Here is a 53,775-nt window from a genome sequence, read left to right on the forward strand (position 1 = left end):
AAATGAATATAATGATATGATTTAGAAATAATAATATAATTGCTTACATAAATAATATATTGATTTAATATAATATTTGAAAAAAAAATTATCGGTGTTTGGCATAAATGTTATTTTCTAATCAAAAAGGAACTTAAATAAATATATATTTAAAATGTGACAAATATGACTGAATAATACCAGTAAAAAATTATTTAAATCAATTAAATATTTTATAATGATCAATTCTACTATTAATGTTTAATGTTTCATAAATTATAAGTTATAACTATTTTATATACCTAGTATAACCGTTAATAGATGATCTATTTTATTATAGTTTGTCCATACCACTTTTATCGAAATAACTATGTTTAAAAACAGCTAACTACATAAAACCCATTTGAAAAGAAAACGTATATAGATAAAACGTAAATACTCGATGCATAACAAAATTAATAGGTAGGTGAGAACCCAAAGAAAAAAAAGATAATAATTGCAGATAGGTACATTATAGTAACTTAAATTATGTACACGTTACAATAACAATACAGTGGTTTTTTTTTTCATTTTAAAATAAAAGCAGATTATATAACAGGGGAAAATGTCTTCAAGTAATAATAATAATAATAATAATAATAATAATAATAATAATGAATGTAACCTATACGAAAACGAGGTAGTGCATGAAATTAATTATTATTCATTACAATAGATGTGAATATGTTATATATATTTTTTTAAACGTGGTCAAGTATCTATGCCTTAAATACTGAGAGAATCGCGTGTTTGTAGAGAAAATAAGAATACAAAAACGAGGCACTGCGTGAAAGGAATTCGTTTTTAAAAGAAAAACTGCTATGTAGGTATTACACATAATTGCCGTTCGGCATATTGTTTTCGCTCGTATATTATAGGTAGGTGCATGTAGAGACAAAGAGTTAATAATTGACTAGAGCAGTGTTCCTGATGCAGATTTTCGTCGATTTAAAAATGACGTTCATAAACAGAGAAGTCGTCCACGTATTTATTATGTTATCATAGCATTCATGGAAGTATTAATACTTGCGTAGATAATGTCTATATGTGAAATATAATGTATAATGTCATATTCAATCCAATGTTTAAGTATCACGGACGAATGGAAGACTGATTCTCGGTATTATTTCCCCGTGTCGCAAATCACGCAAGTTTACTATTTAAAATGTAATGCACAGAACGATTAAAATAGTGGATTGTTTCACAGAGACGTGGAAGATTTCGAGATAACTAATAGTATTCTATTACCTACATAATAATATAAGAACCCAGATCGTAGTACGAAAATGTACAAGACGCAGACCATTTTCACCGTACGCAGAACAGCGTCTATATAACATAACGATATAACGAGTTGTAAATTATAAAAAATATTCCGTACATTCCTGCAGTGCACGCAGGTACGTTTGATTAGAGAGTAGAATTTTAAAACGAAGAATAAACAAACAAACGAACAAAATACAAGATATAAACGCTTATAATATATATATATATATATATATATATATATATATATATATATATATATATATATATATGTATGTATATATATTATATATAGGTATATGACAATATTAACGGTGACGAAATAATACATAATAATATTTTAGTAACATAATATTATCATAGTTTTGACGACGTGGTCGCCAAGGCCGCGGCGACGACGGTGATGTTCTCTAACTGCACCCGCACCTATCCACCACCATGCCGGGCAACAGTCCATAGATGATGTTGAAGTCCTGGTCGAAGTACAACATGGATATGGCGGACAGCTTGCGGGGAGCGCAGCACGGACCGGTGCCCGGGTACGCACCCGACTTGTTGGTGAGCTGTGCGAGATGGGTGTGTGGGTACTTTTGTAGGAACACCATCGGACACTCACCGGAACAGTAGTTGGCCTCGTATTTCTTGGGCGCAATGATCCAGTCCCAGCCGAAGTCCTCGAAGTCGACCGTCAAAGGGTACCGGCAGCATAGCTGCTCTTTCGAGTTTTCGTCGCAGTCCTTGCCCAGCACGTTGCGCTTAGCTCGAGACCGCCGGCTGTCTTCCGTGTGCACCTCCAGATACGGAATCTACGCAAAAACCCACACGGATCAGTAACGACGTCGACGGCGGGGAGGAATTTGGTGGGCAGTGGGTGGGCCTGGGTTTTGGATTTCGTTGATCGTAGTCACCACGACGGCTGTCGGGCAGTTTTGTTTTTCACATATCCGAACATGACGGATAGTAGGTGGTAAACACGATAACGACCTACCTGGCTACCTAAATAGTATACTGTGTGATTCTATTAACAAAAAAAACTGTAATAAGCCATCTTAAATTACTTATATACTATATAGGTACACCCTCAATATTGCACCAGACTGCAGTATAATATATTAACCCGACCGCGATAATGCGGTGCAGCTATAATGGCACGTTATAAGTGCATCATAATACACAATACATTGGCAATAGACTGCCTACTGCAATTATATTATTACCGTAGGTTTTATAATAATACATTGAATTATAATACATGGTTGCGTTTAGAGCTATACTTGTATATTATTATTCGTACGTATATTTTCACGAGATAATCGAATTACCGGCTACGAGACGACCACCGAGTAGCTCGTATGAATTAAAATAATAATAATAATGACGATGATGACGATGATGATAAATTACGGATGGTTATTACTTATTATATTATTATAGTCTCGCGGCGGCGACCGAGAGGGAGGGCGCCTCCTGGAACGTTCTAGCGGCGGTACACATGTAGTATAAATGTATAATATTATGGGTATACTAGCGATTTCGATTTATTTTTTTCCTCACTCGTAATAATAATAATAAAAAAAAAAAAAAATAAAATGAAAATGAAAAAAATACGCATCGGTTAGTTTTTGCATTGTACTGTCGACGCCGCAACGACGTGTAATATAATATAAAGTGTACAACACAATAAAGTAGGTACGACGTCCGACGTATAGACCGGTCGAGGATACTTTCGGTTTGTTCGGTCGCGTCGGATTATTATCGTTGAGAGTTATCGCACGATTTTTACGGACCGTGCATGATAGCATATACAGTAAATGCCTCTGGTCCGGTCACCGCATAAACGCCGCCGCATCGTATATATATATATACGATTATTATATATAATATTTTTTTTCTATCGGTTTATATATATATATATATAAAAATAATAATAATAATATAAAAAAAATCGTATTATCGTTACGTTACGTTACGTTATTATATACCTATTATATTATATTATGTAGGTATACCTATACAACCGATTGGGTTCACGTCCTGACAGTGCCGAACGGTTTTACGTAAGTTATTAATATCGTTAAGAGGATGTCAGCGCACCGTACAATGTTTTCTCTCTCTCTGACCCACGCGCAACATGGCAAATTTTCGTTCAGCAGAACCAATCTTGTATTAGGTTGGGTTTAATATTAAAGTGAATTCACCTGTTATTGGACTTAAAAATTAAAGCATTGTCTGTGTTTGTAGATTTTTTTTTATGATATTTCGATTTTATGCGATATATCAGCATTTTAAAGAAACGTAATATTTCCCATACCCATGACTTGCATAAAAATTGAAATACTATGCGTATAAAAACTAATGTATAAACATAAAAAAAAATTTTAACTTTAAATTTAAAATATATGTTAATAAATTTACCATGTTTCGTATGGGTGAGAGACAGAAAACAAAAAAAAAAAAACGCTGACATTCTTCTAATATAAAAATAGTTATTATACGTTGTAATTGCTGAGTATATTCGGTACGGATGTTGTAAATTACCGCTGTCTATCAGTATCAATATAAACGGATTTATTGATAAATCAAATACTTAAAAAATTATTTATTTTAATAATAATAAGTAGGTATGCTATATTATAATATGGTAAACATTAGTATTCTATCGTCAGATAAAAGAAATTATCGTTTAATATTTAGTTTATTCAATTCCAGTCATAACATTTATAATTTGCTTTAGAAACTATTTCTAATTTTATAATAAAAATACATTTATACAGTTTTTATGTATATTATATAAAACCTACTAATCGGATGTCTTATCTATCGTTTTTAAATTTTACACTTTAATCTATAAATTCTATAAAATATTATACAGTTTTTGATTTGATATTTTTCGACAATAAAATTCAGGCGTTTTGCATATGCAAGCCATTACACGCGGAAATCGTATACTATGTACTTAGCTGTATTGTCCGATTTTATAAGATGATTAGTTGGATTCTTCATCTACATATTATATTATTATTATATAAATAGTTCACAAATATAATTTATAAATAATAACAATATAATAGTAACTATGATACATTTTATTATATAGTAAATTATGGAATAATTGAGTTGTCTTATTATTAATGATTATAACTAAAAAAAAAAAAATATTAGTTTACACGCGTCATTCGATGACACATGCGCGAAGACAACAGCGGAGAAGACGGTGGCGTGAAAAGAAAAGACTCCGTTCAAAAAAAAAAAAGTAAAATAATAAAACAAACAAAAAAAAAGTGTATTTACAAAGAAACGCGTTGCGAATAAATAGTACAAAATATTTGTTATTTTTATTATGTTGTTACAACATGAATATAGAATTCACGAAAAACGCACAATACATTGTATTATAGGCATATAATAATGTCGAACAATTTTAACGTCAGATCGGTATTTATACGTTATGTTTTTCACTTATATCTCGCTTTTTAGCGAATGAAAAAATTAACATCACGATATCATTTATCTAATACAAACAACCTATCATCGTGTGGAGTAAAAATAATACGACATATCAGTGTGTGGGTGTGTGGGTGTGTGTGTGTGTGTGTGTGTACAAGGCACAAGCACGTATCAAGGCGGGGTCATTAGAGTCACCCCTCGAAATTATTCAAGTATCTTCCAACGGTTATTCGAGAATCCTCGATGACAAAAATTATAAATTAAATATGTAATACATTTAAATATATTATATACACATAGTGGTCAAACGCTATGCGACGTATTAAGTAACACGAAATTACGAAATATTACATTTTATATTTAGGTAGTGAGAATAAAAATTTAAGTTTAAGACCCTCCCCCCAAAACAATCCTGGCTACGTGCTTGTTTGCTTGCGTGTGTGTGTGTGTGTGTGTGTGTGTGTGTGTGTGTGTGTGTGTGTGTGTGTGCGCGCGACGTTGGTGACGGAAGGTGAGCGAATGGACGATGCCGCCGACTAGCTACAGCCACACCTGTCCACCACCATGCCGGGCAGCATGCCGTAGATGATGTTGAAGTCGGGGTCGTAGTACAACATGGATATGGCGGACATCTTGCGGGGCGCGCAGCACGGTCCCGTGCCGAACTTGGTCATCTGCACCAAGTGCGTGTGCGGGTACTTCGGGAACAGCATCGGGTCGCACGCGCCGGAACAGTAGTTGGCCACGTACCGCTTGGGGGCGATGATCCAGTGCCAGCCAAACTCCTCGAAGTCGACCGTCAGCGGAAACCGGCAGCAACGGGTCTCCGTGGACGTCTCATTGCACGTCAGCCCAGACGCCGCGTTCCGCCTGGCCCGGGACCGTCGGTCCTCCCGAGTGTGCACCTCCAAGTACGGGATCTAACAATATTACGGACCAATCGGATTAGAGTTGACGACGACGAGTGCCCTTTTTTTTTTTTGGGGGGATGTATGGTGTGGGTGTGTGGGTGTGTGGGTGTGTGTGTCGGATTGTGCATGACAAGCGGTGAAAGTATCTATGTATAAGGTTATAGGGTGTTGCAGGTGATGGTGGTGGAGGTGGTGGTGATGGTGTGTTATAACAGCGGCGACCGACGGCGCATCAAAAGAAACCGTGAGCGACACGGTGGCGCACAATCGACGGACCGAGGGGTGTATGGAGGTGGAGCGGCGGGAATGTGACGGTTGAACGAACGATAATGATTTTGTAATTTTCGAGAGAAAAAAAACCGTAAACGATGGGTCGAGAGAGAGAGAGAGAGAGAAAGATTCTGACGTGTGTTACACTTCGACTAATATATAATCCTCCACGTTCGATTAACACACTCGTTTTATATATATATATATATATATATATATTTATATTTATTTATAACTATAATTATTACACATAATATTATATATAGTATACTATTAAATATTAATATTAAAATACGTGTTTACTATTATTATGTTATTAGGATACCCTTCTAGACGAGCATTTTCGATTTTCAATTTTTTTCTCTTTCTTTAATCCACCGACAGACGGTCTCACGTATATATATATATATATATATATATATATATAAATGTATTATGCGTATGCGTGGTTATTATTTTGCACTGCCATCATGCCCAAGGCGAGTACGATGACGTGCGTATAATGTTACGTTATTTTTTCGCGATTCGTATTTCGTATAATAAATATTATGTCTATGTAAAAGCCAGTCGACATTATTAAACCATCGGGTGGGTTATGCGCGCCGTAAGGTGTATTATAATATATTATGTATAGTTGAGTGCAAAGTGTATCGAATTATTGCTCGGTTAACAATTTTCTAATGCGCGTTGCTCAATAAATCGTCGGCAATGTTACAATAACGTCCAAGTTCACCGGTTTTATGATTGGTTGAATGTTAAACGAGAAAAAAAATTCCGCCGTTTTCTTTCCATAAAAACGCATCCCCTCTTGCCTATCTACGATAGTACAACGTTATGTATAACGAACCGCTGCACGTAGATCTCATTATATATTATTATAATACCATACTGCCTGAGTTATAATTTCGTTATATTATGCGGTTATTATTAATTAATTCATTACTATTCTTTTTATATCGTCGTGTGTTGGTATATATTATACAATAATAATTATACATTATAAACATATCATATCATACATTTAAAACGTTACATAATAGGACGTATTCCATCAGATACACAATTATGGCTGGTGAGTATAATTTATTAATTATAACGTACCTCGGTCATGTCTTCTCTTTTCCTGGCGTCCGTTACGTAAGGCGGCTTGAGGTGCGAGGTGTTCTGTCTCAAGTAATACGAGTGCACCACTAGCGTCAAGTTCTTGGGCCCGTCTGTGCTCTTGAACCAGTCGGACATGCGCCTCTGTATGTCAATGGGCACCCAGCCCGGTTCGGTGGTGTTGATAATGTGCTACAAACACGCGAAAAATAACGAGTTAAAACAAAATAAAAACCACTTAGCAATTATATGAGTATACTCATATTTGCGACAATAAGTCATAATTATCATGTTGATATTACTGTAGTTGTGCCGATCATGATGCTGTTTATTACCCAGTTCATCGATTATAATATTATAATATTATAGTATGTGGCGATAGTCAGCGAGAATCGATTGCCACCAACTCTTAAATCAACTGGGTTAGATCTATCGCATTGGGCGACTTATTATTACCTTTATGCTGGACACGTACGACTGGTGGAAAGTGATTGGATTGATTCTGTACACATCTAACATGACCACCGGATCGTCGATGACCACGTCCAGACGTTTCTTGTACAGCCACAGGATCGCTTCGGTGATCCGTTGCTGGCCCGTCTGCTCGGAGAACGTAAAGTAGATCGGATAGTGGCCCCGTAGTTTTTGGTGCAGCGTGGGATCTGTGTACCATACAAAAACCGACCCCCGACAAAAGGGTGACGGTTGGTATTTATTATTATTATTATTATTATTATATTATCATTACCATTATATCATTAATCGTGTTTATTATATTACTATGAGTGTTCTGTTGTTGTTGTTGTTTTTATTATTATTATTATTATTATTATTATTATTGTTACGATCGAAACGCCATCATTATAACCGCGTTAGGCAGCCTTCAAGGGACGAGCATATCATCAACCCCGAACCCAGCGGCAATTTCCCACGCACGCCACCGCACCATCACGTGCACCGGCAGTTTATATACAACTGCTAGCGCCCCTAAAATATTTCTTCGAACTTTTACTCAAATATTTTCTGATCCCGTCAAGGTGCGATTAAGAAAAGAAAAAAAAAACCCCAATATATTGTATAATAAAAAAAAAACACGTAATTCGCCTAATCATCGTCTATAATAATACATATATAATAAAATAAAATATATTATATAAAAAAATCGTATATATATATTTACATTATGTATCTCTCTCTCTCTCTCTCTCTCTCTCTTATAATATATGTAATCTGTTTAACCTTAATTTTGTAATGGTATAATGTGGACGGTGGGTGAGACGACAATCGATAACCATCTAATGTATACATTGTAATATAAATAACATACACAAACAAAAATTAAGGCGTTTTTTTCTTAATAAAACACTATAGAATAATGAAATCTATAAAAACCAAATTGGCCTAATTTAAAAAAAAAGTTATCTACATGATTCATTTTTAGAAGTACTAAAATCGTTGTATAAAACGGAAGTTTTGAGGAGACCTTACTTAAACTATAGTCAAAAACAATATAATCACGGAATTTTTGTCATTGGATAAACGACGATAATCTTCACGTATACGAATCATTGTTACATAAGTGTAATTTCAATTTTCAACTAAGAAGAGTAATCTAATTTACAAAAAATTATAAACCAAAAAAACCCTGTGGGTGAATTTTATCACTTATATACTTCCGAACTATCAATACTTGTCCAACTTGATTAATACAATCTTGAATTACATTAAGTTTAATGATTATTTAATTATTATTAATTACTACATGAAAATGAGTTTTTCTATGACCAAAAGATGAATGTTTATAAAAAAGGTTATACTATATTGAATTCGTAAAAATGTATTTTATAATAAAACAAAAATTATTTTCATAGGAATTCATAAACATTATTTAAGATTTTTAACTGAAGATTATTCAGAAGGGCTAATTGTAATATTGGAATCTATATTCCTTCCTCCAATTGCATCTATACCTACATTAACAATGTTTTTAAATTGTGTTGTTATATATAACATAATAAATACTTATTGTATGTAATGATTATGTATAGACTACAAAGTGTACATTATTTTTCTTTTAAATAAAAAAAAAAGTAACAAAATAAAATAAAACTTTTATGTTACAATTTTATTGATTTGTGCATTTTTGGAATGAACACACATATCTAGAAAAGAGAGATTTATTTATGGAATCAATCAGTCTGGTTTAAATATGGGTACTTATATGAAAGGGTGACCTTAATGGAGGTTGACCCAATGGAAGTTTTAAATCTAGATAACAATATTTATTTTATTATATACAATCACATCTATTTATTCTTTATATATATATACATACATAGAATCATTTATATATGATTCTATAAATAGTTGTGTACGACCAACGTCCAACATACTAAAACAGTGAATGGGTTAAGTCCTCAACAGTTTTGGTTAATTAAAAAAGCCATCTCGTGTTGTCCTCCCATTGATCCTTACTCACATTAAATATTACACCAAATAGATAATTTCCAGTAAAACATGGGGAGGGGGTATTATTGTTTGAAAATTAGAGTTTATATTACTACGAGACACTTCTTGAGTAGTACAAACAAATTCTAGAATTTGAAAATATTATTGTGTTTGGGGTGTATTGTAGTAAAAATTGTATTTATGATGGTAAAAATACCGAAAATTAAGATTCGAATATACGAGCTTTATAACTTCTCAAGAATCTGCCGTCACCGTTACATCCTTTCATCTTTCCTGAATAGTTTCCTTTCAATATTCTACTATTAACGTTCTTAAGTCGCGACTTACCCCATCAGACTATCGCTCTCTAGGTATACTTTCATTAAAAAAAAATAAAGAAATGGGGGTGGGCATGCTTGGTGAATCACCCTGTAGAATATTATTGTGTTTGTATAACGACGCACCGCGGACCGTCTTAAAAGTTTATCAGCCCAAAAACCGACGCGATCATCGTTCGGCCGTCGCTGCAGTAAGGTTTCCGTCCGACCACTTGATATTATATTATACGCACTCTTCCCCTTGTAGTGTATAATATACGCGACGCTCTCGGTCGACCGCCTGCCCACCAGTCACGCTACCGGTTGTACATACGGCCAATTGACCACCACCCGCGTGACACGACACGATTATAATTATATTATTTTGTTGACAAAAAAAAAAAAAAAAACAGTTGAAAGAAGTCACTGATCAAATTCGAAAACTACGGTTGTGGATGACGTACAAGTATAATATTTTTAATATTTCCCCCGTGGCACGTGGCGCATCTATTTGACATTTTATTAATATAATAATATAATGATGCATATATTATAACGACGATAAAAAATATATCTAATAATTAATTGTGTCTAAAAAATAACAGGGGTAAGAAAAATTGAGAAATAAAACAAAATAAAAAAAACGGAAGAAACAGGTTAAACTCGTCGAGAAATAGTAATTACGCTATAGATAATAATTCACAATTCTCGGAACAGCTACTATATGGTCGACGTATTGTATTCGGCGTAAAGTACACAAGAATCTGCTGTATATTATATTATATGTAATAATATTTGATGCACATTATTATTCTTTCTTCCGACGTAATAATATTTCTCTCACTCATCGACGCTCTGTCTCTCTAAATCCGTTTCTATCTCCGACATTATAACCGCACGCAATACTCGCTTTTCTACGTAGGTACATTTCATATTATCATTATTATTATTATTATATTTATGTACGCGTGTGTGCTGTGTGCCTATTCACGTCCCGTTAGAAAAAAATTTAACGTCGCATTTTTATTACGATACTCTATAATATGTGCACAACACACAAACACACGCGCGCGCAGCCCACATGCCTTCGAACAAAGCGACCCGCAGTGGGAAACGTCACATTATTTGCGAGTTATATACTGCAACTAATCATCCGACGGACTGAGGTTCGCGCAAGATAAAAATGATAATATATGCGTCGCGTGTCGTACACGCACACACATCTATATAATATTATGTATAAAGAAATACAAAAGTATAATAGTTATGCGTACAATATATCGTTTTAATCGATCAGCACAACACGCGGTGGCATCGAAATATTGCGCGATTTCAAGTAGTTTTTTTTTTTTTTAATTTGCGCATCAATATAAAGGTTCAAAAAATTTAACCACAGGTCAGTATAGTAATAATAAACGCGGCATCGATAGCGATATAACACGAAAAGTTGACCCGTCATGTACGATGTACCTACGTGCATCTCATAGGCATCGTGACCGTAATGCATTTTTAATTTTTACCCCAACATTATTATTAGGTAGTTGCACAGTTCAGCCCCCGATTTGGAATTATATATATGACGTACAATAATACGCCTCAGGCCTTACACTTCTAATTGAGTCCAATTTTAGGTTCACAGGACTCGACTGTTCTATATCATCAGTTAGTATAACATATAACCCTCGATTTTATTATTATTGTTTTTAATTAAAACGAATATATTTTTCACAGTTTTATGTATTCAAAAGCAGAATTTCAATGTTTATTCAATTATTGTATATTGTAGCTTACATAAATGATATAATTCTTAAAAACGATTACCTATACTATTTGTAAAAAAAAAACCCCCCTTCTACTATCTTCGACCTTTATTTTGCGGTATTTAATATAAAATATTTTGTATTTTGTTAATAATTTGATTTAAAAATTATAAATTGTGATAGTTTATAAGCTTAGTACAAAAATTGTGAACACGTTCATTTATTAACTGACAAATATTATGATTCAGCATAAAGTAGTTTTTACACATAAAACAACGTTGAATGATGACACACTATTATAATAATTTAACAAACACTAAAATTGTTTAAAATATCATTTATATTTTTAAATGAATATACTCATTTATTTCGAAATATTTACTTTAAATATTCTTCTATGATATTTTCAATAATGAGATTTGCAAATTAAACAAAAAATATATAATTATCGAAAAAACTGAATATTTTTTGTGTATAAAATAATCTGAATGAATCTGTAACTATTCACAATATTTACAGGAAGTCAGGAATACCTTTTAATTCATTGAAAACGACATAAAGTAATTCAATAAAACTATTCTCAAGACAATAATTGATTAAATTTAATCATATTTTTTTAATTATGATAAAAAAAAAACATTCAAAATCGATTTATCGGTTATTTTTAGTATAGGTATACTCTCAGCGAATAGATGTAAAAATAATTATTAGTCGACAGTGCAACGAAGAAAGAATCAATTGCAATTGAATTCAATTAACGATAGCGTATAACACACAACTCAAATAATTGTTATCATGTTCTACCAATTTCAGCTTTGAATCTCGGTTTAAATTACTTGAAGTGTGAATCGCCACACTTTGTCGCACGCCGTGTAGACTGCCGTCCAAACTACTTATTTACATCGCACATAATTTATTTAGCGAAAATCGCCCATAAGGAATATTCGCAAACCTGCAGATATTAATGGTTAATCTGATGCATTAATAAAAATAATAAAATGTAATATAAATTAATATTAAATTAAAATGTTAATATTAAACATAATATTATGTGTGGGTACCTATGTACATTATTGTTGTATAGTTGTACGGGAAATTTACAAAAGTCCTCCTCTGTTGAGCCGTGGCCGGGTGCATTAAACTCCACAAAAGATCGATCAATATTCTCTTTCCCTATATATATATATATATATATATATAAATATAAACATAAACATATCGGTACACCCGCAGCTGACATTGTGAGCATACCTATATCTGTACATATATATTTTAGTCACCGACGTCATTATGTAACCACGCTGTATGTCTGTTAAGTAGGTACTATATATGTATTATTATTATTATATTACAGGTGTATGTTACTTAAGCAACCCTGAAAATTCGTACTAGACGATGACGGCGAATTATAGAGCTTCACCCTTAAGACGAAATACGAGCATCCCGGAATAGACCTAGACAGTTTTTTTTTTTTTTGTCTTTTATCGTATTAATAGCTTGACAGAACACAGACATGTTAGAGGTACTTATAAATTTGTTGCACGTGCTATAAAACTACCAAGGTAGGTACCTAAATAGAGTTAAGCGTGCAGTCAATTACACGTACGACCTCCTCCGCCCGTATAGATAATAAACGAATACAGAGTATAATATATAACGACCAACGATTCTACTTTTTGTTTCGCCAACAATGAGCTATAAATTATAATGTATAATGCATATTAATTGTAATCATAATACATTAAGTACATTTTTATTTTTTTTATATATAATTTGATTTTGTTGTTTGATCAAAATATTATATTTAATTGTGTTGTATCATGATATAATTTTATAGGCGTGTCTATTTAATACATGGGCAATTAATTCATTTTAAAATTCATTAGTATTGACTTATATTACATTAGGTTTTTATTATGTTCAAATCGTTATAAAAAAACAATAATTTAAGTATAGTTTGTCATATAACAAATAATATCAGATTAAATATTGGACTGGTATTTAAAATATGCATGAACTATATAATATAATTAAATATAGTGTAAACCGTAATATTATAATATTTTATTACTATCACTTTAGAAATTCAAAAAAAGGAATGTTATAGTCTGTTAAATTATTTATATAAATAAAATCGTTAAATTAGTAAAGCACGTAAATGAACATTTATAAATATTAATCGAAACTAATAAAATAATTAGTCTTTATTAATGTAACAAAATTCTTTGTCAAAATTATTTAAAAATACTTATGTTGTAAAATTATACTAGACACCGATTATTGCTAATTATAATTTGTGTTCATAATATAATATCGAGATTAAAGTTGTACATTATTAAATGATTTGATCTTATTATGGTACAATATAACTCCAGTCGCAGTCTTAAGGAAGACTATATTATGTTCGCTCTATCGCTAGTCAATACTTGGGTATTCCTTTGATACGTAAATATTAAAAAATAATAATTTATTACAATTATTAACTATGAATGTTATAAAAGTTTTAAAATAATATAACACGAATACTATTTAAGTCGATGTACCGGTATACTCCCTTTTTTTAAAAAAACGGTGTACCGAGAATACCGAATTTACCGATAATACCAAAACTACCGAAATTATCAAAATTAGCTATTTAATACTTAAATCTATTTTTAAATTGTACGAATTTTCCAGTGGGATATATATGACATATTATATTTTATAATACAGATACGGATCAAAATTAATTTCCAACTTTGGCCAGTCTTAGTAAAAAATATTTATGCATACAAGGTATTAGTGCTCCTAGCGAACGTGTGTTCAGTTGTGCGGGCAATATAATAACTGATCATAGGTGTTGTAATATATAATATTCTGTTTAATAATAAATTAAATAATAACTATAATTTATTTCATTAATATTATTCATATCAATATAGATACAGTACCTAACCATTATAACGAAAAAAAAATTGAAGATACCGGGATATCGAAATTATCGAAATTATCGAAATGACCGAAATATCGAAAATACCGAAAATATCCAAATATCTAATATACCGAAATTACCATACCAAAATACCGGTATAAAATATACCGAAATATCGATGTAAAAAAAAAATACCGCCACCCCTAGTAAAACCATTAAAATAATTAAATTATATATATATATTGTTTTTACCTAATAGTCTATATAACTTTTTTCGTGACTGCCAAACTTGTATTAATTTTTTTACAAATCATAATTGACATAACTAATTTACAGTTACATATTAGGATATAATTTACACGTATCATAGTATTAAATATTAATCAATAAAATATGTAATCATCAATATTACGAGTAAAGTAAAATTACCACTAAGCTTTTCCACATTCATACTTTAATTATCATCAAATAACCCATATTATGATCATTTACCCAAAATTGGTATATATTTAAAGACTTTAGTATTAATATGATATATGACAGTTATACGTTTTACACATAACTAATTTTTTATTTTATTATTAGAAAAATTTAATAATTAGGTATTAAATAATAATAAGAAAGTATACAAAGGGGTATTATGAGATACTGGGTAAACTAGCTATACATTTCTGTTCTTAATAGTGGTTACCCTTATAACTTTACTGTTCTGTTTAATATCCATTATCCAAATATATTATATTGTAATGTTCTATGAATTTGCAACAATACTATTATTGTTAATAATTATTATTTATTATCTATTTACTACTATACAGTATATTAGTGTATATCATAATATAATACCTATTAATTATTTATTAGTTACCTATACATTATTTTTATCATTATTATAGAAATATACAAAACAAATTACATTCAAAAATCATAGAAGTTTACATTAGAAAAAAAAATAACTAAACGTGACAATAAAATTAATTAATTCAAAAGATACTGCATAACACGAAAAAAATGTAACTCGGCAAGTAGGAAATTATTTCTAAAAAAAAGTAACCCATTATCTAATTTAGTTAAAAGTAACGTTATCTTTAATGTCTTCATTTCTTAAAAACAAATATAATATGTGATGAGTATAAAATCAATAAATGGGCAATATTAATATGAACTAAAAAAGATCGAGGCCTTGTCGAGAAAATGTGAAAAAAATTCAATAATTGTCGATTTGTATTAGTGCCGGAGAAATAATTATAATACTATTTTAAATTATTTAGTTAGATTGAAGATCAAAAATGGTTAAAAATATAAAACGCTCCTATATCAGTGATAATAAGTGGAGATGTACCGAGATATTTTGCGGTAAAACAACCGTGGATTTATTCCGTATTCTGCGTATGATCCCATCCCATACCACATGATACCACGTCATAATATTAAAGACGCACACTGTATAATTTGAGAATTGAAGAACTTCGTGTTATGGTTAAAAAATATAACTACTCACGAAAATCGTAAAGGCCTTTAACGGGAACAGTACTTTATTATTATTCACGGTCGGTCGATGACGGATTTGGATCGTTTTCGGTTTCAGTTGACGATGGGTGTAAAGAGGGGCGGGATGATGATTTTCAACCTCGTAATATTATTGTGTAGACAAGCGATTCTCAACCTAGGGGGTCGCAGCTACCGAGCTACCTCCTGGGAGATGGCCAACTAATTATTCAAGGACACCAGCTGACCAGCACATATGGCACAACCCGTGCAATGTACGTAATATACGTAAGAAAAATAAATTTAACTGTCGCGAAATAATCGAATGAGTAATTCGACGCGGGGGTAGCCTCTTGCAAAGGTTGAGAATCACTGCGGGTAAAGACGCGGACCAATTTGAGTAGTACTTAGTACTTAGTACTTACGCGGCTGAGCGAACGCTATGAGCTTGTGCGTCTTGACGTGATAGTCGTCGTCGTCGTCGTCCGCGTTGCCAACGTTGTAGCTGTTGGAGTTGTCCGCGGACGCGGTGGTCGAGTAACCGGTCGCTTCGTCGCTCTGCATGTCGGTGACGCTGTCGTCAAAGTGGTGCGACTTGTGCCGGATGTGCGGGAGCACCACCACCGAGCCGCTGTGGTCGTTGTTGTACTTGCGCATGAGGTCCTGCAGTGGCGGTAGATCGGTGGGAACCCGAGGCGGCAGCCGACCTCCGAACTCCGGCGGCCGTTGCATGCCCAGCTTGTTCAGTATCGACGCTTTGATCAGCTCGATGCTCAGCGACTTGATTCCCTCGTGGCCCAAGCAATTGGAGCACTGGACGGCGGCCGGCGTCTGCGGGGACTCGTCATCGCCGTTGTCAAAGTCCTCCTGACGGTCGGCGGCGGCGGTGGCCGCGCCGCGTTGTCGTCCACCGCCGCCACCGCCGCCGCCGCCGCCACCGCTACCACCACCACCACCGCCGCCGGCCGCCAACACCGTTTCCGCGGTGACCAGCAACAGAGCGGCGACGGCAACGGCGACGACCGCCACATTCGGCATCTTCCAACGCATCAAAGGTCCTGGGATTATCGTTTCGTCCACAGTTGTCGTCCGAAATTCAATCGCGCGTCCTGTAACATATAAAACATATCGTTCATATTATTATAACGTGTGCACACCGTCTCGGAATATATAATATTTCTAATATTTTGATTCGTAATAACGCGTGTACTCGCAACAAATACAAATTCAATAGTTATAAGTATCACATTTCGTAAACCATGACAATTGTGTTAATGAAATAGCAATAGACCGTGTAGGCACGCAATATATATAAATATATATATATATATATATCTATATAGAATTATTATAACGATATCATACTGTTGTAAAGGTAATTTAATGTATGCAAATTGTATATTGCCGCCGTGTCACACTGCCATATAAACTGATTTATATATATATATATATAAGTATAACACGTATATGTATACGCACATGTACTATATTATTTACACGCGTATATTTTGTGTGTGCGTGTCGCTGCAAGAAAAAGATATTATTTTCTGGTGATCGGTCTCGAAAGTTCCACGCCCGTTAACCAAGTGCGTGCCGCATCGGCGGCGGCCGCGGCAGTGTCGGCGGTATCGCGGCCGGCGGTGGTGGCGACGGCGGCGGCGGCGGCGGCAGTGGTGGTGGCGGCGGCGGCGGCGGCGGCAACGACAGCCGTCGCGTATTCATGACGGTGCGGTGGCGGTGGTACGCACACACGTCGTATAAGGCCGGGGACGTTCACGCGGCAGCCGACAGACCGTTACTGGTGTTTTCCCGTCCGGCCGCCGCCGCCGCCGCCGCCGCCACCGCTGTCGTGTCCGGCCCGGCGGACCGCCGCCACGGCCGTCTTCCAGCGCGCGCTCGTAATACGAATTATACGCGTCTACGATTATGATATTATATAATATTAAATTATCGTAATGTGTAATGTTTTGTAGTAGTAATAACATCCATGGCCAAGCACAACAACCGCGCCACGATCTCCAGTTGGACGAAAATATATCATTAATATCGTGTCGGCGCAGGCATCGTGTTTTTTTTTTTTTTTTTTCGGTCGTTTATTATACCGACCGCTGTTCAATCATGACGTAATCCTGTCTGAGTTTCGCGGCGGACAACGCTAACGAGCAGACAGCGTGACGTAGCGCACATGCGCAGAACCGAATGAGTCGAGAACAAACCAGTGTATTTAGCCACGACCGACTACATAATGTTATATAGTGTGTAATGTATATATATATATATATATACATACATATTGCACAGACGAACGCGATGCGCGCAGTGGCGTGGTGAACTTGACATTTTTCAGAGGCTACATAATAATTTAGTGTAATGTTCCGCTATAGGTCACCCAACCGCCCGAACCCCAGTAAAGTTACCCGTCGTATATCATACATTTATATAAATGCCGAGGTAATTGTTCGAACTAAATCATTATCCGTTGGCCGTAACCAAAATTCGGAGACGGCCGTCTTTTGAATATCCCTTCGCCACGCCACTGTCTGTGTCTGCTTGAGCGCGTGAGCGTCCGTCCGTCCGTGTGTGTGAGTGTGTGTGTGTGTGTGTAGGTGCTAACGTTTCGTGTAAATATTAATAATATAAAGGTACTGACGTGCGTGCGCAGACTTCATCATCGGCAGGTTATGCAATGTAATAAATCGGACCCCCTATAGCAATTGTGTTCAACCCTCCCTCGCCCATTTACTGTAAACCTGCTGAGTATGTAGATAATAAAACCCGACGAGATTAAGTCTAAAGATGTATGCCAAGTATATTTCATTTTTTATAACTTTATAAGCTTTTATTTTATATTATTCCCTTCAAAGTTTTTTTTTTTTTTAGTGATGGAGAGGTGTATATTATTCATATTATACGATACATAGATATTCGATACGTTCCCGTCACTCGTAAGACATAATGTCAATTGCAAAAGCACTTTAAATACCCAAATATATGTAAGGTTAAAGTGACCGTGTTCATTACACTGTTCAAGACGATTAACGTCAAACACATTGATATCGTTTATTTAACTTTGATAAACTGTGTAAGATAATTATAGAACTAAAAGAATTCAAATTTTCATTTCTAGAAAAAGGTGGGTTTAACTCCATCGCATTACCTGTACAGTGCTAATTAAAAACAAAAAGTTTTTTTACGTTGTAAATTTTTTTTATTTTTTATCAAGTATTACTAGTAATATTACTATTATCATCAACCAGATTAGTTTATTTAGACAAAATAGCATATAAATATATCATAATCGTCTATCAAAACAACGTAAAGAGAGAAATGAATCGAGATCTAGATAATGTATAAAACAATAAGATAAGCTAATTTTATTCTATCAGATTGTTTTATTATTATTAACCAGATATAGTATAGTTATCACACCAAATTTTTGTAAACTGCGATAATTCAATAGTAAATACAGAAAGAATGTTTGAAAAAAAAAACAATTATTGTTGTTGATTATATTATAGTGAAAACGAACGGAATTTGAAATCAATTAAAATAGTTTGATTATTACCATTCCTTTGTAAAAGATAGGTCAGGGCCACTTAAATTAGCAGTTTTCAACTTTCCCGCGAATATTGCTATTACTATTATTATATTGTTACAATATATAGGCATTCATTATACCTACTTTGTGCATTACATTTTTTTTTTTTTCAGTACAAGAATTTTGTATAGACTGAAAAATGCGGATTTGACGCCCCAGTGATGTGTGCGAAATAACTGAATCGTGAAAATTTGCATAAACAAATGTGTGTATATATATACATTATACATGTACAATGGTCATTGTGTGTTTCCTCTTTTAACATATGGCGAAGAGGGAGTCTTCCGAACCCTCCAGAGAACATACTATTCACAATTTGTTACCAAACACCGGTGTGACCGTTTCGACTTTAATACTACCTATGACAATAATTCTACTATAACCACAATATACTATATAGTAATGGTACTATATTAAATGTAACGTATATACGAAGGCGAGTGGCGGAGATGAGATGAACTTTTTATATCAGTACCAAATTTCTTTAACCAACATCCCGCGCTCAACGATCATATTACCATACTTAGACACATCTACTACAACTCACCCCTACTTCATTTAATGTTTAAACGTTGCCATAAACTCCGGTTATTGAGTACAACAGACAAAACAAAAAACTCGGAGGCGGTCGTCTCTCGAATACTCCCTTCGACACGCCTGCACCATATAATACATTGTGTGTAGGTATACGTCGTATTTTATGTAATCGACGCGTATAATAAAAGAGAATGTGGCCTGAAGTTGGACACCACGGCGGAAGACGATGATCGCTCATCGCACATTGTAATGTGTATTTATATGATGTAAATTTTGGATGAAAATCAATAAGCTAGGACTCATAATATACATTAAATAAAATACATATTAATATTATAATTTATAATGAAACTAGCAAATTCATAAACTTAGTTAAATATTTGTACATGGAATCATTGGGTTATTTTCGAAAAAAAGGTGGACAAGTAAGTATTAGGAGATTAGGTGTCAAGTGAGTCACTAAAATGGGTGTGCTAATTTTGAATTCAATTATATCAATTAATATTAAAAACAAACCTAAGGTATAGTAAAATTCATAGCAATTTAATATACGTTCTATGAATAATGTTTTTAAATTATAACAAAATAATTAACAACATATCACTTAAATAAGTAATTTAGTCTAAATTCTAACATAAAATGTCAATAAAAAATAATAACCTGTGTATATTTTTTAGAATTAATGGTTTCATTATAAACTAATTATGTGAAATCTTGTATTGCATTTTCAAGAATTTTGACCTAGTGAATAATTTTACAATTATAATTTTATTTTAAATTTATAAAAAAATTATAATAATGTATATTCGTTTTAGAATTACAAAAATATTCAATATCATAGAAATTTGAACTTCAAATGTTTATAATAAATTAATTTGGCACTCCGAAATTTTTTTATATGATATTACAAACTTATAAATAACTTTGTATTTAATTTTCAAAATTTTGGGTATAAAGTTTAATACTATAGCCATAGTTATACTATAAACAAATTTTTTTTTGTATATTTCTGACTAATATAGCTTGTGTTTTTGGAGATTTTTACTAATTTTGTCAACATTTTAAATTAAAATGTTTATAAAATTGTGAATATGTATATCAATATTTTTATTTTTTTGTAAGAACAATTTTTGTTTATTAATTTTCAAGTTGTTTTCTTAAAAATAGTAATCTTTTCATGTATAAATCGATAGTTTAAAATGTCTACAAAGAGTACAAAAATAAGAAAAACTTTTTGAAAATTATTTCGGATCTGGAAAATGCTAGTACAAAATATTTTTTAGAAAATCAAAGTCTACTATTATGAATTTTTGAATTTTAACAAAAAAAATTACCAAAATTGATGTCCCCGAAAAATTGTATTTTTAATTTAGCTAGATCAATCAAATGTTTTAACAGGAACCAATCTCAAAATTTAAGATTGAAGAATTCTTCTGTATCAAAGATATGACTAGATAAAGAAAAATATACACTAATGAAAAACCAATACATTTTTTATTCCACTCAGGATTTTAAAGAAACAATATACACTGAACTATTAACTAACCTAACCTGTTGTCAAATTTATTTTTGAACTTTCAGATCATAAGAAGTAATTCAAATGATAAAAGCAATCCTTCTGTAATGTAGTTGGTAATAAATAATAACTATAATTTGTTAAAAAGTGCTTACTACTAGAGCAATGGTTGATTTTCTCAATATAAGTTTTCTGAGATGAAAAAACTAGCGATACGACGAATACAATTAACTAAGGCAGTCTTCATTAAATTCCATTTTTATTTTCCTTGTTCATATTTGTGTTTTGTGTGCTACATAACTGCATTGCATATAACTAATAGCAATAAATTATATTATAAGTGATTAACTATTACCAATTTGTTATCAGCTGTAAAGTACATACAATACAGTGTTATAAATAAAATGCGTGTAATGCGTGTAACGTCATATAATTTACTTGTTACATTTCTTACATAGGTGTACAGTCCCAAGTTATGGCCACCAATAAATAATAACGAGAATACAATATTATTATAATGGAAATAATTTATAAAAAACATTTTATTTTAATAACAACTTGATGTTTCGAAATACAGTATCAGGTCTTATGTAGTGAAATGTTTATGGTATAATTGGAAAATAAGCCATCAAACTTTATTGAATGATAACGCTAGAAAAATCAGCATCAGTATGATACTTAATAATTATTTATTTCATTTATCATTAAATTAAACTGTCTTTATTGTCTGAATAGTTTGATGTGTTGTTTCAAAAATAATTATCCCGTACGACTAGCCTAAGATTTTGTTATACATTTAGTATATTAAAATTACCATACTACATAAATACAGCATTTACAGAATTTACTGTTACTATTAATAAATTATTATTGAACTTGTTAAATGTGATTAGATTCTAAAATTATATAAACTATTTATGCATTTTTTTATTTCTGAGTGAATAATTTTGTGCTTTTATAAAAATCTTCTAAATATATGTATAGAACTTTTTAGATAAGAATTTAAAATATTAGAATATAAAATTCTCATTAGGAAAAATTATTAAAATGCAATATAAGAACATAATATAACTAACATTCAATTATTCAATATTAATTTATGTCATCCATACACTTTATAAAATGACTAAATATATTTAAACAAACAAAAAAAAAAAATACTATTAAATAGCATTCTAATAAATATAATTAAATAACACTTCTATAGTTTTACTCTAACTTCAGTAACACATACAATTTAGTGGGTGTATAGGTAGTTAGATGCTATTACGTAATAAATATTTTTTTGGAATTATTAATCGTACAACAAATCATTTTAGTATAAAATATTTTTAAAAACTGTAATGATTATGATTAGTAATTTTATAATAAGCTAGGTAGTCTGTGACAAATTAGATGAGCATGGATTTATCTCTTCTTAAATTTCGTTAACTTTAAACTATACATATTTTTAATACATTAATTTGGATCGTTTTGTTCAAATGTTAAACATACATTTAAAATTATATCCAATTAAAATAACTTTTTTATTTTTTTAACCAATGGCAAACTTTATAGAAACAAAATAATATTCACTTTTCGTGAGCCAACAGATTCTTATTATATAAGCCTTTCTTTAAAATGCAATTGGCTCAGAGTGAATGTCCTCAAAAATATAATTATTAATTAGTAATCATTGATTACTTATATACCAAATTTCAGAACTACGAGTACGATAAACTTTGCTATATATCGCTTACATACATACATTTTGCCTTTTATCAATATAGATAATTTTTAAATTTAATAAACAATTAAAATACCTATAAATAGCACAAAATGAGCAAAAATATTTTAAAAATTATTTCACGTCAGATTATATTGCTGATATGAATATTCAGTGAACATTTAAAGTCTACAATAAGTTATTAATTTGTGAGTAAAGTACAAAAAACGATTTTACCGATTACATCGCTTTACGTAGACATTTCTTTAACGCGTAAAAATTATATTAGGTATTGTATTTTCCAATTATATTTAAGAGCATGTAAATCCTTAGAAATATCCTTAGCAACATATATAATAATTTAGAATAGCCGCCACTAGTTTAACTTGTTTAAATCAATGTTTTGTGTATATTCTGAAATTTGGACCAAATACATCATAGCATACCTAATAGTGTTCCAAATTTTATAATTTGAAAATATTTTAGTCTCTATACTCTTTAGCGTTATTCAGTTCTATAACTATTTTGCAGCTATATTTTAAGCTTTTAAACGTTTTATTATATTATGAATTGTTGTTTGTTCATATTATTGTTTGTTAACTGATGAAATAATTTGAACAAGCTCATGTTCTTTTTATTCTAGAAATAGTGGTAATCTGACAGTTGAACGAAACGTTTGTGTATAATATGTGTTATCCGATACATAAATTACGTAATGTGGGCACTTATAATAAAAATATTTGGTTTCAGTAAAACAATAATTGTGTATCATTATTTTTCAAGTTCATAAAACATTGCTATGGTTAATATACTTTAAAATTATACGCACAATTGAATTTCATATTTAATACATTTGGTTAGATAAGATAGGTACATAAGAAATTAATCTAATTTTTATATTACCGTTCAATTAATTGGAATAATATCTAGATTACTTATTATTAAGACCTTTTTAAATTTTTAAATTACAAAATGTACAATATTTACTCAAAAACATGTAATTATAAATAATAAACAAGCTAATTGATTACTTTTCACCCATTTAAAAATGTATTTATTTTCAAATTTATATAAAACTGTAGAACCAAAATATTTAAAACCCACTTGAATGTAATATTAATTTATTACAAATAGTCTAAATCATGTGTTAAATGTTATTATTTATAATTTTGTCAATGAATTGTTGTCCATTATAAAACCATCATATTGGAACTTAGAAGTACAAAATGTGAAAATCAACTATTGCTTTAATGACCCCAAAAAACTGCGATCTGTGTTACTCTTCAATAAAAATTAAACTTAAAAATTACTACTAAACAAACCAATGTATATATTAATTGCAAATAATTTTTCAAAAATTTTACAATGTTTATCGATAGTTACAAGTAACATTAAATTATATTATTCTTAGACTCTTGATAAGTAAATATATATAAAATATTTAATGTTTAATATATAATAAGCCAGTATTCAATAAAATAAAAAGTTATTATTAAGTTATTTATTATTGTATTTACTATTTAGTACTTTTTTCTTTGAAATTCAACATTTAATAAATAATAGAAACACATTACTAACTATAATTAATTATATATTTAATATAAATAGAGAATTAAATCTATAAAATAATAACTAAATAAGCTAAAATTTGAAATAAAATTTTTATTTAATTATTTTATAACCTATTGTTGACTTTCTAAGTTTTTTAAAAATAAAATTAACTTTTAACACTCGCTTTTGTGATCATTTTAATCGAAAGTTTTAAGAAATTGAAATTTTGTTGGCAAATTACAATTTTAATAAACTATCAATGTTCATTGACTATTCATGTAGCATTTTATAATAATTTATATTTTGTAATCCATGTAAATAACAAGTTACTAATATTAACTTTTTTATATTCAAAAACAAAACATAAAGTAATAGTATTCATGAATAAACTAAAATTATAGAAATCTAAAGTATTATATTTTCTAAAATGTTCATAACTTGCTTCAAAATTAAAATATAAATAAACAACGACTCGGATATGTCCGAGATAATATTCTTACTTTTAAATTCGATAATAAGTTAATTAAATGTAATAACTTATTATCAAATTTAACTTATACAAAACAAATCAAAATTGGTTTGACTTAAAGTAAATTTGTCCAGTTATATTTTGTAAGATGGAGAAAACATATATCTAGGTAAAAGTATCGGACGTTCTCTTAAGATAATTCAAATTATAAAGATTAATGCTTAAATGTAAAAAAAAATTAAACTAAAATTGATGTACTTCAATATTTTATACGATACTTACACATTTCATTTGATTTATTTAGATAATCTTACAGGTAATAAAGAGAAAATAACCAAAATAATATTTTTAATGTTTAATGAATAAAAATTGATACGCATTATTTGTAGACGCAGATACAGTAGATCACTGCTTTCCCCTTAATAATTTTATTACAAAATATATCCCTGACAATTAAGTAATTAATTAAGTTATTTTTTTTAATTCAACAAAAAATGTATTCATTTTTCTTTCTAGAAAATATATTATATTTTCAATTTAATCTAACAATAATTGCTTCGTTATCATACATGTTATGATGAAAGCATTTTAATATGAATTGTAACAATGTTATAACTTTATAAATAATCGTTATAATCGATGATTGAAAATTTATAATTCATATAATATCCTCTTAACATAAATTATTAGTGATTAGTTATTATTATTACAGTCCATTGGTTTATTTAATATTAGTTTTTGGACTCTTTTATCTGTCCGTTGTACATCAACATTATAATACTATTAATGATTATAATAATGTGATGTACAGGTTCTTATTTGAGTGCATTTTATGCAAAAATCTTAATATTATTATATCAAATTCAGTATTCAATTATAAGTAATAGCCAGTAAGTCTAAATAAGTATAGTATTATATTTTATTAAATTATAATAGAATAATATCGCGGTTATTGGCTTATTGCCTTATTGGTTACCAAAATCGTTGTTAATTTCCCATAAAATCGCCTAAAAGACTCTTATAACAATAAAAGTAACTTAAGGTATATCTATAAATATAAAATACTTAATAAATTTAAGGTTAAGACATTGAGATGTTCAAAAAGAAATATGTTTTTTTAATTATCCTTTATTATTAGTTAATTGTAATTATTAGTTTATAACATACCATTTTTCAACTCACAAACGTTATACACAGTGATTGGCAGAATACGAAACGGATAATATGAGAATTGTTTTTTTACTTCGCGTCAATAATATACACACCACACATTTCGTAAAACATGCACGCCACATCAATTGAAATTATACTTATGATGAACGAGAACATCATAGTTCGTTTGATCGAAACGTAATGTACTTTATATCATATTTTCAAAACACAATGTACGTACATAGATACACATACGATACATAAGACACGTGAAGAGGGGCATCTTAAGGTAGGGGAAAGAAGAAAAAAAAATTGTATAAAATTTTTTTTGAACTATTGTTCTTCACTGTATCAATGTTGGAACATTACAAAAATACAAGCCGTAAGACTTACCATAGTACGTGACGTTTGGACACATGTTTCAACTGTCGCGATTTATTGCATGCACATTTGTCAATCTGCACGTGATAGTTCATTGAATGGGTACGAATAAGTTAAAATACATATTATATGGAACTGAATAACGAAAAATGTATATAAAGGACACCCTAATAATAGATAATAATAATTCTAAAGGTTTTTGTGGTAATAATAATTATTGAATAAAAATAAAGTAATTGATTTTACAGAAAATATTGGACTATAGAAGTCAATAGACTAATAATATAAAAATTCATGATAAAAAAAATACCCAATTTGTAGACTACAAAGATGTCTGGCTTTTTAATAAATGTAGACAAATTTAATTGTGAAAGTTGTATAATTTATTCAACACCATCATATTGATTGGTTCAAGGTCCACTATAAACTATAATTGATTAAGTATTTTAGTCTATAAAACTATACTACACAATTAAACTTGGAAACTTAATTTAAATTAAGTACATATATATATTATATACTTATAAAATAAATAAAATAATACACCTTAGTGACCTATGATACAATAGATATTCAAAATACAATAAGAAAATCAAATTCATAACACTCTATATAGTCTAATACATTGGCGGAACTTGAAATTCATTGTGGTGTTTTTTGGAGTGGGGGGGTAAAGTTATAGTGTGGTAGAAGGTGACGCCCTTCACTATAATTCAAATAATTTACCAATAATAAATATAAACATATTAATAACACCAATTAGAGGTTCTCGAAATTGTGAAGAATAGTAAAACTTAGTTAAATACCTAGTTAAAATAATTTAATATGTTTTTTTTTTTTTGTAAATACTTAGTTTCTTTTAGTTAATTTAAAAAAATAAGTACTTAGACGTTAAATTTAAAATATGTTTTTACAAATCTATAAACGTGGTTAAGATTAAAAATTAAATTATAATTTTTATTTATTCACGTTATAAACGATGAATTTGAGCTAAAGTAAACAAATAAGTATTTCTTGATTCAATAATATGGTAAACACAAACGTATAACTACCTAAATGATTACAGACTGTGATTAGAAATAATAATATGATGGATTATTACAAAATGATTAGTTATTTAAAATATTTAAGTTTCATAATAATCACTAATAATAACCAATAAGTAATGTATATTATACTGTCTATACTATGTATAATGTAAGTGAATAATAATTAAAAATAAACGAATTAACTGAATTAAGTTAATATTTTTTTCCATATTAACTATATATTTTTAAAGTTATATTAAGTTATAAATAAATGTATCTATGAATGTTGACTTAACTCACTCAAATAAATTTATAAACATTAATAAATATTTCAATGGTTAAACTAGTAATTGCTTAAAATGCACATAAACAAATAATGTTCAACCATAATGATTTTAAAAAATATATGTTATTCACAATGACTGCCCTTGTCACCCCCGCCCATCCTCGTCCATCATTGACACACCTTAAAATCTATCATCGAATTCAGTGTACATAACATGTAAAAATGTCTTATAATAATTAGTTAATTTATTATTTTAATAATAATTATATACAAAATAAATTTAAAAAACGTACAATTATACATTTATTAACAAAAAATAATTATTTTTAGCTAATAGCAATTTACCCATCGAAAATGCATACCTATAGTATGTAATTACTATATTATGTTAACATATAACCAATAAAAAACCTAACATGATTTCCATCAATTACTAATATTTTATCTACTATTGTACCATGAAATCATGGTTTTGTTTGCATATATCATTATACAGAACTAAAAACTATAAGCCAAATTGCATTAACCTAAATAACATTTATAAAATAAATTTATTATAAACGTATTTTTGTACAAAAGTTATAAAATACTTATTTACTATACCTGCATAGGCTTAAGTATTGACTAAGAACTGAGACATTAGTAAATCTAGTTTTCATCTCAAATATTCCAAATATCAAAGTATGTTATTGCAAGTAAAATATAAACTTCACCTAAAGTATTGTGCAACTAAATAATTACTAAAATTTGATTTTTTAATAAAAGTAATTTATGACAACAATAAATATACATAATTTATAGTACTTATTACAAGACAATATCATAATGCCTGACCTTACCCAATCATTGCAGTTTACCAAGAATAACGCTCTCCACAATTCGAAGTAACGTATCATGATTCCAATAATATATTTGATTAGGTAAAGTAGGTTAACTAAAATAATATATTTTTAATTTTTTTTTTTTATAATTATTATGATAAAATACAATTTAATAATATGGTCAATATGAATTATGAACCATTAGTTGTTAAAATGTGATATCAATATTATCTAAGGTCAAGATATTTACAAAACAAATTATTCAATAACGATAATAACTGTTAAAAATAAATAAATAAACAGTTTTTAAATTTTAAATATTTCAATAACATTGACATTCAATAGCTAGGTATCCATGTAAAAATAGACATACGCTCAAATGTTAGTCTATTTATTGTATAATTATATTTAAATACATACTAAATTAGTAGGTATTGCATACAATATTTTATAATTTACAACAAAAAAACAGAAAATAGCGAAACAACTAAAATCAAACATTTTTTTAGCATACGATAAAAACCAATTTAAAAATAGTACAAAATACATCTCTTTACTCAAATATCCACAATTTTTATTTTAAATGATTTCTATAATAAATATGAATTTATTTTATATTAAAGTGGAACGATTAATGTAGATATTGATTTTTTTTTAATATGAAATATTTGTGTCTGAAAGCCCTTATGTAAAAAGCAAAAAATCAAAGTAATTTTCAACTTCAACATTTTTTATGGTAAGAAAATGACTACTCTAATTGTATTTTTGAGGGCATAAAATATAATATTCCGGTCTTTTTTTGTAATCAAATAAGCAAAAACTAATATAAAACAGAAATTGTTACGTAAAATCAATTTTTAATAAAATCAATTTTCTTGTAATTCGTAAGTAAATAATTCTGTGAATACTTAATATTTTCTCTAAATATTTATAACATAATTTTCTGTATAAGGCACCATTTTCAAAATATTTTGACTCTTTTTGAGCTATTAATTAGAAGCATGAGAAATTTTCAATGTTTTTATTATTTTTATATGTAGATAAATACATTTTTTTCTATTTCTGTGCCTAAAAGCTTGAAAGTGTAACGCAAGGTTCTCATAGCTATTGTAGTTATTTAAAAATATTAAAGATCTTTTTTTTATGAGCATTATTCTATGATTTATTCTATAACGATGGTTACTTGTTAACTACTATTTACCAAATCGGTTAACTAATTTTATCCTTTTTTTTATATTTGCCATGTTAAAAATAATAATTATTTAATGATGAATTCATTAAAAAAAAAAGATAAAAGATTAATAATAATAAGATATTTATTTCATTTATTAAAAAATTACAATCATAATAATTGATAAAAATAATTTACATTTAAATGTGTATTACAGTAGTTAGATGATATAAATAATTTGCAATGTTTCAGTCTTTGCAACCGTCAGTAACTTTTTTTTTAAAATTAACACTGCGATAGCTTCAACTAAATACTACATCTTTTTTAAACATAACAATTAATTAAAAATACCATTTATTTTGTAATCAAAGGTATTTCTTGATGCAATATATAGTATATGGATATCGTGAATTGCCTGATACGTAAAACAATTCATTAGAAACGGTTAATTTAAGTGTGTAGATATATAAAGGGAGAATTTTTATAATACAAGTTTTCAAAAATGAGCACTAATAATGGTATATCTCAATTACAAACATAAAAATAACAATAAAACTAAAATACTACAATTATTTTATTGATTGGAATAGGTAGGTACTCATAAAAAACGTATACCTACATATGACTACATTGTAAAACCATAAACAATAAAAAAAAACTGGAGAATTTGCTCTGTAATACGAAGCACAGATTTTAACTTTTGAATGAAAATAACCTATTCAATTGCAGTAGGCTGGGTTCTGTTGAAATGAATTTAATAAATTTGAATTTTATGATAAATCTTTGTAAATGATTTTCAAAGCATAATTTATATTATAAATTATATTTATAAAGTTATTAGTACTTTTTGAATTCAATAGGTTGAATTCATTATTACTCAAGACATCGCACTTAAGTATATAATTTAAAAATCAATTCCGACGTACCGGTATATTATAGAATAGTCTGAAATTTAAATATATATTAGTAGTATCATTCGTGAGCATATTTGTGAATACTAGATACAGTAGTCAGTATTGATGAACAAAATGCATTTTCTTTCAACTGTTTTTTTTTTTAGTTAATATACGTAGCTCTACGGAAAAAAATTGATATGTATTGATTTTATAACTAATTACTGTCATTCAGTAATGTTTAATAGATGACAATTTCAAGAAACATCATTATCATCTTAATACTTTTTAGAAATTTTTGCTGTATAGTGTAGATACGTTTAATTTTTTCCGGGTGTTTAGTTGTTAACATAATGCAGAAATAAAATTATAAATACCCTCCTTGGTGTACTAATTGCTAAAAATTAGTTAAACATTTTGAAATTTTCAATGTGCACAAAAAATGGAAATATAAGTAAAAGGGGAATATTTTAAGTTTCTAAGATTAATATTTTTTAAATTATAACAAAATAACTACTGAATATCGATTAACTAATCTATTGAAAAAAATGCGTTATATTACGTTTGATTATTCAATGTAATTACGTAATTCTTATTTTACTTTACATCGACCAACATTCCAATATGGTCTTCTAGTTTGGAAAAGAAATAAATACAACAACATAAACATTTTTAAAATTAAATCATAATAACATACTAAAAATAATTTTAAATAAAAAATCCTTAGAGGTTTCAACGAAACAAAATTACAAATTTCTGGATGCTTTGACAGTATACTTATGAGCAGGCTTATAAACAAAAAAAAATGAGTATTATTCGTGATAAAAAATACAATAAATTTAAAAACAATACATTAGTTTCTACTCACAAACGAGAGCATGAAGCTTATGATTTACTAGTAAAATATACAAAAACATCCTTTGGGTAATATTTTGTTGATTATCTAGGTTAGGTTCAACTTATTTTAACCAAATGTCTACTATATAAAAAAAAAATATTCATTCTGATTTAATTAAGGAGAAAAGAATGATTTATAAATAGTTGTATTCAAATTTATAATGTAATATTATAGCTAGAAAAGTATTTAAATTAATATAATTTAGTCTTCTGTATATTAATTTATATTATTATTATAGTTATTTATCTAATATATTTTATTATTTATTTAAATTGTCTTGTCTTCTATGTTTGTCATACTATACTATGTAAATGTCCGTTTTCAAAAAAACTTGAACTGTTTACTTATTAGTTATTACATTATAATATAGTTCGTTTATCATTTTGTTAAAAAATAAATCTCTACTCTATTACAAGCTATAGCTTAAAGAAATAAATTTATTTTATTTTATTATATATGTCATGTGTATGTGTATATTAAATAAAATATTTCAAATAAAAAAACTATTTTTTTTTATACAATACATAATTTGCAAAATGTTGTGTATTTAAAGAATTTATTTTGAATCACAAAATATTATTAAAAAAAATTGTGTCCACATATTTTCGATATTTTTTAATTTTTTAATATACTATTGAACAACTTATGAGAAACCTTTTATTAAATGTTTAAGGTTTTTGACCTAGAAATAAACATTTTATCAACATGAAAATTTAAATTTAATATATCTATAAATATCTCAAAATTTGTCCAAAAAATACTAATCTTAGAATTTAATGAAAATGATAAGTCTCAACTATATTATTCCTTAAAACGAATCACGTATATATATATATATTTATATATATACAAATAACACATTTACAATATCTTAATATCATAGGTAAAAAAAACATGAAAAATAGCTTTTGAAAAAATTTAATATCACTCCAAAATGTAAATAGGTATACCTACTTAATACTTGAATTAGTGTAGTAATGTGCATTCATGTGAGTATTAAATGTACTATCTCGGTAGTTATTAAGGTGATCATTATAGGAATAATTTTGAGCATTATTAATATATTTTTATGTACCTATTTTTTGCAGTTTATTGTTTTATTATAGTTTCATTATGAGTATTCTGTATAATATAACCAAAATAATTTATAATCATTATAGCAAAGCGAACCCTGCAAGAATTGTAATAAACACATTTATATTGACAAGTGAGAAACTATGAACTATGGTCATACTTTCAAAAATCTCGTAAATTACACGGTTGTTTGAAAACATATACAAAACAATATTATTTATGGATTTTTTCTAATGTCCTATTGCAGTTGTCTCATGTCCTTGTCGGATCTGGTACGTGAGTGTTCGCCAAACACTGCTTATTAGTGCATTTTTCCCAAGAAGTGTAGCATTTAAAACACGCGAAATCTTTTTGAAATTTGGAAACCCGAAACCCATACATCTGCCATTAACCGTGACCAGATGTGCTCTAACACGTAACCCCACCAACAAATTTAATAATGCTCATAAGGCACGATGGTCATTATCCTCTTGAAATATTATTCATTTTTATTTTTTTCTCATAATGGCTATCAATGGTTATGTTTTGTAATATAACATTATAAACAATGCACATATATAATATATTATAAATACTTATGATGTTCCATCTTTATATTTACTTCAGTGAATACATTACCTATTTACCTATGTTGTGTTACTCGTTTTTTTATATATTTATATACCGTACGTACAATAATAATATAATAAATAGTGTTAAATGTTTCAATATTATATTAAATTTACTTTTTAAACATTGATCAAAGTATTTATTAATGTAACTATGTATGTCAAAAATAGTTAATCAAATCTTGTAACACTTTAATTGAACACGACGCATTCTATATCTAATAAATAATAATACATGCGAAACTTGTAATTTGAACCATTGAACCCACCTACTGACTACTATTCCATTTATATTGTTATATTATATTATTAATTTTAAATTAATTCATGTTTATTTAAATTATATCTTATTCTATTACGAATCTAGATGTACGACAAGATGTACTCAATAAACTATAAGTGTATAGTTTAAGAGTAATATACTTTGTTCCATATTACAATAAAACAATTTACCCCTTCCTCCGACCGCCTTCTTTCTTGCTATGCTTGTCGTTATATTTTTTGCACGTACTTACCAATTTGGCTAGTCGTTGACCTCGACCACGCGAAATTAATTCACACAGTTCTTTAATACCACCTATCCCCATGGCATATACCATTGAAGAGGTCAAAACTCGAAGTTGCCAGCTCCCCCATATTTATTTTTAGTTTTGCTAGACGAAAAATAATCGTTGAGAATAATATAACAGGGAAATACATAGTCTTTGAACAAGTAACCAAGAACAACTCATTATATTTAAATTATTCAGTGTTGGGATAGGACAACTTTACTGTTTTACCGTGTAGGAAGCTATGAGCATAATTGTATAAATAACGATAACATAAAAAGACCATCATCAGTTTGTACAGTTTTTTTGAATTCCTACAACATTTAAACAATATTGTATGTTATAAGGCTTAATTATCACAAGTTTATGTATAATACAATAGTATAATAGTAGCCATAGTTTTGACAGGAGATTAAATAGAATCAACCGGAAATGGAAGTATTGTTAATGAGAACCAGACATCTTACTCAAGACATTAAAGAAAATTCATTGACTTAACGAGAAAAAAATTGCATCTGTTTCAGAATAATAATGAACACACCGAATTACAATGAATGAACGAGAGTTATATGGGTCTATATTATATTGAATATATAACTATCAAATGTTATAGTTCCATTTAATTTTATAGACACACATATACCAATATCAAACTTGTCGAAAAACTTAGCATCTTTCAAATCTATCATTATTAACTATTTTTTACTATCAATATTACACAATAAAAACTGTTATATTAACGTCTAAACCTATGTAAAGACAATAATTGTGAGTAATATTATATGACGACTACATATACCTAATAAACCGATTATATAATAATAATATTGTACATAAAAACAATAATGTTTTTATAATTCTTCATGGACGCTTATATATTAAAATATGTACTTTATTATGTATATTCTTACGTTTTACTTTCCGGTATTTAATGTAAAAATAATATTACAGTCGTGTGTTCAAATTTTCTTATAAAAGTTTGGTAAATACATCATATTACATTAGAATTTTATATTAAAAAAAACTATCATTCACATATTATTATCATAGAATTACCGTTAATATACGAAACGAAATAAAACGAGAGCAATGACCTCGTTTCAGGATCTTTGTTTAATTTGCATAACATATGTTAATCAAACATTATTTTAATGTTCTTCAGCGATTATTCAATATACGTATAGCAAATTAAATTAAAACATGTTAAATATTTTTCAAAATTATAACGCAATACCTACGTTTGTACCATTGAGCCTAAATCAAACAATAAGCACACACACACAAATCCAAAACGAAAATGTTCAATTGTAGGTATCTGTTATGTATTATGAAAATAAAACGTATTACCAATTTATAATTATATATAATCGTGTTTTAATTAAACATAAGATCACAATATGATCGTTAGATATTAATCAATCTTAAAATAATATTAAAACATTCCATAATATTTTATAATGATTATTATAAATACATATTATTATGAACATATTATCATCTGTCAATTTTGTTATGTTAAACAATTAAGTAAAATGTACAACTTCAATCAGTGAAAAAATATTATTTTCCTTCGCTAAACTTGCATAAGTTCGATCAATTATCACTGAATAACTTATATAAATTCCTGTTCCATGTATTAAAAAAAAAATATTTTAAAGATGTATGAACTATACAATATTATAATACGAAACTCTTAAAAATACCTAATAAATCGCTTATTAGTATAATATTTAAAATTATTTATTTCATAATAAATTATAAGTTAAGTTAAAATTAAAATTAATGTAATATTGAAGTGTACCTTTAACATAATATCTATTTCAGTATTTCACTGTTTTTAAGCAAACAAAAAATTAGTTAAAAAAATAAATAACTACATTGTTTGTTATGGTTAATAATTAAATATAACATATACCTACATGAAAACACTATTATATAAATAATACATGTAATTACAAACTTGTCAAAAATAATAAATAAGTGAAGAAATATGTAGGTATATAATTAAAAATCAAAAAAATTAAATTAATACAAATTACTAATTTTATAATCAAAAAAACTGCTTAACAGAAATTATCTGAAAGTATCTGAAGTTAAGCTTCTTTTTATTACTATTAGGAATCATATAATGAATATAACTTACATAATAAAACCCTAAAAATAAATGCTTACAAACAAGCTCAAAATTTATATGTAGGTACACTCTGATTATGCTTATACATATATAGCTTTGATTTACTATCATTCACCACATTCTAGATTAATAAAAATTTTAAAATTTTTATTAATCTAGAATAACGTATTTAATTTTTAAATATTTTCCGCGAAAATTCAGTTTTAATAAAACAATACTTTATCTTAATACAACATTTTATAGTATAATATTATTATCTCATATTATCGTGTTAAACCTGTAACCACGCGGTATAACGTAAAGAGAACCCTATCACGCTATCCCATCCCAGTTCAACTTGATGTGTAAAAACATTGTCTTGTATCCCTATAGGCAAAGCCTGCAGAATAATACAAGGGTAATTTCTTTTGAAATCCATATTACACAACCCCTAAACAAAAAAAAAAAATATGACGGTTAAACTAATGACTACTGTGTTGTGATAGCGAAATACCGTTTTATCGAAATGATTGTTCGCCCTAGGATTACCTACTTATTTTTTATTTAATTCGATGGCACACGACAACATATATTACAGGGCTATTTTTTACATCACACTATCAGACCAGTAGCATTTTTGGATCTTTTCTTTCCTTTTATTATTATTTTTTTTTTTTATCCTTCACCTGGTTTTTTTCCATTTTGGCAGTTCATCAAAATATCATCGCTACAATGATGAAACTTGAACGGTATTATTGTTATTATATTGTGTTAGATATATACCTACGTCCGGATTTTATTTTTACCTCTCACTCTTTCACTCTCTCTCTCTACCTACAAGCATTATCAAAAGAAAAACATCTGGTACACGTCGCATTGTTGTGAATTTTTGCACTACCTGCAGATCACGTACGTTAGCTTAAAACTCGCGAGCGAACGTGCCCCTCACGGATAACGTCGCTGGTGGCCCCCTGTATCCCTCGGTAATAGTTAAAGAGGGGGGACGATCATAGGTTGGATACGGTTAGAGTCAGTCCAGCCGTTTTGACCTTTTGTAATAGATTTACAAATACTCGAAATTCAACCAAGCCCAAGTACTCAAAATATACGGCTTACCTAATCGAGGATTCTTATTAGTAATTTTTTTTATTATTATATTATTTTTTTTTTTATTTAGTTGCGAGGGTTTTTGTAAAGCAAAATCGAGGATGAACCAGTTTTTATGCTACTAACCGTTTGAACAACTGATTTTATTGTAATTATATATACGGTGCCTACCAACATTTTAACAAAATATCTTAGAATGTTATAAGATGTTATTAATAAATGTAATAGAGAGATAAAAAAAATATTTTTGTACATAAAAAAAGTTAATTGTCATATTTTGTGTAGTCAGTTAAATTAAAAGTCTGTACGTACGGTAGGTATATATATCTTTGTAATAATGATCAAACGTATTTAACACTTGTTCATAAAACTAAAATTTCTTACTATTATTGTATTTAATATGCCTACAACTTTCTATTAATATAAAATTATTTAAAAGTCTTAAATGTTAACTATCAAATAATTAGTTATTTAGAAAAAATATTTTTAAAAATCAATCAAATATTATTAACTTATTTAAAACATTACAATTATTAAATTACACTTCAATTAATTATTTAATCAATTATTTTTTCTTGTAAAATCTTTGTTTGTTTTTAAATCTGATGAGAAGGTACACTTATTTAATAAATTTCTGATAATAAGAAGAAAACAGTATTGATAAAACTATTACGACAATAAATAATATTAATACTTACAGTTAAAATTGCGTTAACGAGAAGGTATCCAAGATTAAACTTGACCACCTGTACGGTATAGGACAAACTGATATATTATAAATTAAACAATTTAACACGGACCCGTGTAGAAATTGCTGAGTTCGGGGGGTTGTACTCGAAGGTGAAACAAAAATCTCTGGTTGGTCGGTCAGTCTGTGGTTACTGTCACTGTCAAAATAAAAACTCCACCGAACGCTCCCACTCTCTTTAAACCCGAACCGATCACCGTCCCTTCCACCGGTGAACAAACTGTGTTTTTTTCACTTATTTACCCTTCGGGATTACAGGTATAAAGAAATAAAAAAAACAATATATACCTATATAAAAGACATACTAGTAACAATACGAAAAAAAAAATAACAACAAAAGTAAGATAGAAGAGAATATAGAAGGAAAAAACCCAACAACTATAGGAGGGGGCACACACACACACCAATCGTCTGACGTATTTAATAATGTACACGTTCCTTGGATATATTATATTGGATTATTATATACATTCAGGATTTTATCTGTTCGCGTGCCAGTGTGATCGATGGGATAACATAAAAAGTGCGTTAGCGTAGATCATTTTCAAACTGAATACATTTAACATCAATATAATTTTTTTTTTTTGTGCAAATGTAAAATGTTATTTTTTTTTTTCATTCTGCATACGTTTTGCCAACAATGACGCACATTTATAGTGAATGTGAGAACCTATAGTAATTTAAATACATAGAAAATCAAATCAAAGTAATAGTTATGTATACACGATGATACAAATCAATATAATATATATTCCTGTATACATCCGCTCTAATGATTTAATTTAAGCTCAATTATAATATTATTATAGACATGGCGTGTACAACAAGACTACCTACTTTAATTATACGGATTTCTACATTATTATATTTTATATCAACAAATTAAAAATTAAAACTATTACTACACTGGTACATACGTACATACTGTGAATATAAATATGTATTTAAGTACATGAAAAAAAAATTAATTATGTCTATAAAATTAATCACATTTAGGTCAAGTGTGTTCTGTAACGACTAACGAGGTAGATACACAACAAATTGTATTGTGAATAAATAGTTACTTAAAAATTTAAATGACATTTACGAAGAATTTCGAATTTCAAATGTAATGTTTTTTAAAAAACAAAGCGTGGACTAAAAGAATTGGAATATAATTTAGTTTATTTTGTTACCTTAGTGTTTAGAATAAAATATTTTCGGAAGTCTGAAATCTGTTTTTACTTAAAACCTAAATAACCTAATAATAAAGCAATTAATCTGATAACCCACAAAATAATCATATTAAAAACATTGTTCCTTATTCTCAATTAAAAAGTTTTTGTAAATCGTAGTAATCGTACATTTTTATTCTTTAATAACATAAAAACGTATCAATTTTTTTTAGATTTTCTAGGATAAATCAACATTTCAGAAAAAATTAAAAAGCAATCGCATTGTTTTCTGAAAAAATCGTGAAATTTTAATGCAAAAACAAGATTTTTTTTTGAAATTTAAACTAAATCCTTACATTGTTAAAATTATAACCGAATCATTTTTAATATAATATACACATTTGGCAAGACCGATAAGAATAATTTTATATTATCCGTAGAATTATACTAGCCCGCATAATAACTACGCGGTTTTTGTCATTCCAGATAATATCTTTATTAATTATTTGAACAATAAGTATAGCAAATAGGTATATCTAAATGGTATTTGGTATGCCTGTTTCACAGTGTATTACACTCTAAGCAATTCGAACGAGCGTATCTGCATTTTAAGATTCAAAAGTTGTATCACAGAAAATTGTTTAAATTCGAATACTTATACTACTATTATTATATTATTATTTTCAAGTAAAGATACAATAATTAGTAAGTACATAACTACTAGATATTACAATTTAAGCTAGTTCCACGTAGCGTGAACCGTTCGCAATGTTCATAAAACCCTAACTATAACGCGAACATTAGCTCAAAATGAAATACAATGAATCTCGAGCGAACATTTGCGTCGTATGAAACCGGCTTTATTATCAAGATTCACTTTTTGATGAAACCAATGATAGCTGCAAATGAAGTTAAAACACGACTTATGAGTTATAAACTTATAACCAAGGGTTTCTGATAAATACTTGGAAATGTTGAGCCAATTCTGAAATCTATTTATTAATAATATGATATTACGTGCCTACAAAATTCTGTCATTACGTGTTTAATCGTACCTAAATTGGATTTATTAGGGAGGCATTTTTATTCATTAAGTGGCTATAATCTAGGAGAAATTTGCTTGTGTGGTGTGCCCAATTCGAGTCTTGTTAGTACAACAAATAAAATTTATTTAAATAATATTATGTATTATATAATAATAATGTTTTATTTTATTTTATTTATTTATAAAATTTTATTTGGGTAAAATATTAAAATGTATTAATGAAAATATTCATGTTTTTTATTGTTGCAAAACAACTAATAATATTCATAGCTAGCACTCAATTTAAAATTTAAACTTATCCGCATAAAATGTTGTCTACATCTTACAAACGTATAAAATAGCAAATTAACCAACTTACGGTTCGCTTTGAGTTATCAATTAATTTGTTTTAGCAACACAAGTTTTGATATAATATATAAACATTATAAACTATTATAATTATAATAGTAAAATAACGAATATAGCTTCTTGAATCTATTCTATCTTACTATCATCATTGCTTTTACTTAATTCTTGTAATACGATTGGTAGGTATTCTATAATATAAACGTAGGTAATTAATATCATTATTATCATTAATTCCGTCTTTCTGATATATTGGGAAATCAGTTATTTGGTAATCTAAAAATAAAATTAAATAGATTCTAAACGCTACTTACCTATATTAATGTTTTCATGATTATTAAGTAGTATTCATAATATTATAAGAATAATATTAAAATAATAAATATAATTTTTCGACATTAAAACAATTCTCACATGATAAGAATAACATTTAATATTTTATTTTCATTATATAGGTACCTCGTATTTGTTAATATCTGAACCTATGTGTTGAAATCTTATAATATAATATTATAGTAAGTTAGATCGGGTTTAATGTAAACTGTGATTGATTTGAACTATTGTTTACATTACAATAAATATGTTTAATTGATTTAAGTTGTCTTATTAATGCATATTTTAGTAAAGGTTTAGATCTCTAATCCTACAACATAATAATAAACAAAAAAATGTAATAAATAATTTATTTTTATTATTGTATAACAATAGCCGCTATTTTTTTTTTTCGAAATAGTTATTGATTAAATATTAATCGACAATCTCGAATATAGTATTGGTAATTGGTTGCCACTACGGATAGTAACGATTATAACTGGTAACAACATTTTTCTGGACTACTATAATATTTTGATAACGAATTTAAGCCCTTATTAAAATAGTAAGATGGTAGCGAATAATAAATTGTCCATACTCAATATGTATCAGTTTAATTAATTAATATTGTGTATAATATAATTTTATTGGAAATACAATTAAGTCATACCATTGGAAATCTGGTAGTAGTGAAGTGTTTAATATTTTAATAAATTGTATTTCTTTAAATGAGACTAACATTATTTTGTTATATATTTATATAAATGTAGTTTTAAGTTTTAACAGTGTAAGTTATTTTCGTGTATCGTGTACATTAAATGAAAAAAAAATCGTGTTGCATAAGAAAACACGGCGTTTTGATATCTCTTTAAATCAAAATGAATATGAGATCGAGATATTTTATAAATTTGAATGAAGTTACGAAATACCGATTTATGCAAAATTATAGTTTTGCATTTGGTTTTCTGATCAATGTTATATCATTTTAAATTTCGATTTCATTTAGATACTCGTAACGTTACATCGAATGAAATGCACAAATGTCAAATATGTATTATTCGTCAGGCGTCACTATTCGTTTTATCTGAATATTCGATTTAATTTATTATTATACTGTTACAATGATTTATCTAATGGGTACCTAATAAGTAATAAGTAGGGCCAGGATTTTTATGTAAATGCATATATTCTTCTACAATTCGCCCAGAATAATTTTGATTAGAAATGTCGATGTTTCGTAATGTGTAATCTATAGTCAAATTTTTATTTTGCATATAAGTAAAAATGACTATATAAATTGCGTATTTTTATTATTGAATAAAAGTTGCATATCGTAAATCGATACTTTTTAAAATATTGACTTAATAGAATAATTAATAAGTTTTTATTATTCTACCCTTCTAATAAATGGTCTAACTAAACAATGTCCTCAGATAAAAATAGAAAAACAATCAACATCTAAATGTATTTAACAATGATATTATTTGTATCCTCTTGGCAACAAAAGATATTCCACTATGGAAAAAAAAATATTTTTGCACAAGCGTTTAAAATTTTGAAAATTAATAAAAAATCACAAATTATTTTATAGTTAGAAATTCATAAAAATTGTTGGTTTTATACCTAAGATTTTAAAATACAAATAATATTATACATATGGTTCTTATAAGATTTTCAACTTGTATATAAAAAAATTCTACCAGAAAGCCAAATTAATTTTTGATGGACATTTAAAATTCAAATTTACGACATTTGATATTCACGTAAAATCAGAAAAGAAATAGAAAATTGTTCTATTTGAGTATCTTTAGACGAAACTATTGATAGCCTATTACGTGCCTAAAGGTTATATCGCATGTGTAATAATTAGTTCCATATCTTCTGAGAAGTTATCTGTCGTTATTACATTTATATGAATATAATAATATTGAGGGGGTAATAGTTTGCTTATACAGTAATTTTAGTTATGTAATTATATTACTGTATACATTCGTTAATATGTACTATATTTTTAAAAGCAGTATGGCGTTTATAAGTAAAAATAAAAAAATTAATTAAATTTTAGATTCTGAGCGGAACGATGAATGTATTGACATTACAGTATGATGTAGATATTTGTTTATTTTTCTGTCTGCTTAACCTTAATGGCTAAAATCTTCGATTATCATAAATGGATGTAATTTTTGGTAGAAAATTGGATATAGTTGATATAGTTGAAATTTACAGAAAAAAAATCCTAATTTTTTTTAAGTAAATATTATAATCGGGAAAACAAAAAAAAAAATAAGGTAAAATTGAAATGTTTACATAAATCCAAATTTTGACCTATTAGATTTTGTATAAAATACATAATAATTAATCACTTGCAATTTTCACTAAATGTGTGTTTATCATCATTGTTTATTTACGATAAATTTTCAAAATATTTCGACTACTTTTGAGCTATTTATTCGTATAAGAAATTTAGTTAGTACTTATTTATTATTTTTTTTTTTTAATGTCTACTAAAAAACTATTTGCGGGGTAAAAATGCTTGAAAATGTAATATAAAAAGGTCCTCTCAAGTTGATTATTTCTCAATTAAAAAAATATTGAAAATCTATTGTTGCAATATTTTTTATGCGTTTAACATTTTGAAAGTTAACAAAAATCAAAAATTATTTTGTAGTTGAAAATTCATAAAAACTATTGGTTTTTTACTAAGATTTTAAAATACAGGTAATAGAGATACATGGTTATTTTAAGATTTTCAACTTATAAACGTATAAAAAAAATTCTACCGGAAATCCAAATTAATTTTTAATGGACATTTATACGACATTCGACATTCATGCATAAAATAATTATTGATCCACAATCAATTTTTAGATAAATCCTGTATAATAGTATAGTTATATACGTTCAAAATATAATTTTTTTTGAGGGACTAAAGAAAAAATCACCATATTTAGCTTCGTTTAACATTAGAGAAAGAGCAAACATTATTCTGTTTTAAAGCAAGTTATGCGCATTTGTAAATTGGGTTATTTTATACACGCAAAACTTGCTAAAAAATTGAATCATTGTAAAAAGCTACACAAAAACACAGATAAATTTCTTACCATAAAGTTACATAATATTCACTCTAACGATAAAACTAATGAAGCTAAACGTGAACTTCTGAGTGTAAACTTACTATGTTACGCATTAATGTAAGATGAAGACAAAAAATGCAAGTAGCATCTTTTCAAGACGCTATACATTAGTTTTAATAAAATAATTAATCTTAAATATTTTAAAAAACTATAATAATATATATTAACATAAAAAATAAAAATGAATATAAGTAATGCAATTTATTAAAAAAAAAATTTTACTAAAATCAAAAAAACCCAAAATATCATTTAAAAAACATATTGTAAATTCAATATAGAATTTAAAATTAATTTAAAATCATATTTTATATTATTATATAAATTAATTATTTTATTCGTTATCACAGAATGTTTGTATAATTATATTTGTATTACAAAAACACAAACACTATTCCTTGACTTACCTTCACCCAATTAATTTTATTGAAAAAATGTCAACAAATAGGTATATAGTACTCAAAAAATCAAATTAAATAATTCCGAAAAATAAATGACTATTACGGAACATACTGTAGGTATATTAATTTTATTATAAATATAACCATATTCTAAAAATAGTATATTTTGATCTTAATTTTTTTGGTACTGATTTAACTTTTTTATTTTCTACCTAAGATTACCACAAATTATTATGTATTATATTACATAAATGGCAAACTATGCAAACATTTTCATTTTTATTATTTTAAAATAATGCTTCTTAATATGTTTTTTTAAATTATATTTTTGTTTTAATTTTTTTTTTTTTTTTGAATTAGTACAGAATTTACTATAAAGTTTTACATAATTTATTACATGTACGATTGTTTTCATGTTTTTACAATATAATATCTACGGATTATAACTCGTTTAATGTATAATAATTTTTTTAATTTATTAAGTTACAAATTTCTAATTGAATCAACCTAGTAATATTTAATTTTTTTAATTTTATGAATAATGTGTTTTTAATATTTTGGTGAATTATAATATAATAAATATTTAAAAAAATCTGGAGTCAATTGTGAATTTTGACATAAATGATATCGATGGCACCGTCATCGATAATAAATAACATAATACAGTTAGTAATAACTGGTTTACAATAGCGACATCGCTGTAACTAGCGGAAATAAAACAAATTATAAAATTGTCAGCATGCCATTCTTGTACAATCCATGACTTATCTGTCTATTATAAAATCATTGAAACAAATTACAAATATGTCTTTTTTTTCACATTCATAATTATATTACGTCTTCTGAACTCCGCAGGCAGAAGTCTCAAAATCATATCAAACATCAATTAATGTATAATTTTAAATTAAAACGTAAATGAATTAATAAAATATAAATTAATATAAATTTGTAAATCTCTTCCGTAAATATTATGGTTTGCGCGTATTTTTAATGGTAATTAGTGTTATTACGTATTACTATACAATTTATATTTATTTTAAGTATCAAACCAATAAAATGTGGTCACGTAGAATGTATTAATTAATTTTTAATTACTTATTCCTTTTAATTTACGTTAGCAAAATGAATTAATTTACTCGTCAAAAATATTACGAAAATGTTATGCGTTTTAGTGTTTATCCGCAAGAAATACAAATATACAATTAGGGTTGATATTACATTGTCAAAGAGAAGGGATTTCACATTTATTTGTGCCAATCTTAACGCATTCCACAACAAAAAAAAGTATGTGAAGTACATACGGGAGCATCGTCATCCTTCAATGCCTACCTTCGGGCTATAAAACAAAATAAATGGCTCTCCAATACGCTATAGATCCTAATCTTCAATGGGAATCTAAAAAAATGTTAAAATCGGGTCGAACGAAAGCAAAACCGGTCGACTGTCTGTAGTCTAGACGATTGATCTAATACAAAACGTCGGCAAATATATTGTAGGTGTATATAATGTATTATTTACAATGTATGTGAAACTACTTAATTTAAAATTCATCATTTTACGACAATAAAATACAATTATTTTACAGCATTCTTATATTTACATCAGTACCTATACACGAATACACGGAAAAAATATAGTATGAATAACGAAGAATGTATGTTATCGGGTCAATTGATGTTACAAAATTTAATAATACATGTGAACATTTATTAATTATATAAACAATAAAAACCTTCATAGTAATAGCAAATTATAATGTACAAAGATGAGAATTATAGATTATAATTCATAATACATGACCATAATATTGACTATTGGAACTAGGAAAAATTACTTCCGTTTTACAGATAATCAGATCGTAGTAGGTAATTTTGATCTCTCGTCTTTTTAAATGTATTGTATAATATGATAAAGTTGATTATTTATCATATTTCCATATTGAAATACAATTTCTTATAGTGGTCCCCATACTCAATCCCAAATAATTTTGGGTATATCTTCAATTTTTGCCATCACACAGTGACGTCCACAGATATCTAGTACTGAACCGTTACTATCAACAAGCGTAAACAGTTATTACACAAAAATATTTCAGTACTTATTAACTATAAACACAATTATTACTACTTTTTGACACCTGTTTAGTAAGCTATTATGTTTTACTTTCATTTTATCAAAGTTGAGTCACTGATTTTAGTACAATCATATCTGTTATCAAAGTTTTGCTTAGGTACCTAATATTTAAGTTACCTATAATGGCTAATACAAAAAATTAAAAAAATTAAAATTATCATCTCTTTAGATTTCTTCAACAATCATATCATATTATTATACTATTTACATTAAGTACAAACAGTTGCATATACCGTCATATTTTTGTTTATAATGGTTTTAATTTTTTAAGTTTTAAATTCTTTGTAAAGAGTGATTTATAAAATATCAACTATAGAAGCCATGTATTTATGGATAGCAATATAGCATCATAATACATTAAAAGATTAATAATTTGAATTTTCTTTTACGATTCGTTTTTAAAATAATCAATAACTCAATAACAATTTTTAATTTTAAATTTAAAAAAAATTAAAATCTGTTTTATAATTTTTATTATTTGATCAAATTAAATTAATAAGTATATAGCTATAGCTATATATTTTTTTTACTATTATTATGACTATATATTAGGTTTTTATTTGATAACAATTAAAAATGTAATAAAGCTTTTGAATATCTCATTTCATTCTACTATTAGTCTTCATCTTATATAACATTATAAAATATTTAGACACCTTTAATAGATGATGTATTATGACAAAAAGTAGGTATAAAAAAAACATTGCTAATAATCGTAAGAGTCATGTATAAAATATAAATGCTAGAGAGTATCTGATAATAATAAAAATATCTCAGTTTTGCAGGACTGCAGTTTGATTACAAGAATGATGGCGCCCATACTGTAACAAGAATAAGAATATAAATGTCCGAAGGTCTGTGTTAACCAAAATGTAACCTGTCCTTGCACTAGTGCAAGATGTTACTGTCGATCGTATGTCTGCGTGTGTTTGCTCTATCTATGATCTTGTTGCAATGGTAAATTGAAAAAAAATGAAAATAAAAAATGGCCAACAACCATAACCAGACTGATTGAACAAGTACTTCGCATTAAATAATACATAATAATGATAAAAAACAACACATAAAAATCACTAAAGGCATTGTTCCAAGAAAAGTAAGTTGGATGCCCTCGAAAAATGTAATGCAAAACGTTAACTGCAATAAATTATATAAAGCAAGTCATGAGCTCCCAACAAGTATTATTTTAAAACATTACTGTTCCGGATTTTCGAAAATTTATGGTTTGTATGGTTTTAATATCTATGGTTTCGGTGGAGAAATCTCAACGTGACCTCTTGCTTACAGCACATCATACTTGTCACTTATCCTTAAGGTACAGGATCTAAGAGCTTTTCATTATTACTTTTCTCTCGTAAATTGAAGAAAATAAAAATAAACTTATCGATAATAATGATTTTTAACGATAAAGATCTTATAATATAATGAGTTTTAAAATGTAGTTTACTTAAAGTCTAAAACCAATTTTAGTTCACTTTCTTTTCCAACTAATTCAAAATCAAATTACGAAAAAATGTATGTATTGTTATACACCATACTGTCTCGTAAATAACCTCCAAGGTAAAACAAAACTATTTGTTTACAAATTATAATCATGTCGTGTAATAATATAATGTATAATATATTGTAAGAGTTGAACATCGTTAAAATGTACAAAACGATTTATTTTTCATTACTCCATGTTATACGTAGAATAATACAGCCGCAAATTTACGTCTTAACATAATATAACAATAGCAGAACTTCTCCATTAAAATTATATATATAGGTACCGACATTTGTGTTAGTGATTAAACTATTTAAATGTAGAATGTATTATTATATTAATATAACAAAATTAAAAATTATAAAACAACTTCAATGATAATTATTACTGACATTGAGCGAAAGGTTTTCATAATATAATCATTAAATATTTAAATATGAACTTTTAACTGTGGTTGAATATATACTTATAATATATAAGTATAAACATGACATAATATTTCAATATAGCTTTTATAAATTAAATATATTTATAGATACTTAGGCTGTTATTATTATTCGACGTGTTTTAACTTTGAAATGAAATATGAATTCGATATTTTGTTATTAATAAATAAATACAATTTTAAGCATAGATAGAGATGGTAGAGAGGAAGTGCTTTGGGAAAAGAACATAGTCTACCGAAAATATAAGTCGTCTTAAAATTAAAATTATTATTAATGTTATTAATTGACTTATTTTTTGCAGGACTATTTTCCTCAGACTCGATCAAAATATCTACACAACAAATTATTGTATAAATGTATGTATTAAATTATGATGAAATAGATAATAATAAGATTATAACTTTTTCGTATAATCCTCGATTACTGAAAAAATACTGGCTTTGGAACCTTTATAATAATATTTAAGAGAACGTTATACCTCGCATGTGTTGTCTCTGTCTTACTAATGTAGATCATAGAGAATTTTCGTTAAGCAGAACACATTTTGTGATGTTAGCTTTAATATTAGAGTAAATTTACCAGTTATCATATTTAAAGGTAAGAATATTATCTAGAAAATGTCATATGCTCTTATTATTATTATCATTTTAAAGTGAGTTATGAATATTTTAAAGTTTTAATATTTTACATAGCTATAACTCACTTTAAAATGATAATATGAATAAAATCATATATCATTGTCTATATCAGCGTTTCTCAACCTTTTTAGTGTCACGATCCCCAAAATAGGTATAAAATATTATCAATCACTTCACGACCCCTCTTCATCTATATTAGGTACAAATTTAAACAATAAGAATATTATAAGTTAATATAATAAGTTAGGTGGTTGTCGCGTGGAAAAGTTTTAACACGGATTTTTTAATTGCGAAATGAACTAAAAATATTTTTTAAAGATAAAAACAGCACATTTTTAACTTTTTTTTTAAGATAATGAGATATTACTATTTTTAGCTTATTTGAGTTATATATTTTCACATTTGAATGACTTGAATTTAAGTTTACAAGGCCGCAAAAAGAGCATTCTAATAATGTCAGATAAAGTTAATGCTTTTATCAAAAAAATTGGTATTTGGATCATTCGTCTCGAAAATCGAAATTTTGAAGCATTTGATTTAACATCAAATTATATTGACAAAAATATTAACTCAAAAATTCCTATTCTTGATTGTGTTTTGGATACCATGAAAACACATTTATGAAAATTGAGAAAATTAAAAGGTTCATTTTGTAAATCAGTGTTTTATTATTTTTGACCTACGCGACCCTTAGTTAAGGTGATCGCGACCCCCTGGTTGAGAGACGCTGGTCTAGATAATATTGTTACCTTTAAATTTTATAATAGGAAAATGTATTCTAATATTAAAGCTGACATCACAAAATGTGTTTTGCTGAACGTAAATTTGCTATGATCTACATTAATAAGATAGAGACAACATATGCAGGTATAACGTCCTTTTAATGGTAAGAAAAATGTAGGTATTTTATTTGATATAAATAAGATAGAATTAAAAGTTAAATAATTATGATAATAAATACAATAAATTACTTTTTATAACATAAATAATTTATTACATAATTATATGTGAAAAGAATAACTGTTAATATTTAAAATGTGAAAATTTAATACAATATCTTAAATATATAGTTACTGTTGTTTTTTACTAGTATTTAATCCTTAAATCATCTTTAAATTTTAAATAATGATAAAAATTGAGATTCTAAAGAGAAATTAATGATTTTTCCATAAAATGATATTGATAATTATTTTATTGTGATAAAAAATATAAAAATTGTTGAACTTGAAACTTATTATCTTTACTGAATTATTATTATTTTCTTTACAGATTAAACTAATTTTTAGCTATTAATACCTACAAGAACATAGGTGTCTAGGTATAAAATAATATCGTAATAATTTATTATATATGTAAGATTTGTTGTTGAAAAAAAATAGTGCAACCTACTACTTTATTTAAAAATAAATAAATTACCAAAAACAAAATAACTATACAATAACACATATTGAGAAAGTTAAAATTGTAAGCGAACGATCGTCGTATCCCAATCAAAACCGTATGTAATGATTTTTCCAGTAACAATGTGACATACCTATAATCAATAACGAAGTAGGTATTATACATTCAAAAATAAATTTCCTAAATTTTTTAAACATGTTATATATATATGCGCCCCCTGCTAGAAAATTGATGGCTATGAAAATTTCTATAAAAGTTATATTATTTGAGGCTCGAAGGGTATACTTAGCTTTTTCAACTCCTATATATGCTATTTAAGGTGAATCACACGAGCATTTTGTTTTGACGAAAGTCAAATATTTTTTTGTATAATTATATAAATTGTTATAATTGTAGGTTATAGATTATATTAATACTATAATAGTTATTAGAAATATTTGCATATTTTTTGATTTGTTTGTACAATATATAATAACCTGTTTCACCCAAAAAGTGTTTAGATTTTTATAGTGTAAATTTTACACATAATAAATTTACCAAGAGTTGTTGATTCCTGGCTGGTCACAATTTTATTTTAAATTACTATTAATTAAACTAAAAAACCATCAAAAATAGGCAATTGCTTTTCTGTACAATAGGTTTTGAGTGTAAATCATCATTGAGTAGGTCATTGTAATGGACGTGTTAAATTTGTATTGAATGATAATTATTGTATATAATGAAAAACGATTCTGAGTGAAGACTTAACTCTAACTATTTTTTATCTACCAAGGTTAAGTACCAAACAGTTATTTCAATAATACTGAAGATTTTAAATTTTGACTTATTATCAACTATATCTAATTTGTTTCCAGAAATTTCCCTCGAAATTAATGACCGTTTTTGAGTATTTTTTCTATTTGATAAAGTGTCTTCAAAGAGGGTGCCAAATTGTATGACTACAGAGAATTTAAATCCTGAAAGCGTTTCTATGGATATAAAGTGTACAAATTATTTTATGTTGGATATAATAATTACCATAACACAAACTAACGAATAAATTTAAATTTAAAAAAAGTATTAAGTATTAACTACAATAATACTCAAACAAATCTGAATAACTTGTGTATATGATAAAAATCTAATAAAAAAATTCACTATATATCAATAATTTAAATAAATTCGCAATAAGTAAACACAAAATATTTAAATTAAGATTAAATTCTTTAGTTCTCAAATTGTTATAGGTTAATATTATTTTAAATATTTACCCTAGTTTGCATAAAAATAATAATAATAATATATTATTATTTTAAAACCTGGCGTCTAAAGTATACTTACATGTACCTACATTAATATTATATAATATGTACTATTAAGGCTATATGCATACATAAATAATAAATATATTAGTACGTATATCAAACATATAAATAATATTAGAAATACATATTTTGGTTAGGTTACTTTATTCAGTACCTAATCCATATTTAATATTTATATCGGGTTTGTTGCGTCAAACATTATTTAAAATTATATGATAATATACATGAGTGATACCTATACACCGTTTTATGTAAATCATTATTAACTGTATAATGTCATTGACTTCTTTAATAGGTGTGTCATAACTCACGTATTTTTTTCTCATACAGCATTTAATTTGCACGAAAATTGTGCTAGCTGAATAATAATAATATAATACTAATATATTATTGCCAATCATTTAATTTTTCTCACACTAACAAATTTATTTACGCAGCTTTTAATTTTATCAAAAAAATACTCAAAATAACACTATTAAGTTACCTATAAACTAAATTACCGTAATAAGCGTTTATTTTTATACAATACTCGAGAGATGTTGAAATATTAAATATAATGGCTTCTGGTATAGTTTGTGATGTATAATTTATAGGTAGTAAGCAATCGATCATATTTTATCTATGACTAAATATTATGTCTTATTCCAATTAAAAACTAACCAGCCGCGGCAGTGTACCAATGGTAATCAATAGTTTCGTCACCAACATGCACACATGCACTTCGAAAAATTTTAATTAGAGTCACATTTTTGGCTATTGAAATTTTAATTATTTATAGCCATTAGTATACCAGTTTAATCAAATTGACATATTCATTATTGAAAGAAATTGCACAGTATTACGATGTTCCTCAAATATTAAACGTATTAAATTATTTTATTATTTTTATGTAACTATTTATAACTTAAAATTAATCTTAGTTTATTTTTAAAACAGTACTAGACCATAATATGATTTATTAGTTTTTAACAATTATGTAACTGTACTTAAAATTTAAAACCAAATTATAGATTTTATGCCAATTTCAATTTCTGTTAAATGACAAATGGTTAATATTCCTCAGAGTATATAATATTATATACTGTTTCTTATTAATTCCTTTGTTTTTTCTACTATTTTAAATAAAACAACAAATACACAATGTATATGCACCGTTTGTGTAACAAATTCAGATTTCACTACAAAAATTACAAGTAAACATTATTTTGTTCATATGTTATAGCACTTATAACAGTAAACTGTTGTATACTTTTATATTACGATTAAAATCAGTGGTTGTGATTTTAGAAATAAGTATTACTACGTTTTAATACCTTTAGACATGGCCAAATTTAGGGGAGGGCTGAGTGGGCTGCAATATAATTATTGATCAAATTAATGTTTTTGTGAATTGAATAATACAAAGTACCTATCATTTTTTTTTTACTAAACTAACTGATTGTGCGAATTAATTGATATCATAATAAAATAAGCTCTGACTTTTCAACCGATAATTCTTGTCTGATAATTTTTTTAACTTCGTGTGTTTTTCAATAGATTTTCTTTTAGACTAACTTCTAATAATATCTACAATAAATATACATTTTCACTTGAGCCATAGTTAAACTTGATTGTATTGGTATTTGTAATATATATTTTAAATTAAAGTTTACTACTAATTAACTCTTAAGCAAGACCGTAGCCAGAAAAAAAATTTTGGGGAGGGGAGGGTTAGAGTATAAATTTGTTATATTATACAAGATTCAAATATAATTGGCATTTAAACCTATTCAATCTCATTTCAAAAAAAAATGTCGGGAGGGGGGTCTGAACCCTGAAACCCTCCCCTTCACTACGCC

At 27.6% G+C, this 53,775-nt stretch overlaps 1 protein-coding gene across 4 annotated transcripts; it reads right to left on the reverse strand.

The window, feature by feature from the left end:
- Positions 1-1,546: 1,546 nt before the first annotated feature.
- LOC113552379 (growth/differentiation factor 8-like) lies at positions 1,547-38,261 on the reverse strand. Of its 4 annotated transcripts, none has more exons than XM_026955252.1 (5): positions 38,092-38,261; positions 16,363-17,046; positions 7,470-7,675; positions 7,014-7,205; positions 1,547-2,090 (listed from the first exon to the last, which is right to left on the reverse strand). In XM_026955252.1, the coding sequence occupies exons 2-5, from the start codon at positions 16,985-16,987 to the stop codon at positions 1,695-1,697; spliced, it is 1,419 nt and encodes a 472-aa protein (XP_026811053.1). In that variant the 5' UTR covers positions 16,988-17,046; positions 38,092-38,261; the 3' UTR covers positions 1,547-1,694. The 4 variants fall into 4 exon arrangements, with proteins under 4 accessions (XP_026811053.1, XP_026811054.1, XP_026811052.1 ...); XM_026955253.1 differs by lacking the exon at positions 38,092-38,261 and adding an exon at positions 26,481-26,647; XM_026955251.1 differs by lacking the exon at positions 38,092-38,261 and adding an exon at positions 17,417-17,554.
- Between the last annotated feature and the right edge of the window lie 15,514 nt (positions 38,262-53,775).

The sequence above is a fragment of the Rhopalosiphum maidis genome, chromosome 2 (assembly GCF_003676215.2).
Source record: "Rhopalosiphum maidis isolate BTI-1 chromosome 2, ASM367621v3, whole genome shotgun sequence".
NCBI classification, from domain to species: domain Eukaryota; kingdom Metazoa; phylum Arthropoda; class Insecta; order Hemiptera; family Aphididae; genus Rhopalosiphum; species Rhopalosiphum maidis.

Excerpts from the sequence above, each read along its gene's own strand:
- LOC113552379 (XM_026955252.1), bottom strand. The coding sequence starts at position 16,987 with ATGCGTTGGAAGATGCCGAATGTGGCGGTCGTCGCCGTTGCCGTCGCC. Across the intron at positions 7,676-16,362 it reads CATAGCGTTCGCTCAGCCGC|ATCCCACGCTGCACCAAAAA; the intron begins GTAAGTACTAAG and ends TATGGTACACAG. Across the intron at positions 2,091-7,013 it reads AAAGAGAAGACATGACCGAG|ATTCCGTATCTGGAGGTGCA; the intron begins GTACGTTATAAT and ends GTTTTTGCGTAG.